This window comes from Scomber scombrus, chromosome 16 (assembly GCF_963691925.1).
Source record: "Scomber scombrus chromosome 16, fScoSco1.1, whole genome shotgun sequence".
NCBI lineage: Eukaryota > Metazoa > Chordata > Actinopteri > Scombriformes > Scombridae > Scomber > Scomber scombrus.
The window spans coordinates 17,822,108-17,879,356 of record NC_084985.1 but is presented as its reverse complement, the minus strand read 5'-3'; the positions used below and the strand labels follow the sequence as shown (position 1 = coordinate 17,879,356).

The window sequence follows — 57,249 nt, the reverse complement described above, 5'->3', positions numbered from 1 at the left end:
AGTTTGTGTCACAAGATGTTATCAAAATTAATGTTATGCCTTAAAATTTAAAAAGTGTTATTTGTAAAGTGTATTTTATCACCCATGAATGGACAACATGTGAGAAAAAGTGTTTTCTTGTATTAAAAAACTGTAGGCCAGTCAATCAAATATGCCACTCCTCAATTGTAGGAAAAGTAGTTTAGCTTATGCCAAAGTATATTTTGTTTAAAAATAAATGCTGGTGTACAATATGTTGTATGACATTCATTAATATTCAGTGATTAACCTGTCAGTAAACCTTGCCACATTATGAGGAATAAGGACACCACAAGTTTAATTTTTAAAACTTTTAAGTTAAAATGACACGAATTGAAATAAAGAAATGCCATAGATACAACTGCATATTACTGTAAAAAGAATGTAAAGATCCCCTCAGACATAAAAATAATTTTGCTTTAATAATGATTGGTGTCTTACATGGTTTTTCTACACAAAAAACCCCAAAATCAATTTCCTTGTTAAAACCCTCAAAATCATCTATGCTCCTCCCTTGTTGAAAAATCCAGATTTATGAGTATGTAAATATTTCTTTCAAAAGTTTAACTGCTGGATGCAAAATGTATCTTATTTCACTGAAAAGTCCATTTTTGAGTGTATGTGCACTGAAGGCTTCAGGTTTCCACATCGCATTTGTGTAAGATTGGCTTCAAACTAAGAGTGCGGTTCTTAGGTGCACATGTTAAACTCATATTTAAGGTGAGCACAGAGAAATGTTCCTCCTTCAGCAGATGAATGTGAAAACAGCCTTCAAGTGTCAAACCCTGCACAGTGAAGCTGAAACATTCAACCGAAGCAACAAGAAGAAAATCTCATGCATGTGGTGGAAGCACTTCATGTGAACACATCTTCACGCTGAAACTTAATTTTGACAGTGCTAATGGATCATTATGAGGCCGACTGTGATAGTAGTGGTGCTGGACATCAGGCACATCAGTGTACATCTATCCACTGATTAGTTAATAGTGGGGCAATTTGCAGTGTACTTTTCTGGCCAGACTCTAAATGGTTGCCGTGAGCATGGCACAGATAATGGTAATGGTATCAGACAGAGAGGAAATGGGAGAAACAGAGACTCTCTTCACCTCAGTGAATATATGTGTGAGTTTGTGTGTGTCTGCGTTTATCTGTGTGTGTTCATACAAGACCATGTGGAGTGACGCCAGCACACATTTCCTCCCTTGCCAACCCACATGTGCAACAGAATACTTTCAGCAGCCACTGATAAGGACGTGCGTCGTGATAAACCACTCTGAACTCATCGACCAAATGAACGCACAGGCAGATCAAGCATCCAGCGGAAAAAGGCGAGCTATTAAACAGATCCCCTGAGTTCTGTTTTATTCAAATGGTCTTGAAAAGAAAATTCAAAGATAGACTGTGGAAACTGAGTCTGGAATAGAGAGATTATCTAATTTGGAGTTATTTTTAGAGCAGGGATGTGAAGTTAGCCTATAAGCAGACGTTTTAGTTAAATTACCTTTGCATGATACTGTTCATATGCTAACCTCCATTTGATTAAATACCTATGCTGCCATTTTCCAAATAGTGGTTATCTCTTTGAAGAAATTACACTCTGACCTCATAGCTTTGGTTGATACTTTGCAGAACAAGGAAAGCACACATTGGTTTTCTTTTTTTCACCACTGTAGACATTTGAAAAATCTAAGCTTTTCATACACTGCAGGTAACATTGTCAAAATATCATGTGTGTTTTTTTAATGTTTGAAGTCTTGCTAGTGTTATTTGGTGAATCAATTTAAGTGTCTATGCCTTCAACAAAGACTTCAACAAATACTTCTGATTATAGTGATGCTCTGATCAGACTTGCAGATCAGACCCAAGTGCAGAAAAAGGCTGTGTCTGAAATCACTGCCTTATTCACTCATTCGCTGCTCCCTCTATAATTCAACTCAACTTTATTTATAAAGCACTTTAAAACAACCACAGCTGAAACATGATTATAGACACTAAATAGTTCACTCAGTATTGAGCAGTAAATCAAGATTTCGGACACTAACTTGTTGTTGTCATCACCATCAGCTAAGTCATGTGATGGTAGTTTTCATATCTTTAAAATGTGGCGCATTGCATTGTTGGATTGTTAGCAGAAAGTCACTTTTTTTTTTCTTCCACTGGGGAATATTTAAGGGCACTATATTGTGGAGATATTAACACACTCTCTCGCTTTAACTTGGCACACATCCCAAAATGTCAAACTTTTGCTTTGATACATGACATACATTTCCAAAACATTTTGGGGGTTATAAACCACAGTAGCATACCAATCCAATATCACAGCAGTTCATGAAATAGTTAAGAAATTCAATATATATGGACACGCACCATGTTTTTTAGGTGTAGGCACAAACTTGGTTAGGGAAAGATAATGATGTAGGTTAAAATCATCACTTGAGACATAGTGTTGATTGAAGTTACTACTTCCTTAAAGTTAGGCAACTTTTGTCATCATGGCAACAGTAAACACTACGACAACTGTAGTTATAGTTTGTTTTTGTTTTTTTTACTTGTGGTTAGAAATGTGACACTCACAGTTGGAAGTGGGAAGCGAACAGCAAAGTCAGCTAAGTCCACTTAATGCAGGTTAGGGTCTACCCAACCTGCCACTTTTGAATATGAAAATTTGTCACAAGGCTCTTTGAAAGTTTTGCTCAGTGTCAAAATATGGATAAATCATGTCTATATTCACAAAACTACAGATTAAATGTTGTGACTATTTCACAAATTGCCGTGATACTAGGCTGGGCATACTGGGTAGAAACCCTCCATACATGATCATATCTTCCATTGAAAGTGATCGGTTAGGGAGGGGAAGATTGTGGGAAGTCAAGAGGCCCACTACTTGCATATGAAATAGAGGAATTTAGTTATGGCTGCAGCTCTGAACCATAGTCAATAATCCATGCTCTGCTAAAGCCAGCCTAATGTGGTTTTACCGTATGTGCCAGGGCATGACCAAACCCAGGGTGCAAAGGAATGACTCCCCTATTTCACATTACATTTAGCGGCAGCCAGCCGTGAGTTAATATTGCAAATGCGATGTGAAAATATTGCTGTTGAAAGGGAGGCCTAATCCAGCAAATGTAAAATCACTATCATAGAGCTAATGAACTTTACAACGGTCAAGTTATTCTGTTGCTATTAGTGCATTATGTCGCTCAAAAAATAGGTCAGACTAAGGCCTGAAACAATGTATTGATATTTAGATACACTAAACTGCACTCAACACGTAGATGAAAATATGCTGTAGTGAAGAAAATGGAACAGATTTATTTTTGCAGCAAGGAAATGTGCGTCCTTGTGTGGGAGACCTGCATTCTTTCCATCCTCAATGATTTAATTAGATCCATTATTCAGGGACAATAAAAATTGGCTTGCGCATGTCTGTTAATGATTTGGGGAACCTTATCAACACAGGCTTGGTTTCATTCTAGGCAATTCTGCTTAGGCAGTAGCACTCACTGTAATTATCTGCTACTTCCAATCAAGGTGATTTTTTTATTGTCTCTTCCATCATTGTTTTGGACTTTTTGAAGTATTTTTTTCTCTCTACCTACCCGATGGCATTCTGACAAACACATTAAGTAGAAAATATGATATTGAAATGGTTGTAATTATAGGAGGCATTAATATCAAGTTGAACAGTTGGCTAAAGGCAGTGAAGTCATTAAAGTGTGTGTGTGTGTGTGTGTGTGTGTGTGTGTGTGTGTGTGTGTGTGTGTGTGTGTGTGTGTGCATGTGCACGTGTTTGTGTGCACAAGTTTTGGTTGAAGAACAGTTTGCAGAAGAATAGTCGACAGATCTGCTCTGATCTTCTATTTAATTATAATTCTTTTGCTAAAAATAACTCATGGTCTACTCTATGTGTGTGTGTGTGTGTGTGTGTGTGTGTGTGTGTTTGTGTGAACGTAATTAGGGATGTGTGAATGATTCCCTTCCTTACCTCCAGGGTTCCCAATGTTCCCAAACAGGACATCAAAGCAACCTGACGTTATTCTATTCAGCTCTCAATGGTTTGCATCTGTTTGCTAGTGTTTCAGTGTACCATGCAGGATGTAATGTGCTTTCATAGACTAATTATGTTAAACAGCAGTATATACTACGAGTAAAAACACTGCTAAATCATTAAATGATTCTCCACTGAATGAAAAATCTGTTTTCCATTACAATGGATCTTTTTCTAGTTTGTGTATTTCCGAGTGCTTATTTCCTCCTCTTTTTGATCAATAACAAGATCTGACATTTCATAATGACACTTTCATAAGTGTGTTGTTTTTTCTGCATCAGTATTAGCAGGATGAAATTGGTCATTGACGTTGGTCACTCATTCAATCAGCACAGAAAGACAAGAAAAACAATCGAATTTGACAAAAACATGTTTTTGTTAAGAAGCTTTAGCTGTCTTTGGTGGTGAAATCATCATCACCAAATACATTTCTTATTTTTGTGGCAAGTGTTAATTTGCTATGCTGTAAAATAAGCTTCTCCTATACAGTTTAAATGTGTTAATCCCTGAAATTGTGTTTTACAGATAATCCACACAGTGTAAATCAAGCCAAGTGAATGTATTTACATATGTAGAGCTCATTTAAAGACAACAAGTGTTCCCCAAAGGGCTTTACAGAGAAATGAATTTATATTTTATCTGGATGTAGAGTTGGCCCTAAGGAGTAAATAGGGCCCAGTCAGTGTATGCAGTGCTTTAAAAAAAAAAAAGGAAGATTCTTAAAAATCATTACTAGTTCCACTGGGATTCTTGTTGCTGCATTTTGAATGAACTGCAGGCAAGACAGGGATGAATGACTGAGTCCTACATGAAGAGAGACGTGAAGAGATAAAAGCATGCAAGACCGTCTCCAAATCTCTTAAAGTGAAAAAAAGGTTTTATTTTTGTTATAGACCTCAAGTGGAAAAAGCTAATACTAATGGCAGAGTTTATTCATTTGTCAAATATGAAACTGGAATCAAAGGTGACACATAGATTTTTTGCATATGTATGGCCATTTGAAGACAGAGGCCTAAGAAACCTGCCAACATCTTGAGAAATATGCAAACCTGCCAACACAACAACAGCTTTTTCTGGGTTTCTCACGCATTTTCACCTCCTCTCCTGCTGCGCTCCCCTTTTTGTTGCTTCTCCCTAGAAACTCCTGTAACATCATTTGCATGGCCCTCAGCCTTTATTATGATTTATTGTCAAACACATAGATCCACAAGTTTTGTATGTTTATTCAGCAGTGGATGGGACACTGTGGCAAAGCAGTTGACAATATTGCTTTTTTCTACACGTTTAATATTTTCTACTGTTTAACATGCTTGTTGAACAGGTGGTTTGATAAAGTATTTATTGGCTTTTTGCTCTCGATGGTTTTGTTTAACCTACAGTAATGAGCATGGTTGTCGTCAACCCGAGTAAAACGTTATCTTCCACTTCATCACTCCCCCCAACCCATTGAAAAAACAGGTATTTTGAAACCCAAACGTTGGCAGGTATGAATATGTGACTCTTCTTGCCAAGAGTTAGATGAGAAGCTTGATAAGGTTGTGACTAAGTCCTGCCAAGAAATAGTCTGGCACATAACCCCCCAGAAACCCAACTTTTCCTTTTTACACCTTGTTTTTTGTGCAGATTAAACAGACAAGTCAGGACTTCTTCGTTAGTGACCGGCTGCGAAAATGCAGCTAGTTTTCTTTTGGCGGTCATGTTAACCGATTGGACAGCTGAGACCAGACGCACCACATCACGCATGGAGCTCCATGGCCAGCTTGCAATCTGCAGCTGGCCTACAGTGATAGTTTTGCCGTCTGTGTGACGCCAGCGAACACACAAACACACTGATAATCATTATAAATGATATAGCTCTGGTAAAAATATGTGCCTAGTCTTTTTTTTGACAGAAGCCAAAGCTGCATAGAACAGATCAAGTCGGGCAGGAAGTGAGACACAGGAACGGCATAGAGCATCCGCTAAATTTTCAATATGTAACACAATGAGGGACAGAAGTTCATCCATCTGTTCTGCACTCATCCAAAAATATTGATGAAAGTGTTGGCTGTCCAGCCTCATGAATGTACATATTTGTCAGTTGGGTCTAAACAGAGCAAGAGACACACACACACACACACACACACACACACACACACACACACACACACACACACACACACACACACACACAGCAGACAGAGAGAGAGAGAGGTGAGGGTGAGGTGGCTAAAGGCTAGCCGAGGCTAATCAAATGTCAAATTGATGAGGTTATTACTTACCCGTGATAATAATTAATGATTAGCTGAGGAACAGAATCACTTGTTAAAATGTATTTCTGGTGTGTTCTGGTTGTGAGAATTGATGTTTCCCAATGCTTCGCAAATCTTCTGCATTTGATCTGAACATACTGCATGCGGCTGCATTTAGACCAAATCGGGCAGACCAGGGGGCTTTAGTAGTGGGGGCATGTTGTTTGCGGTACCGGCAAGACAATGAAGTACAATTCAGGAAGTTGATGCATGAAGTTAATGCATTTAAGGACTTATTAGAAGCCAAAACACTACATATCAGTTTTTAAAACTCACATACATAATATTCTAGAAATCCACCAGGATTGCGATTGGCCACTGGTTTAGTCCGGTTCAACTTCTTGCTGCCGCTGCATTTGATTCGCTTAGCCCTATGCAGTCCTACCTCCTGCAGCGTAAACACACTGCTCCCATTTAAAAGAATGGGAGGACTGCCGTTTTTCACGCATTAATGGATTTGGTGTGAATGCAGCCTTACTGGTGCTGGTAGAACTAGGCCAGCTGTTTCCCCCTGTTTCTGGTGTTAATGCTAAGTTGAATGAACGCTGGATATAGTGTTATTCTTACTGTAGACATGAAAGTATTGGTCTTCTCATCTAACTGTTTGCAAGAAAAAGCAAATATACATGTGTCAAACTATTCCTTTAAATGGTCTTTAGATTTTTGCATTTGTTAATTATGTGCTATTTACTTCTTACTGTTGTGAAGCCACTTTTAATAATGCTATTTTAGTCCTCCATACTATGCAGCATAGTAAGTGATGACAGGTGCTTCCTGAGATATGATGAAATGAAAGCATGCAGTCACTCTGCACTACATCTCTCTTGGGAGAAAAGACCACTTTCAGTCTGGTTTTCAAACACATGCACACATACTGGCACCACCAACGTGTTTATGTGAGTGTTAAGTAGGTTGTAACACTTTGTCACATAATCGCACACAAATGCAGACGGTGATAAATTGAGCAGTGCATAATTATAGATACACGAATGTTGTGCATTCACATACGCACACACACACACACACACACACACACACACACACACACACACACACACACACACACACACACACACACACACACACACAAAAGATATTTGATATATTTGAATGGCTGTTTCCTCTGACAGACATTCAAATAAACAGACCTTGATGCATCTGAAGTCATTCATTTATGTATAGTATAATTCTTTTTGTAAATACTGAGGAAATATGCTGTTGTACATTAGTCAGCTGAAGACGTGGGTCTTTTGGATGGTAATTTAGTCCTTGGAGGGTTGTGATTTGAAATACTTGTATTGCACATACATTTCCATGCAGCTGCTCTTCTGTCAGCCCATTATAAACATTTGTCCTTGGCATAGTGGATTGTTCTTCTGCAGGTACAAAGTCTCAAAAAGCTGATATTTACAGTACAGTGGCTGTTTTGTGTGGAGGCGATCAGTGTATTGGTTTAAGCAAATGCTTATTCAAATACTTGGAAATATAATTCCATATTTGCTAAAGATTTCCATATGATGGAAAAGAGGTTATAAAGAGATAGCAGTGCACAAGCGTGTGTGTGTGCGTGTGTGTATGTGTGTGTGTGTGTGTGTGTGTGTGTGTGTCTTTTGCAGTTTTATTTTGCACTTTTATTGGATCATGCAGGAATGATATGGCCTTTGTACTGGATTGAAATGACTATGCTGTGTGTGGTTTAACCGTGGCAGATGTAACAGAGCTATTCCTGTCAACCTTTTTTTTTTATTTCCTCCCACCTAGCCTGATTTATCACCGAGAATGTTTGTTCCATTCACCCAGTGTACATCCAGAGCTATTACTTGTTCCAATAGGTGCCTATCATTTTCCATCTGAATAAGCCTGTTCTTTCTTACTGCTTTTTGAACTGTCTTGTTTGAGTTCAAGATTGAGTAGAGGGATTAAGTTGGATCTCTGCCCTCGGGGCCTCTGATCTCATCCTCTGGGATCCATTTTCTGTTTGATTGCGATCCTTGATCCAGAGGAGCTTATCTTATATCTTTGATTTGTGGTATCTCCTCTCTGCTAATGTTTCTACAAGCTGGTCTATACAGCTACAGTATATATGCCTTCTAGCTCTTTACAATATCAGTTGCATTTTGATCCCTTTTATCATTCAGTAATGCCTTCAGTGTGGCGTTTTAGAGTTAAAATATAACCTTTGATCAAATTTGAGTGAAGGACTTCTAGAGGGTTCAGCTTGCAAAGCCAAGCATGGTCTTACAATTTAATGTGTGCATTATGAAGGTGAAACTATGGAAAAAACTAAATTCCTAAGAATCTCCAGATGGATTCTTTTTTTCTTTTTTTGTATGGAGACTTTTTCAGAATTACAGCCAGTAGCCTTTTAGCTTACCTTAGCATAAAGACTGAAAACAGGAGGAAACTGGTAACCTGGCTTTCAAACTATTCCTTTAGTGTTTAAGAGGATTAAATTTGAGGGTGTTTTTATTTGGTGTTAATTTTGTCCACTCCGTACACTTAAGCCTAACCTGGCAGAGGTCATATGGCATTCATCTTCTGTCAACTGCTTTTGGGAAATGAGACAAACAAACGTCATTGGCCAGTTGACAGATGAGATGTACACTCAGTGGAAAGTTAAAAGGAAATGAGGAGGGCGGGAAGAGGAAAGGTTGCCAGATGAAAGGACTTTGATCCCCTGAAAATACCCTCCATTCAATGACATATGTCTGTAAGCACCTGAAGCTGTCCACGCTACATGTAAGAGGTTGAAAGTATTAAGTGACACTTAATTAGTTCAGGAAATAAACAAAAAACTCAGAGGAAAGATGTCAATGTCAGGGAGGGGGTTGCTCATGTGACAGAACAAAGCCTGTGTTCATAAACAGACTTCTTTGTTTACTGCTATCAGGAGGAGAAAATGGTATTCAGGGGATTTTATAACAGGGTGGATGTATTCAATAAACCTGACATCACAGCTGAGTGGACTCTGTATGTATTGGAAATCCTGTCATGTTTAGTGACAGCCTGAACAGGGATTGTAAATGAGTGTGAAATGTGTGGTAATGCCCCTTAAAATGTGCAGTTTTATAGTGCAGTTCTTGTTAGTATTGGCTGTACGTTCTAACCTCCTCAGATTCCCACATGGCAAGTATCAAAGTAATAAAACCTTGTTAATACAGTATTGCATTGTAATGAAACCAACATCCATCCTCAAGGGTGCTTATTGTGGCGACGTGAAATCATAATTAACAATACAACACTTAAAGTTTTAAACTGTGCAGTGTTTCTGCAAGTTAAAGAGTTCCCCAATGCCCTTCAGCAAAGCACAGTTCTGCTTGAGGTAGAGAGAGATCATATTGGCACGAAGCTACAGTACAGGTCTTTAACCAAATGCCATCTCAGCGACCCTGGGGATGCAGTGACATTAGCGTGAATTAATCACCTGTATGCAAATCAGCAGAAGCTTTGAAAGCAGCAATCACACCAGTGTTCTCTTTTATTAAACCAGGCTTGTTGCATGGTTGACACAGGTTAACAGCTGATTGCTATATTCTGTGATGGTGTTGTTCTGTTGATTGGCAATTTTGCTGCTTCTCATTAAACAAAGGCAGATGATTGTGTTTTTTTTTTTAACCCTGAAATAATTGAGCGGAGGAACATATCATATGCTCAGTGGATGAATGTGACTAATCATATTTACTCAAGTACTGTACTTAAGGAACACTTTCTCCTAACATGTACGTACGCTCAACCAATACTGGACTTTTGGGGCTGATGCTGATAGAGATATCAGGGGATAAAAAAGTTCTGATATCAGTGTATCGGGTTATAAACTTATATATACAAATACATACATAAACACACATTTTGCAATGATCCTTTAAATGTGGTTATCAAACACTTGTGACAAAGATATGTAATGGATGCATGATATTTCACAGCTTAACAGCAAACTTTATTGTGTAAACTGACTTCAGTGCACTTATATATATATATTTATATATTTGCGCATATTGGACAACATATACACCGATACCGATATATCTGTGATAGGCCAATATCAGCCAATATCGGTTGACCGATATAGTGGTCAGGCAATACTTCTTTTTTCTTTTTTTTAAACCTTTATTCAGAAGTTGACATGGGAGAGAGAGGGGGGTGTGACATGCAGCAAAGGACCTCCGGCCGGGATTCGAACCAGGGTCTGCTCTGCTGTGTAGGTGGCATGCGCTCGAACCACTCGACCACCTGCGCAGCTAGGAAATACTTCTTTTATACCTCTACAACTAAATTTAACATTTGACAAGTTGCTGCCCCCGTGGGTTCCCTCAGCAGAGATGACAGACAGAGTCCAAATATTTATCAACCAAAACTTGCACAGCTCCTGTGAACTGCTGCAACGCAGCACTCAGGCACATGGCTACACACAAAGGAACTCAAAGCTCTTCAGCTCTTTTCTGCTCCAACGCTCCTTCACTCTCCCTGTCCAGCTCTCTCCCAGTCCAGCCATTACTGCAGAGAAACAGGAGAGCTTGATTAGACAACTCAGCCCAGCTGTGCCAATCAATTCAGCTGGCACTGCTCCTCCTGAGCCAGCTCTGCCCAGTTTTTCTCTCCTACAGCTGACTGCCCAAACCACGGCCACCTCCACGCCATTGTTAAAGATGAAATCAGCGGTTCTCACCCATTTTGGCTTAAGATCCATTATAAAAAAACAGTGACCACTTGTCATGTTTCAGATATCAATGAGATGTTAGCAGCTCCAAAAAGTTTCCATTCTAAATTCCTCAGATGATTAAACTAGTTAAACTACAGTATTTAAGCCCCAAAGAGTTTAAATAACTCAGTATTTCACATAGGTAAAACATATAGAAAGAACCCCCCCCCCCCCAAATTTTTTTTTTTTTTTTTTTAAATTGCTGTGTATGTATTGATGTGTCAGTAGGACACATTTCTGTAGAACAGGTGCTTAAACGTTGATACTTCTTCAAAATGTTGCCAATAATACTGATACACTTTTACTTAACTTACTTAGGTTACTTTTACATGTCATTTTTACATTGTCATACTGGTAGCGTACATTTGAAATACTTACTTTCCCCACCACTAGATATCATTTATTTTTATATGTACTTATACTGTATAATCTTGTTTTTTCATAAGGCAAGGACTAAAGCTGGTCAGACAGGGTGGAGCAGGCAGTTGGTTGGTTCTGTTGTAAATTGGCGAGAGATTGATGGGGAATTCTCTGGATCTTTTGGCTTTAGAGCCCTGGTGGTCCCTCCGCAGACTAATACGAAGACCACCGTGACTGTAACCTTGAGAGACAGACAGAGAGGAAAGAGAGGTGGGAATATGGAGTGGTGGGACTGAAACAAATTGACATAGGTGTGCCAGGATATATATATATATGGGGCATGTAACTGAATGATTGGGGGAGTACACTTTTGGCAATCAAGTGTGGACCTGACTCCAGTTATTATCTTCTCATATCTAACTCAGTTTACAGGAGTTATATCGTGGGTTACACATAGGGAAGAACCAGCAAATTACAACCCAACTCTGCAGTTTCCCTCAGCTCTACCACACTTTACACTACCATTGTGTTAACTCTGACAGCAACAGCTGTTTTTAGGCAAAAAGCTCTAAAGACCCACTGTATGCTAGTTGCGCGCTACCAAATGGAAGAAAGATTAAGTTATGCTGGTCAACACTATGGAGCATGTGGCAGCTAAAAATCAAGATATTTCCTTCAGGAGTTGGTGAAGACCAACACAGAGCTGAAAGTTTTAAGAGAGTGAAGATTGGACTCACAACTATAAATGTTGCCAAAAAATGAATTTATTTTAGGTTTAAGAAATATTTTTTAAATGGCTTATAATATTGTGCAATCATATTTCATGATTTCATGTAGCCAACCATTTTATCATTTGAGGTGTCCAGAGGAAGCCAGACCTAGCTTCAAAGTGGCTGCTCTTCTCCTGATCTCTGATCCACATTTTGAAACTTTGACATGTGCTGTATGTAAATAATTAGCTTCAGTTCATAAGTGTAGAACAGTGAAGAACCCTAGATATAGACCATATTTTACATTATATTTATTTATGTCAGGAAAAATACAGTATACATCATCAACTCTCCCAGTTGGATTTCTAAAGCTTTGTAATGCCCCATTAAGGATAATTTAGGGATGTAACAAATGGAAAAACATGTTCACATTGGGATGTTTTCTTACACGCACGCACGCACGCACGCACGCACGCACGCACGCACGCACACACGCGCTCTCACACACACACACACACACACACACACACACACACACACACACACAAAGTTCTGCTCAAGATTCATGGGCACACCTAAGGCTGTTAACCACAGTTGAGTTATTAGCTGTTGGAGTTGAAGAGTGGCTCGGGAGGCTCCAACCTGTTCCATGCTGTCATACTTAAAGCGGAGAGAAGGAAATGGTAAGATGGCTCCCATCAGTCTACCTGGCAAACACTGAATAACTCTAATTTACATTTGATGTATGTTTCTAATACTTGAAAGACGTTCATGCCAACCAGAAGAATAATAAAGGGGGACCAGCAAAGCTTAGAGCAGCATCATGGGCAGTGGATTTCTGGATGAAGCTTAGATTACTCGACGATATCCACTGAGAATCCAACTGTACTGCTATCCATGTTTCTCTCCTTAATCCCCCTTGCAATCCCTGTCTTTCCCCTGTCTACCCTTCAGTTTCTCTCTGGTCTCGGAGAGGAAGTGTGTGGGATGTCATGGCGTTAGAGATCAGGTCTAACTGTTTACCCAGAGCCAGGGAGACTCCTCTTATTACAAGAGGTTTGTTTTGAGCAGCTGGAACACTACAGCACACAATGCTCTCTTGCTTCATCGCCTCTAACCATATTCCTGCCACTTCGCCAGTGAATGACAGGCAGGATTTGAGAAAGGCGATTGAGCATAAATGCTGGAGGGCAAAGTAGCTCCTTTAGAGTGAGTTGCAGCATTAGATGTATCCTCAAGGGCAGACAACAGAGCTTTTAATAAATGGTTAGAGAGCTGGTGACCTCCATTGCAGCTTAAAATGAAAATCAATGTAAGGCACTTATTGGAGGAACATTTTTTAAAAGGAAAAGATTGTAAATGCATAACATTTAACAAGGAAGATAGTGCCTGCAGTTGAACACACTGACCTCCAGAAGATGAATCACATTATGCTGGAGGAGATAAAAGACCAATCAATCCAGATTATGAAAGCTTTGTGAGTTCAGATGAATCTTAATTTGTTTACTCATCATGGTGATGAATTTCCCTGTCATAATTTGTTCGGTCACTGGTCAGCCATCCTCACATCCTTTGGCTGTTTGGGATATCAGATAGTAAATCAGGCCTCAACAATCCTTGTCCTCATCAGGGCCATAATTTTAATGTCTGCTTGAGTCCCGATTTTTAGACTGAATACATCCTAACAGGGGGGCACAGTGGTGCAGTGGTTAGTACTGTCACCTCACAGCAAGAAGGATCTGGGTTTGAACCCACTGGCTGGCTTAGGTCTTTTTGTGTGGAGTTTGCATGTTCTCCCAGTGCCTGCGTGGGCTCTGTCCATATACTGCAGCTTCCTCCCACAGACCAAAAACATGCAGGTTAGTTTAATTGGTGACTCTAAATTGCCTGTAGATGTGAATGGTTGACTGTCTCTAAACAATTATCGTGCCCTGTGGTTGTTTCAAACTTTTGTTTACTACTTACTTTTACTACTCTGCTTACTAGGCTTCAAGTCCTCTCATTAACCGCTCTAGGTGATGTTACAGTTTAACAGCAGCTTAATATTTTTTAATCATAATTTGACAAGCACCCCTCTTTTAGAGGGCAGTATTTATCCCCAGATGAGCTAAAGGTCCTTTAATGTCTCCATTTTGACATTAACAAGTTCAGATTTACAGCTGGGTAAAGTTTATTATTTAGCTTTATGTTTTCACCAGTACCAACATCTCTCCATCCTACTCTGGAAGCCTTTTAAACATACAGATGGTTTGTTATTTTACAGTAAAATCCCCCAAGACCATTACAATTTATTTAAACCATAAACAGTATGAAGCTAGTGCATTTCTTCTTTGATGTTCTATTATGCTGCTTTTCTTCAAGTATTTTATCCATTTTAGTCAATTTATGTCTTGTCTGATGGCGTTGTTACTTATACAGCGAGACATGGAATGGGACATAGACAGATTAGTTGAAAATATGGTGTGTCACCATTACAGGAACCTGTTTAATCTTTAAAGGATGTGCTTGCTGGTGAATCTGTTGGATATGCCTTGAAAATGTAGCTGGACGAGGGAGAAAGAGGAGACTTGAGCAGGAAAGAGAGAAGAGCACTTAAAAGGGGGGATCGTGGACAAGTAAGGAGAGAGGAAGCCGGAATGAAGACAGTAGAGAGCTGGATGAGGGAGAGATAGACAAACGAGTTGAGATGGGAAATAGATTAAAGGAGCAGAAGATATATGGAAGTGAAAAAGGCCAAAGAGGAAATGAGAATGCAGAGAAAAGTGGTATTTGGGTGAGGTGGAGGAAAATGCATGGTGCAAGCTTGTTCTTTTTACCTTAATTGGAGAGACTAACATTCAATATATTTTTAGATGGGTGATGAAGCCAAAAAATATGAACATGTCAAGCTGCAAAGCATTCACAATTTACCTGTTTCACCTCAACAGTAGCTTGACTCAAACACAGAAATATGCTTGCTGAAAAGAGACACAGAGCAGGGCGCTAAAATTGGACTGATCAGTCCACGTAAGCTCCGAATAGTAAGAATATTTCTTTAACGGGATGATTTAGTCAGTGCCGGTCCACCAGTTTCAGACAGGAGGCTAGTATCTCTGCTGGACATGTTACTTGGCTCAGATTCAGATGAGCAGTGAGGAAGACAATGGACATGTTCAAGATGATGATACTAACAGTGAAAGGTGAGGAATGAGATACTGATATACTTTGGAGAACTGTCTATCCCAAAGGATGAGAACTCACTGAAATGCTGGTAGGAAAATTAAGTTTCCCACCTTGGCCATCCTGGGAATCACATCCCTGAAACATTAACCCCATCGGAACGCCTCTTCTCAGCTGCAGGGAATATTATGATTAAAGAAAGAGCAAGCCTGCCTCCCTCCTCCTCCACTATAATGCTAATTGAACGCTTGCTGTCTCATAAGTATCAAGAAAAGTTCAATATTTCGATCTTGTTAGATTATCAACCTCTTTTGAGCCGTTATTTGAACAGAACAACATTTTAAGTACTACTAATTTATGTTGGACTGATGGACATTTGTATTATTGATAGATTCCTTTTCATTCTTGGCACTTTTTTGAGAAAATGTTTGAATAAAAGATTAATGGTAGAAATGATGGTTATTATATGCTGGTAAGTTAATCAAAGGCTCAAGCAATAATGTTTCAAAAATAATAATTAATCAATAGAATATTTTTTAAAAATCATTAAATTAATCGACTCATGGAAAAAATAACCAAAAGGTTAATCAATGAAAAATAATTATTAGTTGCAGCCTTAAGCACATTACCTCCAAACTGCTTTTACTTTTCAGAAGAATCCTGCAAATTTTGAGATTGATGACCAACTTTCCAGACAGCCACGGATTCGATTTATTAAAGTACTGTTTACTTGCAGATACTTGATCTGTCACAGATAAAATACGTTATAGGTGTATGGCAGTTGAGTACAGGAAATGTTTGCAAAACTCTCCTGGATAACATATCAGGTCACTCTGACCTCTCAAAACATCTGCAGTGATTTACTAAGCAAGTCAAACAATAACAAACTAATATCAAATAGTGTGTGTATTTAGTGTGCTGAATATTGATACTGCAATTTAACATGACATATACTGTGAGAGAATGTTATTCATATCACCCACTCCAATGAGATATTTGATAATTGATATTTGTTGACATGTGTCTCATGTGCTCCGCTTTGCTGTCTCTGTGTCATAGATGTATAACTAGCTGCAGGTCTGTGTTTGGTGGAGCTGAGCCCTTTGGCTGAATTCTCAGTGCAGTTACCTGTGATCTGGGAGACTGAGGATTGAGATCCAGTGTAGGAACCCTCCTTTACTACAATACTTTATTGAAAAACACATATTTGAACACTTTAATATCCTGGATTGTTACACCTATTTCTGTTTTTACTTGAATACAAATATAAATAATGTTGCTGCCTCAATAAATGAAAATAAACATACAAATACTGGGCTCTCGACACATTCCTTGCTTGGAGAAAAATGTAGCTTGTAGATCAGTAAAAATATTTAGTTCTTCAGACATGACTTATATGACAGCCTTCTGTAACGTCCGCGATCTGTCCATTCTTCAAACTAATCCGACCGAGCTTGCATTGTAATCCAGCTCATTTGTCAAGGCCCGAGAACGGAGCGCCAAATCACGTCCATGTGGCTGCTCCTTTCAGACTGAGTGATGGGGTCTGAGATGGTGAAAGGTCAGGAAAGGCAAATCTAGCTGAAAGATCCTCAATTGTTGATGTGATGTCAGCGCAAATCTATGTTGTCAACGTGCCTGTGACCACTCATTCCAGGTAAAAAATAAAAGAGATGGGTGGCCTCATTTGCTGCTGTCAGAGAAGAAGAGGAGGAGAGGAGGGAGAAAACATGAATATTGATAATGATAAAAATCAGGAAACTAAAGATTTTGGAAAGGCTGCTGCAACTAAAAAGAACAACTCCCCCAAAATAGCATCTTACATTTTATGCATGAACAAGTGTATGGATTTATTTTGTTACTGATTTGAATTTCGAAAGGATTTGTCATTGGGGTTGGCAGTCACAGAATGATAATAAAAGATAATAGAGATTGTGCAGGCAGATGATGGGTGGATTATATACAAACAGATAAGATATAAGTTTGAAAGTCAGCCACACATTTATTGTGTACCTTTTAAAAAGTTTAGAAAAAAACTAAAAATAAACCAATGTCTGTTCAAGGGTAAAGAGAGCTTTTTTTTATATTCACCACAGAGGAATCAATTTTCAAAGTGGTGAAGAATTCAAAGTAGTAATTCATGTTACAGAAGCTGTTTCTTAGAAATCCCCCTTTTTTTAACTGATTGACCTTTTACTTGGCTGACGGTAGCTTACCTTTAATTCTAGCAACATTCCTGGAGAGGATCAAGTACTGTATTTATACAGGCACTCATCCTTTTTGAGTGCTTTATTTTGTCTTCTTTGTTGGGGTTCCTGTCTCTGTAATGAGCAACACATGCTTCATGCCTTACTGTTCATATCACATTTGACTTAATGGCCCACAAAATGCTCTGGGGTCTATGTTTAGAGACGTATGTCAAGCTAATGGGTAAGGCAGAAAGATGTAAAGTTGTAAAAATAACTCCCAACTGCCCTCGCTGAAAGTCATATATGTGAAACGTGCTGTTGTAAAAATTAATTATTGATGTACTGAGAGTGAGATAAAATGTTGTAATGCTCCAGAGATGCTGTCTCAAATGATCCCAACCACTACTTAGAAATGGTGAGATATGTTCATTCATTCACTGTGAAACAGAGTAGTGATCACAGAATGCAACCTGGCTTTTGACTGACAACTATGACTTGCAAGGAGAGGATCACATGAACGGCGGAGACAGTTTTCGCTAGTCTTGTTAGCTTGTCTAGTCTTGTTCTGACTTGTAATGTAACATAAGGTAAAACCATGAAGAACAAAACACAACTGTCAGAAAACAGAAAAACACAGTATAGCCAAGGAAAAACCAACCTGCCGTATTTCTTTATTCTTTCACCTTTGCTTAGTTATGACAAATTGTCATTAGAATAATGTGAAAATAATAACATATCTGATACAGATGGGATGTTTATTGACTCAAGTTTTTATTAGTCACTCACTGAAGAGAGTCAGGTTTTTTATGTGTCATCCAGTGTCAGTCACCCAGATTTGGGGAATCTACCACTGGTGAACGAACACTCGTCTACTGATTACAGCCTATAACTCAGGCAATGACTCCTACATATTAATAAAGCTCATTAAATAATTATCTTGGAGAAGATTAAAGATTAGATTTGAGTAGATGGTTCAATACTTGAATTAATACACTGATTTAATGCTGTAGTGTTCACGTTCAGACTTTAGTGTAAGCTTGCCTTGCTAATTAGCTAAATGGCTAGTTGGCTATTGCAACGTTCTATATATACACACACAAGTGAAGCAAGCTAGCAAATGGTGTGTTGGGCAGTTTGATGGAGGTTGATGCAGTGGGATACAGCATCCTTAAGAAAATGAAACATTGCATGTGCTTCTTGCTACCGTTGCCATTAATGTGTCTCTACTGTTATTTGACTTGTAAACTCTTTCAGATAGTCTTACACTTTTTTTCTACTCTCTCCTAATCAGACAAAGTCACATGCTTGTGCACACCCAGAGGTGATAATTGACTGGTATGAATCCTCTGCTCTGGCATGCTGATGTTTTTATAGATTGTCTCTTCCTAGAGGCCATTTTGAAATCCATACTCCCCCTCTCCTGTCTTCTGTTATCCTGCTGTCTTTGATTGGTGTTTCTTTATTGCCCCTTTTCGTTCCTTCCTTCCTTTTTTCCAAAGTAGATAAGGAACAATTTGTTGTTGTGTCCTTGACTAAACTTTTCAGTTCTCTGGGTAACTATGATGGGCAATGTAAATTATTTTCAGATGTTTTATGTAAAAATGGATTGGTTCACTTACAATCATCAAATAAAGTATGACTTCACCACACTGCCACCAATTTCCATAGTGTAAATACACATATCCATTCAACAATGGACCACTATCTCTCTGAAGGCATTGACAGTCACAAAACATTTACATAAAGAGACTGCCAACATTTACAGTGACCACACACATTTTCAAAGTACATCTAGTTAAATAAATATATAGACAAATGATAATTAATGGAATATTAACATTGAAATAAATGATAAACTATAAGCATACAACTAAGTTCTCTCACACACCATTCACCACTTTTGAGTAACTCTTCCATATTTTGTTTGCATTATTGATTAATGTATGTAATAACTATGTACATTATAAATTGAATAATCAAATCATTCCATATGCATGTTGACAGTTTAGTGTATAATGTGTAAGGATATTTCACAGTATATTTGGTATATTTCTCATGTGAATATCCACTTATTAGACAGTATTACTATGTTGTAATTTTCAGTATGGCTAAATCTACTGGTTGTTCTCTCATTTAATCTTAAGTCTATAAAATATAATATATACAATCATTAAAAGTCTTCAAATTAGTTGTTTTGTCACCAAAACCTAAAGATATACAGCTTACTCTAAAAGATTCTCCCAGCTCAATCCAGGTAATAATAATCATTTTTTGCTTGGAAAATTACTTGTACAATGATTAATAATAATTGATTATTTTTTTGGTAAATCAACTAATCCATTAATATACTAATCATTTACCTATTCTATGTTGTATGTGTGTAGGTCTGTCTCATTTACAGAGACAGACATCTATGATTAGTTTGGGAAATCACGAATGATAAATTAGAAAATCTGGAGGAAATTTGGGGATCCTTGGTCAGAGATCAGCACTCCCAGTCTGGAACTCTTGGCAGAGGCCGCTCCAGGTTAATTTGTCATCCTAATGCTAAGTAGCCTACCATCAGTGTGCTTCTTGAAGCCAAAACAAATACTATCAATCCTGGTAACCTTTCACAATGACTTATAGGACTTGCATGAGCAAGTCCTATAAGTCCAAGTCTGTCTGCTGAACAGCCTGCTCCCTGGGCTGTTGTGGGGTGTGGAGAACAACCAGTAGGTCGTCCTTGCTGTTCAAACACCGGAGTGATGGGCTTCCAACTGGGACTCTTTTAGCCAAAGCAAAGAAACCTGAAGTGAATTCTAATCTCACTTGCACTCAGTTACTAAACTGGCAAATGCTGCCGTCCTGTAGGAGTGGAGGCTCAGCACAGTGATGGACGACCACCAACTATTTTTGTCCTACTATGTCTGTGTCTACACATTGTTTTTTCTACCTCCTTTTGCTTAGAATATTATGTTACCCTCTTATGCTATTTTTTCGCATGTTGATGGATACACTTTCTCTTTAGCTGTAAGACACACACGCACACACATACATTCCTGTACTGCAAACAGAGTGCTATCATTCTACACCAGCAAAGCGTGGACTGCTGTTTCTGGTCATCTTTTTTTTTTCCTTTCAAAGATGATAACTTAAAATGTTTCCTAAGGCTTGAATCAAGAATAAGATGGAAGACAGACAGACACACACACACACACGTTTGAGATGTCAAAGTGCAGTGCTTTTGGTCCAGTGTTTGGAATTTTAAGTTAATGATTGCTGTAGTTTTTTGCTGATTTCAAACAGCCATAAGATTTGTTCAGTCAGTCACTTTCACGGTAGACAACTTTTATCCTCTAACCTGTCCTTCTTCCCTCTCTCTAGAGATTTGCCTGTGAGAGGAAGATATGAAGTTTGCAGGCTCAATTTGGACCCTTTTGTTTCTCCTGGTGGTAAGCTCTCATTTCTTATTCAAGGAATGCTGTAGTAAACTCATTTAGGCATGCTGTACAATATGTGTGTTTCAAAGGGGACATATACTTTTTGTCATTTACTATTACTTTTTACTTATATTTTATGTTTATTTTCTGTGGTTTCTGTGTTGTCCACTCACATATTTTAGATTGGATTCGGGCTCGAACATGTGCAGATGTGTTAGTTTGCATTTCAAGTGAAGAATGAGAAAAAGTGAAATCCTACTACTACTGTTTGTTTATGTAGCCTCCTGAGCTGAGAGGATTCATCAGGAGGGTGACTGTGTTTCAGACAAACTGAACTGAGGGGCTGTATAAAGAGCCAGTATAAGATAAATAAGGAATGTTATGAATTGTAAATCATGCAAAGATATTCCAGTGAGATCCAGAATATATAGGCCTGAAAATATGCATGATATGTCCCCTTTAACATAGAATACAATTTTCATTAAAATAGACATGTAATATGTTGTGGTCTAGTGGTTTTCTTTTCTCAGCGAAAAACTCATGATTAATTTTCATTCACCCTTTAAGTGATAATTATAGTTTATAATTGGCTTAGCTTGTTCATTACAAACGTGGATGATCCCAAAGAGTAATCCATGGCTGTGTGTATATGAATGTGCTTCTTTTTGGCTGCATATCCTTATTCCTTCAAGACAGATGATGCACAATCCAGGATGTCTTACATTTTGCCTTCATTTAATCTTAGTGCGGATATAGACACAAACTGTGATACATCATGGTGCTTCCATGCTACAACATCCCACACATTTACTTTCAAGGGCTTTGATAGCATGCTATGTTGCTTTGATGCCTGTTATGACCCGGTTCAAGTGGCTACAACAAAAAGAGAGGCACACCATGATAAAGAGTTAACAAAAGATACATTTAACAAACTAAACCAAATTCAGTAACTAAATATTCACATTATGGAGTGTAGAAATTGGTGGTAAAGCAAAGTAAAAGTTAAGGGAGCATACTAAACCAGCCCAGGATGGGTGCCTTAGGGATGAAGCGGAAAGCTGCAAACAGCAGCAAGCGGTCAGAGGAAGGAGACAGGCTGCCACAGCTGCGGCCCAGGCTTCAAAAACCTGGCAACAACGTGGGCCATCAGGTGTTGCCAATTGGCCTAACGAGCACCTGTTGAGGCAGAGAGGACAGGTAAATCACAAGGTCATCAGGATCTGAGAATTTAGCAGCCAATGACGGATCCCATCCAGCAGAGCTCAGTGAATGGACGGGTGTTGAGCATTGCACTGAACCAGCCAACAAGACTACCGCATGTGACAGGAATAACAGGAACTTTAATGTCCCTTTTCATGTCCAATCTCACAGCGGGAACCTCAGGATCTGAAAGTACAAAAGTAACAACAAATGTGAGAGTAACAACACCAGGGATCACGTTTCAACCAAGGCCAAAGGAAATAGTCGTAAGCTTTCCTCACACCCAAATGTTCACCACCATCATGCGCTATTTGCAACACCACATCACAGAAGTTACGCAGCACAAAAACCTGAAAACTTACTTTCCACTTTTCACCAGCAAATCTTCCTGGATAAGGTAACCATGAGCACTGTTTCTTAGGTCTTACTTTTTCAACCAGCAAAACATCCCATATATCAGATAAAGATGAATCAGCCATCTGGCCCTTCACCCAATCCTTCCTCGAAATAACTGGTGGAAGGTCAGGCAGTGAAATCACATGTTCTGCAGGCACCACGACTCCACTACTCCCTGAAACTGGCGGGTCTGGATCAGACACATCACAGCTATTTCAGCGCATGAGAAAACACCTGGATCAGGTGGATCTGGAGCAAACACTTCAGAGCCCTGTGCACACACAATGGCACAGGTTGGAAAAAACCCATGATCAGTCTGACCTCTCTCAACCGGCTCCCATGAGGCTAGCCATAATGATCACAGGAGACTGCATCACATTGGCCCACACAGCACTACAAGCCGGGTCATTGCCCAAAATCATAACCACATCATCAATGGCAACACAGGGCACACCCCAAAAGGAACAATGTCCTGTACCTACTCACAAACCAGCACATTATAATCGCATGACACAGGAATTAAGCCCAGTTCCATTACCTTCATCAGCATAAAATCCCCCATTTCTGTTCTGGGCAAAAAAAGGCAAAAGTGATTCCACAATAAATGAGTATCTAGCACCTGTATCACATAACATTGTGATCAGATCACACTTTTCACTACAAACCAATGACGCAAAAGCATTAGCGATGAATGGCTCAAAACAAAAAAAGGTTTTGGGAAGCAGGCCAGACTGTAATCCTCATTCAGTGGTCTCTGTTCCAAAACTGTAAAGCATACGACAGCAAATGACACAAAGGCGACTGACAGAGGTGATGGTGAATGATGCTTAGCTTTCGGCTTCAACAGCAGACAGTTGTCTTTCCAGTGACTCTCCATGGCAGTAATAACACACTCTGGCCCCTTCAGGCTGGCCCATAAATGTAGGTTTATGCAAGGAACTGGGCAGAAACTAGCACTGCTGTGGGAGCTATCAGTTATCTTCAGAAGATAACTGATAGCTTGAATCAGCCCAAGAGTGTATCTCTGAAAAACTACCCTTATGCGTCACACAAAATCAGCTTATTCACCTGCTTTAAGCATGGGCTTCTGCTCTTTTACATTAGTATCAATGCATTTAGGGATAGCGTTTTTAAACAGTTCTAACACCATCAGTTCACATAGACTGTCAAGAGTAGTTAATTTAGCGGCTGAGCACTTATGGTGCAAATGGGAAGCCAAATCACAGACAAAGTCCACATTTGTTTGCTTATTGCCTCTTTACCCAATTTCTGGTGATACACTTCAGGGGCTAACTCATCTGCTTTTAATTCAGCCGATTTCAACGGCTCATAATCCAAGCCATCCTCTCCTCGTACAGCTCGATTTGCCTCCTGGGCTCTCCCAGTGAGCATGCACTGAGGCATATGCACTGTGTCTAAATCTGGCCGATGTTTTTGCATCTGTGACACACTCGAGTAAGTGAAAAAAGTATCAGAGTCACGCTCATTAAACTTCGGCACTGAACGCAAATTAGTCACATCATCAGTACTACCTGGTGCAGAGCCAATGAAAGCAGAATCTTCCATACTAGACCCCCCCACCTCAGAGAAAGCTTGCCCTCTCTGATTAACTGTAACTTGGTCTGCTCTAACTCCAATTCCACTTTCTCAGTGTTTTGCTGTTGTATCTCCAAGTCAGTCTTCTCTGGCTGCCGAAGTTTCTTCAACTTAAGCTTCTCCTCCCTGTCCATATGTCTCTGTAACTTCTCTTGCTCAAGCTCCATCTGTTCCTGAAATGTTAAAGCAGCACAGCTACTGGCTCAGACACCGGCACAGGCGCCGACTCCGCTGTGGCTGGACAAAACTCACTTTTCTGTAACACACCTCATCCAAACAGAAATGCCAAAACCTCATTTTTAATCTCATCTTTAATTTTTTTTCACTGCAACAATGATGCCACCATTGTCTGCTATTTACGCCACATGCTCCTTACAGACATTTACAAACGCCACTGTACGCACATCAACAAACTCTGAGAAGGAAGCCATAATTACAAATTACTGATAGACACTAATGTGTTTACTGACACAATTGGGCAAATGACAATTCACAACAGAGATTTTCCCCCTAATTGACAAACGAAAACGTAACAACTCACCCTTAGTCTTCATGTGGCTTGTGGCAGGTTTACACACTGAAAACCAGTGGCTTAAAAGCAACTGAAACTAGCCTTTTTTCCACAATACTCACAAAAAAAGAAACACAACCCAAAGGGGAAATGCCACTACAGCCTAATGGGAAAAAACTCTGTATACCGTATATCAGGACAGTAACACCTACCTTTTGTTCAGCACCTGACAATCTGACTACAGCTCAGAAACCTACACTTCCAATGAACACATGGTGTATCTCCCAAACATGAGAAACCAGAGTTAACCAAAGACCCTGGCCACAAAACACGCAGCCCAAAAGTCAAATCACTTTGTCAGCTGCAGAGTCACACTATGTATCCTACTGCTACCTGAGGCACAGGCAAACTTTTTACCTAAAACAACAAAAAATTGACAAACTCCCATTCATCATCACCTGGCTCAAGTGGCATCAATAGTGTATATGGAGGATGTGTGTGTTTGAGTGTTGGATGGCGCATGAAATTGAAGTAAATAACTATGGCAGCATAACTAAACCAAACTAGAACAGGTGCCTGAAGGGAAAAGCAGAAAGCTGCAAACTGCACCAGGTAGTCAGAGGAGGGAGAGAGACTGCTGCAACTGCAGTCTGGACCTTTATAACCTGGCAACCCTGTGGGCCCTCAAGTGTCACCAGTTGACTCTACAAGCACCTGTTGAGAAATAGCAGACAGGTAAATCATCAGGGCAAACAAATATGACACCAGGGGTCATCTCAATACCTTAAATATAGTATAAAGCATGTATATCTTTGTGTCTCCTGGATTTACTGTGAATGTCCGCCAAATGTGAAATCCTAATCTGAAAGACCTCTGGAAACTACGATCTAATTTCAGTGAACTTGGAGAGTTGGGTCATATTCACAACGTGTTCCAGCATTTTAGAAATTACATCAGTAAGCTTAATGAGAGTGCTGTAAGATAAGAAGATTTGAACACAGATTTGATTAGACAAATTATGTAGAGTAATACATTTGGCAGTGTGTTCTTTCATTTGAAAAATATACTGATTGGCCTGATGGACGTGTTAATTATTAAAGAAATCAAACTTTAAAATTATTTAAGTGCTTTTGATAGATTTCGCTCTCGATCAACCTCAAACTACACCAACTGGCACAATGAGAACTCCATAATAAATGCTATTTTCAAAACCATATATATCAAATTTTGGAAAGCTCAGAGGCATTATTCGAGCTTTGCACACTGGGGATACAGAATGTTCACTTTTGGATTTTTGAAAACTGTTATGCAGAAAAATACATGTCTTCTGTGAGTCATTGTTCCTTATGAAAAAAACATTTGGTCCACTATACCTCAGTGTCAGTGTAAAATGAAAGTTTATCGTTCCAATTTCCTTTGCTGTTCAGCATCAAGTTTGACATTTAGGTCCTGGATAACATCCCTGCCAAATGTTTTATGCCTTAATGTATCTATGCTGTTCTGCTTTATGTTGCTGTACTTAACTTTTTGAGTGGTCTTGTCATGTTGATTTAGGAGAATTCATAAGTAGTAGGTAAGGACATTGACATGAGGGGCTCTAGAGGAGAATGGACGATTTTTTGCTTTTTTTCTCAGTCAGCTCATCTGTTGATATTGGTGGTGGCCTGGTGGTCGTATGTATGACGTCATTTACTTCAATGTTTGGAGTGACATCATATGTACGGCTGCTAAACTGCTACACGGGACATCTACATTCTCACAGATTTTCGCAAATGTCTTGCCTTTAACAAGCTTGTTTTATCAGAAAGGTAAGAATGATATGTTGGTCTAATGCAAATTCCTGTTTCCTCAAGACAGAGACGGTGGTAGGAGGTTTACATTTCAGATGTGATAAGGCATGTGGGGACAATCTCCATGGCAAAGTATTAAAAGTCCTAAAATAATTCAGAAATTACAAGTGCATTTAACCTGGCACTGTGAGAAGCTTAATTTTCAGCAAAATTAGGCTCTTTATCCTTCAGTCAGAAGTGTTATCAAAATCAGCATTTCACATGGGAAATCAGATGCTCATTCGTTTGAAAGCTTGGAAACACATTTTAATGAGTTTCATGAATGGCGAGTGACTTCAAAGGAGGGTGAAATCGTCATCAGACATGCTACCAAAAGCTACCATGCTTCCATTTGATTTAAAAAAAAATCTTACATAAAGTAAACATAACACATAGAACTGTGAAAGTTACATATTTAGCTAACATTATCATCAAAGATAATATTTAAGCTTTATCTTGCAGTCTGCAAAGTGGATGTTGATCAGAGCAGTAGCTAACCAGAAAGAAAACACTCCTATCTATATTCCAACCTATAATCCACTATAAAGCATGTTTTCTTCTTCCATTCTCTCACTACTTGTGTCATGTTGTCTCTGCAGCGCAGGGTGGTGGCGGGTGCTGAGCCAATTCCAGACCCATCACTCAGGCCTGGGCAGAGCCTAGTAGAGGGATGGGGCCAGGTGGTGAGCCAAGGTCAATACAAATGTCTTGAGATGTCCAACAAAGACCACCAACAAAACAGAACTGGTGAGAAGCTCAAATTTGATACCTGATGATGATGATGTTGTAAGACAGGGGATTAGGATCACAACACTGTTATTGCTCTTGGTAAAATAAATGGTAGTGTTGGTAGGGGTGGTTCAAGTGCAAGCAACCTCAAAAGACTTACGGAGTTGTAGCTGTGGGGTTTTAATACAAATTCAAAGGCTGTAGAGAAATGATGTTAGATACACTTAGATTACATTATTTACAATTGAAAGCTTAGAAATTTGCATCCCGGCAATTACCTGGAATAGTCATTACACTGTTTTTCCTTCCTCAAGGTACATTCTGCGCACGTATGTGGGATGGCTTTCTGTGCTGGGAAGAGACACCACCGGTGACATCTGTAACACAGAACTGTCCAGATCACTTTGGCTTCGACCCCACTGGTAAGAGAGCTGTGAACTTCTCACACAACAGAAAGCTTGCTGAATTGAAAGTGGTGGGAACTGGACAGAGTTTTCTGCGTGACTTTTCAATTCACCAGTTCTGTGGCTATCAGCTAATAATGTCTAATGAAATGCATGCAGGTGTACAGCATTGCCATAATAACTTAACTTGAGACTCACAATTACTCTTACACCCTGATGCCAACGCTGTTTGCTGATGCAAGCAGCTCCCTCCATAAACCCAAAAGCCTCCTCGTGTGCTGTGTTTTTGGAATTGTTGATTTAACTAAGATTTAATGTTCATGTATATTTATTGATGGGGGATTATTTCTTCCAGCATAGTCCTCCACACTGGTCAGATTCTTCGGATTCTTTCTTCTCCCTCAAAGAGCAGAGCCTTTTCCGCCAAATCTAACTTTATAACCATTTGCTATAAATGGTCAGTTTCTTGATCTATGGTGCCTCTGATCAGAAATCAGTGTAGACAGCACTGACATATGAGCTTTGATTTTTTTTTTTTTGCTTGTTGGCCTGTGGCTCTAGAGGTTCATACTCACAGTTCTTCTGCTTTTGTTATTGGTCAGTGTTTTTTCTGACTGAAATATCTTAACAACTATTATTTATACATACATTACTACATACATTTACAGTATACTGTACAACCTATTTTGTACAGACATTCATAGCCCCCTAAGGATGAATCCAAATGACTTTGATCTCCTGGTTTTTCTTCTAGTGCCACCAACAGGTCAAAGTTTTCACTTATTCTTTGAAGTATATTAATATCTACTTGATGGATTGGCACCAAATTTTTTAGAGATATTCATTTTGGTGATCCCCTGAATTTTCCTTTCATGCCACCATTAGGTTTGCATTTTTGGTTTTGAGTGAATGTCTCAACATGTATAGGATTGATTGCCCTGAAATGTTCATGTACTTCCTGGGATATATTGTATAACTTTATTGACCCCTTAACTTTTCATCTTGCACCACCATTATGTGACTGTATTCAATACTGTGTTTTATGGACAAAGACCTGCGAAAGTAGTGACTTCCCCATTAGCCTAAGCTTGGGTTCAGTGCTACTTAGTAAATGTTATCATGCTAACATGTTAAAGTAAGATGCTTATTATTACTGAAAACTGCTTAACATCAGTTTTTTGTTAGATGTATGTCAGCAAGCTAACATAAGCATTTAGTTTATGGTGTCATGCCTATAAGTACACCTTTGCAAAGTCACTAATGTTGACTTTTTGTTAATCACCCGTGCTTCAGAATATGCTACTGTGGAGAAAGACTTACATAACAGTAACTGTAAAGGACGGCTGATATACAAACTGGAAGCAGGTTAAATCATTATACTGTTGTGTTTTATCAATCAGACAGAATGAAAACAGACTTTTATTTATATAAAAATTGACAGTGGAAATTGATTATGTAAGTGCACTTAATGTTTGGATGCGGTATAAACAGATACTACCGTATGTGCAGTTAACACACTGTGAGGAATGAAAGGCTTAATAGTGCCTTGTTGAAGAGATCCAGAATCGAGTCATCTCTGATTTAGGAGATGCAATATTATGGAGAAAGGGGAGGTGAAGGAGAGGACAGAAAGAAGAATTGAGGGTATATATATAGAGAAAAAGAGCAGCAAAGAAAACAGGGATTACAAAAAAGACAGGAAAGTTGAAATCTGAGAGATGGATAGGGAGAGAGGATATGAATGAGAGAACAGAGAAGGTGTTTTTATTAGAAGAGGCTCATAAAGGATCTTCCCAATATGCCCGTGAAGTTAAGAGTCCCCTTATGGCTCCTTATTTGAAAGCTGATGCTGCTGATATGAGGCTTTGGGGGAGACGTACAGTTGGACGTGGTTGCTGAACAGTTGATGAGCTGTCGGAGAAGACTAGGCAGTCGTGCTATGTTGTCAGGAACAATGTGATCTCATTCTTAGCCCAGTCATGGATCGACAGTACATGTGGTTTTAAGTCTGACATTTGAGAATTTGCCAGAACATTGCTCAAAAGTAGGGATTTTCTTTTTGACATAACGTTTGATGATGTGTGCCAAGTTAAATTAATCGTCATTGTTCGGTTAATGCCAAGATTCAGGTTCCAATTTATGTGTTTGGATGATGCCAGTATACGACTGCTGAAAAACAAGGAGCCAAAGACGAGATTCCTTACTCGACATGAATCTCAGATCAGTTTATGGTTTTTAGTCTGTCTGTTTGTTTAAGTAATTTGATGTGAATATGAAACTATCAGGATACTCTGTCATGAGTTATGCTGATGTCGAGATGCCATTAAGTCACTATGTTTTGTTTTGTGTCTTTTATTTGACAGAAAAAGTGACCAAATATTGTGACGAATGGGGTAATTGGGTCCAGACTGGGTCTACTTGTCAATCTTCAAAGGACATATTGGAGGTATTTATTGATTAGTTGTTTCCCTCAAACTGATAGAAGGAGACTCAGTTTACAAAATTTCGTAACTATTTCGTAACTTAGCAATTCTTTCTTTTTTTTAACAGAGAGAAGTCTCCCATTTTTTAAGGGATGCTGCAGAGGAGTTGACCGCAGTGGCTCACACAGAAATGCGGGGTCTTACCGAAAATCTTATCCATGAGAGCGAAAATAAATGCTTAATGAAAATGAACCAAGATCCACCTTATGTTCAATCGGGTACTAATAGTGTATACTGAAACCTATTATGCAACACATATATTTTATTGTATGATAGTGCATGTTTCATTTTTGACAAACTTATGAACAAGAGGCCTGTAAACATCTTTTGGTGTGATAGGGCCATACTGCAGTCGTATCTGGGATGGCTGGCTGTGCTGGGACGATACTCCGGCAGAAACCGATGCCTTCCAAAACTGCCCCAATTATTTTGCTGACTTTGACACTACAGGTGAGCATCATTTCTAAGCTGATATTTTGTTATCTTCTCATTAAGAATGCACATGTATTTAAAGTTAAAATCTTTCTTCTTAGAAAAGGCAATTAAGCACTGTGGAAAGGATGGAAAGTGGTTTCACCATCCGGAGAGCAACAAGATTTGGACTAACTACACACTCTGTGTCACCACCGATGAGAAGAGGGCCACGGTAATTTATTGTTGATGTTGTAAATTATCCTATGTGTATTTATTGTACAGATTATGCATACAGGTTCCTTGTAACTAAGCTTACTGATACTGTTGGCTCTGCAAGTTCCAGACAGGTGGCTTCTTCACAAATATAAAATGTATGTAGTTTCCATTACTCATACTCCGTTATGGAATAGTTTAGTGTTTTCAGGTGGTCATCCATATGTGCCGTAGTAGTTATGTACTCTCAACAAAAGATGTACAGGTCAAGTAAAATATTGTACTCAAAAGTGCACTTCACAGTCACATAATGGGTGTTCATGAGAAAAAAAAAAGCTTGATTATTAGGCTTATCAATACTGCTTTGGTTTCCTGAAACTTTATGACAAAATAATACACATGTAGCTTCCTTTTCTCAGACCGCATATCAGTTACAATTTCATAGCCTAGTTAACTAGTTGGCTACACATAGGATCAAGGATGTCATTTTCACTTGGGGATGGAGATATACTGTTCTTGTCAGTTGTAGTTATGATGGTTTTGGTTTTTTGATTTAGGAATCCATTACTTCATTGTGTCACACTCCCTTCAGAAACCAAACCTACACCCTTGAGAACCCAAATATGTACCATAGTTATCCGTTGTGCCTATTCCATAGCCTTCCATCTCATTGCACAATCCTGATTATTCATGACACTGTGTATGTATGTGTGTGCACATATGTGATTTCACTCAAAAGAAGGCAGCCGCCCAGCTCTCAGGGGACACTGAGGTAGAACTTACCGATGAGGCCACGGTGAGTCCCTTGGTGAACCGAGAGGAGCAGGAAAAGAGGGAACAGAAAATCACCAACAGCCAATACAAATGCTTCGAGAAAATTCATCGAGATCCACCTTATAACAAGTCAGGTAGTGATAATATCTTCTGAGACTCACTGTGTGCTTCTGTAATTGGGCCTCTCCTCTGAAAATGCTTAACTCTCTTTGTGGCTTTGTTGGTGTGACAGGTACATACTGCAGCCGTAACTTCGATGGGTGGCTGTGCTGGGATGATACTCCAGCAGGAACCTATACCTCCCAAAACTGCCCTGATTACTTTGCTGACTTCGATCCCACAGGTGAGCAGTGTTATTCAACAGTGATGCCTTTGAGGATGAATTTCACTGAGGCAAACTGAAGCAAAAAACCACAGTATGATTTTTCAGACATTGTTGGAGAATGTGTATTTATTACTTAATTGTTACTTTCAGAATCAGCTACCAAGTACTGTGGGGAGGATGGGCAGTGGTTTCGCCACCCAGATACCAACAGGACTTGGTCCAACTATACACTCTGCAACAAAAACACTCCGGCAAAGTTAAAGGTAATATATTAATAAAGTAGCCTGCAATCATCGTTTTACTGCATGGTGACCACAGTGTGATGGGTCAGCATTGCAGAAACTGTTTTGACCCAACTATGCATAAATATTGTACTAGACCCAATAGGATTTAAAAAATATATATAAATATATAACTAGTATGCATACAGTTAGATATTTTCTTGATCTGAATCGGATTAAACTATAAAGACAAAGCTGGCATTTAATGCAGTGTATGAGCTGTTATATTACACACTACTTTATAGTAGTTTGAAACCATAGTTTGGTCAGAGATTACAAGATTTCGAAGTTAGCAAGACATCTAATTATTCCAAGTCCTCTATAACTACTACTAACAAACTATCCCATATTAAAGGCCCAGTGAAACGGACTTTAGAGTATCTTTAACTTATGAACTGTGAAGTATTTCCCAGGAAAATTGAATATTTGAGCTGTACAGTTACAAGAATAGGGGTGGAAATCTCTCAGCATTCGATTAAAATCCGATTCAGAGCGCTACAAATTGATTTTAAAACGATTTTTGATGCATCAAATCCTCAATTTTTTTCTTACTGCTCGGTTAATTTTTCATCAATTGATACAAGAAGTCAGATAAATATGAACTTTTTTTTTTTAAATTTAGAAAGTACTTTAAAAGTCTGAATGTCAACATTCAACATACACATTAAACAAAAATGTCTTCATATTAAAATAAGTACACCAAAATAAGTCAACAGTATAGACCTAGTAGGGGTGAAGCTCACCTGTCTATATGAGAGTAACACATTGAGAGTGGAGTGCAGCTGTTTGTTATTATATCTCCAGCAGTGGAGAGCAGCCTCTTGGCTGCACTGTTCGCTCCGGGAAAAGACACAGACTGAGTTATTTTTTCTTCATCTCAGAGTTTACGTTGTTTCATGCTGCAGTGTGTGTTGGTCAGCTGCTCTCATTAGCTGCGCTGTTCTGCTTACGTTAGTGTTAGCTGGCTGACGGCGTTGAAAGTTCACAGTAAACTTCACGATCGTCTCACAGATGTAATTATTTTGTCATTCAGTCAAAAAATGCTGCAGTCGTTTCTTTTTTAAAGATGAACTACAGATAGACTCTTGCGTGTGCGCGCTATAAGATGTCTGTTTAACTAATGTTTAAATAATCGATTCTTGACTTTTGTTAATCGATCCAGAGTCGTCCGCATCACGAAGCATCGTATAATCGAGAAATTTCCCCACCCCTATACAAGACTGATTTAAAGTCAATTCTTTGCATTTGATTGGTTGCTGAAAAGTGGGTGGTCCAAAATGGAGCTACAGAAGACTGTTGGCTCCATACACACCCAAACCTGCCGTTAGATCAGGAGGAGGATGAGGATGGGAGATGAATAAATTAGACCTCAGCCACATTGTTTTGGAGATGAAAACGTTTTTCTCCACTGATATCCAAACACACACATCTTTCTATATTTCTTTATTGCTGTGTTAGCTACTATGACCCACAAATGGTGGAGTGTGTTTTTATATGACCAGTGTGACTAGCTACTTGCCCAAAATCACTTTTGATTGGATGAACTTTTGCAAATGCCCCTGAGTGCCATTTTACAGAAAGATACAACAAGTAACACAGGGACACAGGATTAAAATTTTCAAATTTTATTTTTCATTTCATTTCATTTAACAACCTTTTTTTCACCAACAGCACTGATCTGGAATACTAAACCAGTAACAATGTATCGCACCTAAAAAGCTGACCTGGATACCAGAGAGCTCATTCTAGTATTTTTCCAGTTGGGACATCAGCAACACAGTCATTGGCTAAAAGAGATTTTATTAATGTACTCACATGCATTTAAACTGTTCCAGTGAAGTAATCAATATTATTCATGCTACAGTTATCATCAATTATAATTCATTTTCAGATGCTAGAAGTTGGTTAGTCACTTAGTCATCATGATCTCACATTGTATTCCTTTACATATGTGCCATTTCACATCTTTCATATTTTATTTTTGCTTACTGCTTTGCAGTAATCAAATAATTAACTTTGTGTTTTTGTAGCTGTAATGCAGGTATAAAAATTATAAAGGTCATTAGTGGCCAAGGATTGCACATCTGAATTTTTGTGAATTGAACAATTGTCAATTTTGATCACAGTAATTGGTTAATTACATGAAAGTATGCAAACTTTTCATCAGTCCAGATTTTGCAGAAGATCCAATTTTGCTTTCTAAAACAAATTAACCTTTAAAGACATTCTTGCCCTTTGTGATTTTTTGCTAGCTCAATTTTTTTGCCCCCCTTTTCAATATTAAGCCAGCAAATAGTCAAATAAATCAGAAAACAACTCTAGTCTGTCTTTCCACCTGGAACAACTGCAAATACTTGTAAGTGTGAACACAAATTCTGCAAACAACTGCAAGAAATCCCAGCTTGCTACATCCAGTCATTGCTAGGCAGTTGGAACAGCTGTCCTGGCAAACGTGAGATAAAGTCTGCTGATCGATCAGAACCAAGCCAGAGATTAGCCACCCCATCTGTTGCCACAGAAACCTGATCTCAGTGGCCCCAGCCTCCCAGCTTCAGGAAACCTCTGAGAACAAACAGCCTCAGCAGCAGCCAGAATGATCCCAAAGAAAAATAATGCTAAATAAACCTTCCCCGGTTTTCTGCAACTGGGTTGATGACAACTTTAGTACAGTGTAGTTTCATCCAAAGATTCTACAACATTTCTGGGTTTATTATTCTAAATCTTCATTACCCCACCGTACTGTTATCACCAGTTAAATATCATTGTCATCATTCATTTATTCATCATTTGGTTGTTACAGTGTATATCTATTCATTAATGTATTTAAATATGTATTTCATCCATATCATTTATCAGATTGTTTTACTTAGCATGAGAAATATATGCACTACTAAAAGCAAGATGTGGTTTGGTGTCTTTTCTGCAGACTAATGTATCTTTTCATCCTAGGTCTCATTTTCATACTAACATAACATTTTATCTACTAGATTGTATTGGCATATGGCCAAAGAGGAACCACACAAGGATTTCACATGTTTTACAACATCGAAACGAAGGCAAACATTAATGTAAATACAGAAATTGTTCATTATAAGGAACCAATGCTGAGCTACTTTGTGTTTCAACTTTGACCGGCTTTACTCACCAGTGTTATGTAAAAACATAGTGTCACAGTTCAGTGGACAGTTATATTGGGCACATAGTCAAATGTTCCATTTTTCTTCCAAATAAGTGGTTTAAAAAAAAAGGTAAACTGGAGCTGGCCAATCACCAGTGATTCCAAAATTAAGCTGAAATGTAACACAACAAAACAAATAGTAGAAGACTCAGGCTGCAAACATTTCAAACAGTTTCTAATTCCCATGAGATTTGTTTAAGAACAAAATGTAACCTTGATGTCACTTTATTAAGCGCTAAGTGACACAAGCTGAATTTTGGCTGCACAATGAAATTGGTGCCATGAAAATGAATCATGAACTTTTGTCACAGTTTGCAATTTTGTGCCTTTTGGATCCTTGATTCTGATTTCCTGTACTGGATAATTCTGATTTTCCCAAGTAGTAATGCTACACGTTATCTCTATCCTGTTTGTGTTTTTTTTTTACAGTCAGCGTACATCCTGTTTTACATGGCAATTGTGGGTCATGCTTTATCTATAGCCTCCCTGCTCATCTCTCTGGCAATCTTCTTCTACTTCAGGTAACAGATTCAATGTGGTGTTCTTGTCCTGCACATAACATTTGAACCATATGAGAATTTAGCTGTAGGTGCAGTTAGTGGTGTGATGATGAACATTATGCTGTTAGCAAATATTCAGAACGGTTGTACTATGATGAAAATGGCTGCAACAGTTTGTCATATCGCTGAGATGATTAATTGGTGGGAGCGTTGCCCTCACAGGCTCAATCATCTTCACTATCATCACTGGATCTGAAAGGCAGGCACACAGATGGTGTTGGGCTTTGACTAAACCCTCCTCTGGCTATTTCATTACTCAGTCATCATGGGCAATAATTTGGTGCCAATCTTATTTGCAGTCAGCAAAATTTTCACTCTGACCACATCAGCAGCACTTGAGACAGTTTTAAACACTTGCCCCACAGCCGTGCATTACATTTTGAATGTGTTAATGAGTGTTGATGTTTCAGTAACATTATACAATATAATAAGAAATGTAGATGTTGTGCTTGGTTATGCCGCTGCCCTGGCACAAGTCTTCAACATTTTTTCAAAGTTTTAAATAGAACTCTGCTGATATATGAACTGCATTCATACATACATATACACACACACACACACATATATATATATATATATATATATACATTGTAAGTGCAATAAAATCCTCAGAGTAAAAAACAATAAGAGTAATTTAATTAATCCACCCAAAACACAAGAGGTTACTTGATTTTTGTTTTAAAATACCAACAATAAAATTGAAATACAAGCTGTTTTTGTTTTTCCTGGTAAAACAGGGATGAGCAGAGACAAACAAAAATGAAAAATGACCCGTTTTCTCATATTCTCAGACTGGATGTCGTCATCAAGGCAAGAGTGCAATAAAGATCAATAAAAAATAAAAATCCTCTCTGTGTCACTGCAACGGTCTGACAGACCGTTTGAGTTTTTATAATGTTAATAACTATTTTTTACTACAATTTCTGAACATTTATACCAAACCCCACTGTGGCTATACAGACCGTATACCTTATTATTGCCTGTAAGCTTTTTCATTTCATTTAGAAAAGAGCAGCAATGGTTAGTGGGTGAAATATAATCTTGTTCAGCAAGAGAACAATTTGCGATTTTCTCAGCTGTTTCCACCTTGTTTTACCTTAAATCCTAGGAAGCAACCGCACGAGGGTTTCTATGAAAAAGTAGATGATGAACAGTTTATGACTTCGCCGGAAAAAAAATTTCAGTCGAAAGATTTTTTTTTGCTTCAATCCCTGGACTTGTCTTGTCGCCCACTCAAAGCACTTTACAATACATGCCAACTTTCACACACGCACCCATTCACACACATTCATATGCTTTGACATGCAGGCTAAGTGAGCCGTTGATCAAACTGACCGACGACCAGTCACAGGTGACCCAAACTTAATTCTCACTGAATGCTTTACTAGTTTTGATATCTCCACCTAATTTCATGCCAACATGGTTTTCTTGTGCAGCACAGTTATTTCATGGATATTAAGGAATTAAAACCGGAAAGCTGTGGTGTCCAATGAATATGTTGGTGCTTTGCTCTTATTGGAAAGTTAATCTCAATTAACAGTATTTCACTGTTTATTGTGATACTGCTTTGAAATTCAATTAGATAAGTCTTCATAACAATAAAGTGGATGCATTGAAATCTATAAATGGTGAAGACTGAGAAAAAGCAGACTGAGCAAAAGTCTATTGTTGAAACTTTATCTTATGTTTATTTCTGGGAGGAAAGGACCTCAATCAGTGCTATTTTTAATGACACAGTAAGGTTTATAGTTTTACTCAGACCATGAAGATAGAGATCGCTGAGTAAGGAGCCTTGGGGAAAAAAGTAACCTTATGTTCTGTAACAATATTTGGAAGAGCTGCCTTGTTGGCCCTGTAGTTCTTGAACGATGCAGTTGTAAAACTTGATGTGTTGCATGAGCGGTGAAAGGTGTTGACCTCCTAAACGCAGCTGTTATCCAGAACCAATCTTGTAAAAGACCCTCAGTGTGCTGCAAACTTTTATACACCCTCATAAATCAAGCGGCCATGTTTAGGGCAGGTGCATTGTTGCAAATCCCATGACCCGCTGAAAGTCGAACTCCTAACTCAAGCACACAGAAATTCAGCCGGAGATTCACAATTCATAAAGATCAAAGTCCTAACAAATTAAGAACTCAATAAAAAAAACGAAGTTATGGCTTGGAAAAAATTCTTTTTAACCATAACTTAACATATTTATAGCCAAATCACTTCAACTATCGGACGCCTAATATTGTATCATAAGATCCAGATGTGAGGCTTTACAATGGTATGTGATGTTGTACAGCTGCACTACTCCGTTATTTACAACGCTACATCATCACTGTCAGGATTCCCAGATAAAAAATACTCCCGGTTGCCGTGGAAAAACAGGCAAGCAGTTGGTTGAAGTACATAGTTGATCTCAAGCCGTCAAGACCTATGACAGTCAAAACAACGTTGCCATAAGGATTCAGCCTGTGTTTTGACATCCCCTTTTAGATAAAACCCCTTGTATATAAGCGTTCAGCTGCTCTTCCATTTCCTTTTATGTCTGAAGCTGAAGTGAGGCTGTTTGTTTTTCCGTGAGAGGTAGCCATGGAGTCTCTGAAAATGTGCAGTTGTATATGTTGTTTGAAGGAAATGTAGTGCTCTTCCTGTTTTTACATGGGTCTCTGGGGGTTTTATGACTCATCAAAGATAAAAGTGGCCATGAGTAGTAAAAAAATATATAACTTCTTCAACTGTAGAGAATATTATATCTGGGGCAAGGTTTCATTCAGCCTTAAACACTGTGCAAGCTGCAGTATATTTGATTGCTAATGCAAAATAATTGAACCATTAATGATAATAAGGGTACTAGAAATGCCTTTGATTCTAATTGTTGTTTTCACTTTGACTGTCAAGCATTTCATAATGCTATTAATTCTGAGTGGCCAGCCAAGGTAACGAGGAAGCACCCTTGGGACTTATTATGCATTATTTAATAGGATTTCTAGCATGTGTAGTACAAAGCATTTAGAGGCAATACTCCCTTTCTTTTTCTTTTTTTTACCTTCCACAAAAAATGAATCTGAGATGAAAGATCCCAGTCATTTGATATCTTAGATCATGCAGATTGTTGCAGCATCTGAAAACCTCATTATAGTACTAACTTGACAGTCATCTGAGCTACTTTTGTCTGTTTACTTCATCACATAGATAGTTTTTAAAGGGGCCATAACATGCTTTATGTGATTTTCTGTTATTTGCCAAATTTGTAAATTGCTCTCTGCAAGTCAAAAGCCAGGGCTTCAACCTGCACTGAAAGCTGCTTTCTGATGTTACCTCTATTTCCTCTACATGATGACATCAGATGTTGTTGTTAAGGTTGTTACATGAATTAACAAAAATTATTATTATATATCACTTTGATTGCTCCTATATTGCGCACATTTACGCCAAGAATGCTGTCTAGAGTTGTTTCGTCTGGCAAGTTTGGGAATTCGGGGTGTCTGTTATACATGAAATGTCGTATTTGTAGATAGCGGAAGAAATGGGTCTGTGGGATATTGCATTTTACAGTTAGCTGAGTGAATGAGGCGAGTGAGTCCTTAAAACTATATATATAATTATTCTTCTAGATCATGAAAGCAGAATCAATCATAGAGGGTGGAAAACATATGGTTAGAGTGAATTGGCGCCTGATTTGACATTGATTGTAATCCAAACCTTTTCCTACTCTGTACCCAGATTCTGAGTGAATAATATACCAAAGGGTTACATTTGTAAATACACAATTCTAATGGAAGAGCAGATTTTACCCCAGTATGATGATTCAATCTGAAGCCATGCCGGTGGTAACCCTAACCCTAACCCTATAGATGAAAGACTGAGCCAATAAAGCATATTTCGTATGTTCACCGCCAAATAGTATAGCTGAAAATTTGGTGAGGCCAAACCTCCCAATTGTTTGGTCCTTTGCATATAATCCTTACGAGCTCTGGGGGATTTACCGTTCTAAATAAATGCAGAAATATGTTTGTCCAGAGTATTAAAACATTTTTTGGTATGCAGACTGGGATGCATTGAAATAAATATAGAAGATTATCCCACCTCTGAAAGTCTGTCTTAGTGCGTTCGAGAAGGGAGGTAAAATTTTGCTCAAATAACTTTTTATGTAAATATGTCACCTTCACACCCAAATAGGTTAGGTGGTCCTAGTGAGCAGTTCGCTCTTATGCATATTTAATTTATAACCTGAAATACTGCCAAAGTCGTGAAAAATAGTAAGCACATGAGGAATGGAGTTTATAGGGTCAGAAATGTAAAGTAAAAGATCATCAGCATATAATGACACTTTATGTTCTTGGCTTGCCCATTGGATTCCCCTGACCTTGTCATCTGTTCGCAGCTTAATCGCTAATGGCTTTATAGACAATGCAAACAGGAGTGGAGAAAGGGGGCATCCCTATCTGGTTCCTTGGTGGAGTGGGCAATAGGGAGAGTGTGATGTATTTGTCCTAACACGGGTAATAGGTGAATTATAAAGGAGTTTTATCCATGAAATACATTTTTGACCGAGAACGAACTTATCGAGGGTATAAAACAGATAGTCCCACTTCACATGGTCAAAGGCTTTTTCAGTATCAAGAGATAAAGCGAGTTTTGGTGCTGGAGACGATGGAATATATTTTGTATTAAAAAGCCTACATAAAATTGAAGAAGCCATGTCTTCCCTTCTCAAATCCCGTTTGATCTGGGGAGATCATGGAGGGCAAGCACTGTTCCAATCTAAGAGCAAAGGTTTTAGACAATATTTTAAAATCTACATTTAAAAGGGATATTGTCCGTTATGAGGAGCACTCAAGAGGATCTTTGTTGGGCTTTAAAAGGAGTGAGATTGTTGCTTGTTCAAGTGTAGGAGGAAGACAGTTTGACTGACAGGACTCAATATACATTTCTCGTTGAAGTTGAGATAAGCTTTCGCTGAAGACTGAAGAAAATTCATACGGAGAGGCATCTGGGCCCGTAGATTTTCCACTCTGCATTGAGCTGATAGCCACTTTAATTTCTTCTACAGTGATTTGCTCTTCTAATTGATCCTTATAATGTGGGTCTAACGTTGGAACAGGCAATTCCTCAAAAAATCTGTTGAATAGGTCAGGTTTGTTTAAAGATTCAGATTCATAAAGATTAAAATAAAAATATTGAAAACTCTCATTTATCTTGTTGGGATCTGTGGTAACATGCCCACTTTGGGTCTTAATTTCAGGAATTATGTGGGTAGATTCAGATGTACATAGCTGATGGGCTAAAATCTTCGATTTTCTCCTTGCTCATACCATGTTCGTCTAGACCTAAAGAGCATCTGTTCAGATTGCTTAGTTGAGAGTAAGTTAAATACAGTTTGTAAATTTAGCCTCTGTTTGTAGAGGTCCAGGGATGGGGCGACAGAGTATTGCCTATAAGATCTGTCAATTCTGTTAATCGTTTCTGTTTTTGTTTATTAGTGAACGAGCACTATGAAATTACATGGCCACGCAGGAATGGCTTTAAACTTTCCCAAACAGTACTACAGGTTAATTGGCAGTTGTGTTTGTTTTCAGAAAGATATCAATCTGTTTTGAAATGTACTGGATAAATCCTTCATCAGATAATAGGAGAGGATTAAGCCGCCAAGAGTAGACTGAATGCTGGTTCTGAAAATTGAGTTCTAAAACCAGAGGTCTTTGGTCAGATATTACAGTACTCTCATATTTGCATGCTTTGATATTGGACAGTAGTAGGTAAGGAAGGAAGAAGGTCCGTGAAAAAAATACTATCATCCCAGTTGGGAGCATACACATTTGATACGACAAGAGGAGTATTAAACAATGAGCCAATCAACACTACATAGCGACCATTTGGGTCAGCAGATACATCAGAAACAATAAATGGAATGGTTTTCTGAATAAGGATTGCAGGACCCCCTAGCTTTACTATTGAATTTAGAGTGGAACACTTGTCCAACACAATTTGTCCTAAGTTTAGGATGGTCCATGTTTTTTAGATAAGTTTCCTGGAGAAATGCAATGCTTACTTTGAGGAGTAAACGAAGAAAGAATATTTTGTTGCGCTTGATTGGGTGGTTTAGTCCCCTGACATTCCAACTGATAACATTAACATGAAGATGTAGTTATCATTTCAGATGGGGGTAAATATGAAGAGCCATACCTTTTGTAATACTTTGAGTAAAATGTGTGAGTATATTCAGCTTTACCACGCTTAAACCAAAAAAAACAAATAAAAACATAAATACAAAAAGCCATTACACCGACCACACCCCGCCCATTATTCTCAGTGTAATGTCTCGAGATCACAATACATTCTTAAACTCAACCATCCTCCCTATAATAAGTAGGTTATCTGAACTATAATCTGTATAATCAATCAACAATTCAATTTACTGATGAAGAGTCAAAAAATGAAATAAATACTCCCACGGTGGAGCTACCTATCGTTCAAGAGTCCTGCACTAGTACTTAGACGCCGCCAACCAGGCTGCCTGGGGGTAGAAGACGAGCACGCTCCCTTAGAATTTTAGAGCATTTAACCCCATGACCTCAGTTTGTGGTCAGAAATACACTGTCTGCCGTGTAAAGATATTACTGGCACATTTACAGAGAACTTAACAAATAACGCTTTAACCTTAACCAGAACTGTCTTTATGAACGTGAAAAATAAAAGGCATATATCAGTTATAACCATTAATGCTTGCAGACTTCCCCCCGTAGTTAAGTCCAGTTAGACGAGCTGTTGCTTCATTAACAAAATAGCCAAGCGTAGCCAACCTTATCCTGTGTTGATAGTTTTATGACTGTAAAAGTGAATAGGATGAAGCGTGTAAACTCACCACATCGTTGGCTAACTTCAGTCCCTGTCGGGTTCAAACAAACGTCTTTTGGTGGTTTTAGTCAGCTTGTTACGCAGTGCATTTGAATCTTTTTTCGTCCGATTTTTAACTGGAGCTGACTGGACCTTGGTCTTGATACTCCCTATGGTGTTTCGAATATCTGCGTCTGCCCGTTGAAAGAGACCTGGAGCCTGGCTGTGTAAAGAAGACCATATCGGACCTCCTCTACTTTTCAGAGGAGTCATTTCACCTTGTTGAATGCCGCTCTGCGTCTGGGTAGCTCAGCGCTGTAATCTGGGAAGATGAGGATCTGCTTTCCTTGGAACTCCAACCGCCCCTTCTGCCTGACCAGACGCTGAATCCACTCCTTGTCCTGGAAGTAATGAAGTTGAAGGATGAAACGCTGCGGTTGGCCCCCCTCCGGAGTCACCGGCGACGCAGCTCGATGAGCCCTATCCATGACTGGGGGCTCTTCCAGACCATTTGGACCTCCAAGCACATCGTACAGGAGTCCGGCGATGAATTTTGTGGGATTTCCCTTCTCCAGGCCTTATTATGATACGTAGGTTGCATCGTCTTCCCCTATTTTCCAGATCATCAGTCTTCGTCTGTAGTTTTTTATATTCACTGATCAACTGTGCATACTGTGTCTCCATAACATCTAAACTGGCGTCCAAATTGTTCAGCCCTTCTTCATGTTCACATAACTTGTCATTATACTCAATCTAGAGATGGCTCGTTTAATCTCTTTTCGTAGACCGTCGTTTTCTTCTTGAATAACTTCTTTGACTATCACTCTGAATGCCTGTAGCATGCCTGTGTCAACCATGTTCTTGCTAGCAGCCTCCAAGTTGTTAGCTTGCACGAATTTAGAAGGTTTGGGAGCCATTTTCAAAAATCTGCACCAAAAATTTAAATATTCTGCCAACTTCAAAATTTCAAAACAAAAATAACTTTTTCGACTTGTTTTAGCGAATTACAGCTTATTTTGGTATGAAAATTGGGACCTCGTGGTTTACACGTCTACTCCATGACGTGCCCCCTTGTGGCCTCTTCCTAAATTTATGTTTTTATGTGTCAGAAGAGATTTTTGTTGTAGGCTTGCTGATTGTATTTCATGAATTATGTTGTGTGCTTGTATGTCAGGGTGCCGTGACAGTCGATTATCTTCCTTCACACAGGAGTCTGAGCTGTCAAAGAATCACCCTGCACAAGAACCTCTTCTGCTCCTACGTTCTCAATTCTGCCCTCACCATCACCTACCTCGTAGGCGTGGTCAATAAACTTGAAGTGGTGAAAAGAAATCCGGTGAGTTCAACCGCTGTGGAATATTTAACGCCACTACAAATCTTACTGTTTGCATTGTCATATATCCAGAGAGGGGATGGGGACTCTTTCTTATAAGACAACATATTTGTTCATTTGGCAGAAGAAACTTTTTTTTTTACACAATACGATTGAGTAGGAGGATTAGTCTTGAAATGAGATATAAATGCATTCAGTATTTATGCTAAATTAAAAGAAAATGATACAGGAAAAAATTCAATGAACTTTTTAAAATGAATCTCATGCAAGGACAGGAAATGCAAGGAAACTACATTTAAATGAGGTTGTATATAGTATACACTAATTAGTATTTAATCTTTGACTGTGCCATGCCTTGGCATACATGGTCAACAGACATTTTCAGTGCTGTCTTCCACCTTCTCCTTTTAGAGTTTTGGAGACATTAATTCTTTGAATCTTCGAGGTCTGCTTTGGTAGAGATGATAAATCTGTCTTGTAGGAATGCCTTGCTATCAGGACTGAACATAAATCCATGTGTGACTTTTAAAAAAACACTTCTTTTTTGAATTTTTTTTTTTTTAAATAACCTGTTAACTTACTACTTGCTCCTTCTCAAAAGTTGTTTTTATTGAATTGAACACCAAAAAGGATCATATTTCCTTTCCTTTTATGTAGACCTGAATTAAATTAAATACATTAAGCCTCTTGATGTTCAAGTTTATTTAAAAACTCACTAAAACTTAACAAACCAAAAACCTTCATTCTTCCAATGTGCAAATGCATGAAAATGAGCTAAATTAAAAAAAAAAAAAACTTCTTCAGATGATCAAAGTGCCATAAACAAACAAAAATGACAGATAGGATTGTAGAAGTTGGCGCACAGTGCATGCAATCCCATTAGCCCCAGCCTGCTTTCAGCTGGAGAAACTCTGGGCAAACAAAGTACTAGAAAGATCCAGCAGACAGCAGAGGCTTCGGATGGGTTTTATTCTGAGTCCTGCTGCTGCTGCTGCTGCTGCTGCTCCTTTTCATGCAGTCACATTCCTCACATCTGTCTGGCTCATTCTGACTGCTGTCTTTATTCACATCCCATATCCGAACGAATCCAAGAAGCAGCCAGGATCACATCATCAATGTGAGGAAATATATATATGTTTGCATAATGGCTCCCTTTCAAATGTCTCCTCTTCGCCATTTGTCAAAACGTTTGTATTGAATCTGTTACTTTCCGACATGGGACTGTCAACTTGTGCTAACTCGCTGCAACAAATTGGTCACCGTGGCCCTTGGTTTTCGAGAGGAAGCAGAAAAAGAAATCACACGCACCATTGGTTGAGATTCACGCGTGTCTACTGGGAAACATTCTGAAATTTAGTGCTGCCAAAGCGAGACTTACGAGCCTGTTTTCTGTGCTGGTGATTTAGGAACGGTGGATTGCGGTGGAGATTTGCTCTCACAGAGAAAACAAGCTCTTTTTATTCTCTCTGGTGTTGTGATACAGAGTCTGGCTTTTGCCTGCCAGCAGTGTGGGGGAGTGAATCCCCAAAGCCTATGTCAAACCAGGGAGGAGGCTGAAAACATGAGAAACATCTACATGATCTATAGCTGCCTGATTTGTAAACCAGAACATTGTCTGTAACTTTAGACAGACCTCAGTTAGCTAAGATGAAAAGAGTTCTGAATTGGTGAAAACTGTCTGTGTATTGATATGAGTCCATGTCTGTTATATTAGAGATTCCTCGAGTGGAAAGGGACAAAGTGAACGAGAGACATATGGCTAAAAAGTTAAAAATGAATGATTGTTGTGCATTTTGAGCTAAGAAGACCCCTGAGAGAAGCACTTCATAGCATTGCCAGCATTTTTTGAATTATACTGTGGTCATACGGATGCTCCTTAACTCTGTGAACCAGAAACCACAATGAAAATATTTCAAAATCTCAGACAGTACAAAGGCTTCATCCTTTTTATGTTTGCAAATAATGTGTTTCAAGATGAATTCATTTTTTAGAAAAAGGAGTTAGTTGGTGGAGCTTTAAAGAGATCATGAGACTACCTGTTTAAATAAAGTGTTGAATAAATAAACTTAAAGAAGTATTCTCACTGCAATCAAGACAAATCACATAAGATCACAAACAGAAACGCAAATTAAACCTCCCAGAAGTATTTTTTAAAATACTAACTAAAAAAAAGGAATGTCTTAAACTTAAGCTTATTTTTCTGTTCATTCTAGTAGTAAGAAACATAGCTCTGAAAACTAGCAGTCAAAATTAGTTAATGCTGACCGATTTTGAGACCTTGTTATTCACTTTGAACTCAACTACGGATGTTAAATATTTCAGGATCTTAGAAAGCAAGGCCTTATAAATGAAAACACAGGTATGCTGATACCTCCTACGTATGAATGATGACCATCTGACCTTTTCCCATAACTCTCAGAGGTGAGTGCGATAGCTATCAAGAGTAATAAATCGAACAGCAGCGTGGTTAATAGTTTCCACTGGTGCCAGCAGCAGGAGATTTCAGGATATCTCAATAATCCAGCGTAGATATATTGGATTGTATGATGATGGTCCAGGTTTGTCTGGAGAAACAAGTTCTGTTCCAGGATAAAAATGAAATTATATAGATCGTTGTGGGACTCCGTTATCATCTATTAGGGGACTTCATTCAAATTTGTTGGCAACATTCTGAACTCTACAAGAAGAATAGTATTTGGACAGACAGAGTGCAGAAAATAGCTCATTTAAGAAATAGTTTCAATCGAGGGCATAGAAAGACCATGTTGAGTTTTTTTTTGGAATAATATACAGCATGGTACTGTGCCAAAGTATGAAGAGACACTGGTTTTGATTCATTGCATGCAGCCATTATGACAGTTACGGGAGTCAGGAAATCCAAATTTCCACTTAAAAATGTGTTTTTCTTCTCGTTACTTCAGTTGGATGTTTGAGCTTCACTGTGCAGAATGATGTATGTGCAGAGTTTGACACTAGAAGGCTGTTTTCACATTCATCTGCTGGAGAAGTAAAGTGTCTCTGTGCTCATTGAAAATCTGACTATAAGGTGTGTAACTAATGAGCAAGATTTTTAATATAACGTTTGGAGCCAACCCTGGTCCAACTGACACAAGTGTGATGTGGACATTTCGAGCCAGTGCAAAAACACTGAGAATAGACTTTTCATAGAAGAAGACATCTTAGATCCAAGAGTTAAACTGTTCAAATGCACAATATTTGCATATTCAGAGTTTCTGGAATTTTTAATGAGGGGCAAGGAGTAGATATAAGTGAACTTTTTCTCTGAAGAAAAGTATGAATATATATAATAATATATACATATTAAACATGTCTGAACCCCTCCAGACATGTTTCAAGTCAGATTTAAGGTGAGAACAGAGAAACTTTTCCCCTTCAGCAAGCAAACAATGTGAAAACACCCCTGTTAAACTCTGCTATACATCATTCTGCACAATGAAGCTCAAACATCCAACTGAAGGTTGGAAGTTTTTTTTAGTTAGTTTCTGTTTTTGTTTTTTTGACTTCTTGAAGAGAGTTCATAACCGTTCGATTGACAAAAAACAGGATTTAGCAGTCATTAGAGGAATTACAGCTTGTGGCACATCCATAAGTTTCTTGGTAATTACAGCATTAGTATGCTGTCGTGAGATAAGTTTGGCATAATAGTATGTCATCAAAGCCATCATGTCTTTGTAGAAATTATAATAATGATTCAATCAGGAAAGGAACAGAAAACATAATAATACATGTTGCTGTAGCGCTGTGCTGGATGCATGAATAGAAATCTGCGTAGTCCTCTATAAAGTACAAAATAAAACCAAAAACACATTTACAAGACATTTATTGGTGCAAAGTAGGAAAAACACAATTGAAGATACAAAGAGAAATGGTCATTTCCATCTTGAGCTCACCTCCTGAGGGGGTAAATGAATAAACATCTTTGTCTGGAAAGGATAATACTGGCTAATGATTTCATGGGTTCCCTTAGATTTTTTGTCTCCTACTGAGCTGATGTCAAGATGTGTTTAAATTGAATCATCTTTATAGATATATTTTAAACTGAGAGTGAAAAACAAAGCAAATAAGAAATCTCCCTGTTTTGGATTGCTCTGCAGGTCGGGTGTAAGGTGTTACACTTTTTCCACATGTACATGCTGGGCTGCAATTATTTCTGGATGCTCTGTGAAGGAATCTATCTGCACACGCTCATCGTGGTGGCTGTTTTTGCAGAGGAGCAGCATCTGCACTGGTACTACCTCCTGGGCTGGGGTGAGTCTGTCTGCATTTGATCAAAACAGCATTTCCTGTGTTGTTCCTACTTCTGGTTATAATTATACTCAAACCTCCTGTTGTGTTTGTTTCATCTTAATTAATTTTGTGTTCCCGGTCCAATATGACCACTCCATTAAAGCTTATAAATGGATTATAAATCCATGATAATGCATATATTATCACCTAATGTTGTGTTAGATCTTTTTATCAACTCAAGTTTTTCCTGTTAGCTCATACAGCTCATTTTAAAGCAAAAAGCATACACAAACAAGGACGTCTGTTTTGAAACCATTTCAATTTTTTAAATAGTGGCACAAAATATCGGTTGTGTTCCCACTCAAAAATGACAAGTATGATTTTATTAGTTAGGACAGAAGACATATTTAAAAAATGACACAGGCACAAAACTACACTTTAAAACTTTACCATATAACCATATTAATGTCTGAACACATTAAAGAACAACAGTAACATTGTATTGCATAAGAGTGCATATTCTGAATTGTTCAGCTTCTGATGCTTCCTCCTCTAATGCATCTTTACTGTCAGTATCCTGGCCTCTCTCCTCTTGACCAGCATCATGATGAAAGATATAATCAAGAGCCTGACATAGAGTATTGGTCACTGAATGAATTGTGAGCAAAGCCTCATAAAAACTTTATATACCAGAGCTGTGAGAAAAGTTCTTCATATTAGTGAAACAATGTTGGGATTGTTTGTGAGAATTACCAACAGGTGTTGTTCCCGGAAAAAAGAGGAAAGAGTCTATGGGGTAAAACATGGAAGCCAAGTGTGTGTCTGTGTCTGTCATAGGCTGCTTTCAGGGACACATTTCAGACCAGTATAAGACCAGGTCAATTGGGAACGGCTTGTTCAATTGGGGACAAAATCCGTGACAAGGCAGTTTTTTTGGATCAGTGTTCAAGGCTGGGGCCAGGGCAAGCAATGGTGATGGTTAGGGTTAGGGTGAATTTCCAGGACATGAATATAAGTCTGTTATGTACCCAAAAGTGACCAATAACAACATTTGTATTTTTGGTGGAAGTGTGTCCTCTGCTAGAATGGGCTCAATGAATTTTATAGTCTCAATCATTCATTCATTCTCATTTTTATTTCTCCAAAATTGAATGAAAATTATCAAAATGTATTTTGTGTGTTCAGATGCCCTGTGACAACCTTCTGACAATCAGAATAAATGAACTCCAATTTTCAGAGAGAAACCTTGTAAATTGGTCCAATTCAACCAGAATGATGACTTATTTTTATCCCCACTGTACTCAATCATGGGCTTGAAAACTCACTAAAATGCAATTCAACAAGATGGGACACAATCTAGCAGCTAGAATTTACTCGTAACCATCCCATCCTTGAACGGTATGTCAATCTGGACATGTTGACAGCTTTATTAGCCCTCCTGTCATTTAGTGCCGCTCCTGTCCTGTTTTTCACCTTGTTCAAAGCAGGAATAACGGGTACAGTCTGTCAGACCTAAATGGATGGTTATCATTAAAAATGGGAGGATAACCTTGAGGCCTGTGTTTGCTCTGTGTGTGTGTGTGTGTGTGTATGTGTGTGTGTGTGTGGATGGAGGACGGCCAGTTAGTTAGTTAGTCAGGTCCAGCTGTGACCGATATGCTACAGGGACTCATTGGCGTCTAAAAATGGGCCGTACATGAATTCACATGTTTATGTCCATCTGAAAAGTTAAAAGCTAATCTGAGTCACAGCCTCTTGGGGGATTTTTCTAGAGATTATTTTAATTCAGACAACATTTTTATACGAAATTAACCATGTGGGGTTGTTGTTATGTTTGGAAAAATAAAACAAGAATGGGAAATAATTGCTCTGTAAAAGTTGATCCACTATATTTAAATATTTGCTGAATTTCACATCATGCACCACAACATGCTGACATAATCATATTTGAAAAGTACTAATTTATTTGATGAAGAAGTCTGAGACCGACAAAACAACTGGCAAAGCTAACCATGCTTTAACTGTTGCATAAAATGACAAATGGATTTCAGTAAACTCACTCAAGACCTCATCTGGCCGCCATCTTTCTCTCTGTCCAAGGCTTTCCTCTAGTGCCTGCATCCATCCACGCCGTGGCAAGGAAAAAGTTTTTTGATGACAAGTGAGTAATGTTCCTGAAACGTCTGAAAATAAACAGGAGATGTTTACATACGCTCTCGTCACGGTGCGGCAGAGGGTGAGAGTATGCGGATCCATAAACGTGCTTGTGTGTATGCTTGTTTTTGTATGTGTGTGTCTGTGTGTATTTTGGGTGGCAGACAGTACTGACTGATATGTTTTTCCTTCTGTAGCTGTTGGATGAGTGTGGAAACCCATCTGCTCTATGCGGTCCATGGTCCTATAATGGCAGCTCTGCTTGTAAGTCTGCTATATCCTATTTACAATCTGCTGTGTCTGCATGATGTAAAGGAAAAACATGATCTCATAGTGAAAAATATAATAATTACTATTTATGACAGTGATTTTAGTTCCTAAAGACAGAAAAAAAACATTTGGTGTTGGTTTTGTTTGTTTGTTTGTTTGTTTGTTTATATATTTCATCCCTGCAGTTCATTTTGGATGTTCTCTTACTATCTAAATTTCTGCAGGTGAACCTCTTCTTCTTACTGAATATTATAAGAGTGTTGGTAACCAAATTGAGAGACACGCATCGTGCTGAGTCCCACATGTACATGAAGGCAGTGCGAGCCACCCTGATCCTAGTGCCCCTGCTGGGAATACAGTTTGTCATTTTTCCTTGGAGGCCAGAGAACCGGCTGGCTGGAGAAGTCTACGAGTACATCATGCACATACTCATGCACTACCAGGTAGGTACGGAGCTAACATCTGGGCATGACATTAAGAGTTCATATTTTCAAGTACTGCAACAGGGAGATCAAAGGTAATTCAGCAATGTCTCTCCTAAAGCAGAAAAGTGCTGCTTCACTGCTCTCTGTGGATTGAAGTATTTTCCAAATCTAGGCACACCCCAATCCTTGGTGTGGAGAGGGCAACATGTCTGCTATCATTTAATAATCAACAGTAATGTTTTCATTTTTTGTCCCAAATCAATGCAAAAATGATATTTAGCCCAGCTCAAATTTGTCAGTACCTTCAGGTCCTTTTTGGCTCAAGGTTTAGATGTTTGGCACACTTACAATCATGTTTCTGCCATGTTATTGCTGTGTCTGATTGATGTGATTCACTGCTGAATTACCCTCTAAAGAACCAGTAAGGCACTCCGTTAACTTTATTTTACTACCACTTAGTCACGGATGCTGCCCATGAAATCAGGTAGACAGTCTGCTAAGTTTACTCAGATAGGGATTTACATTGCTCCAGCAGATAATCAGCATGTTATACTTTTTTTTTCTTTTCAAAAAGCACTCCTTATACCTGTGAAGTTGTATTACCTCAGTGTTAGAAAGTGATCTGTTTAATTAAATTCCATTAATTTTGTAAAAATCCAACATATGATCAACAATTAATTGTGTCTACTTGTTTTACTTTTTTCAAAGGGTGTTCTGGTGGCAATAATATTCTGCTTCTTCAATGGAGAGGTGAGCACCATTCATGTATATACGTATCAGCAATTTGGCTTCTCTACGCTGCTGCTGCTGCCTCTCAAAGTTAAAGGAATTTAGAGCTGCAACAATTATTCAATGGTTGATTGAAATATAAAAATGAGTAGCAACTATTTTAAAAATCATTTTCATTAATAGTAACCTGAATCTTTGGATTGTTGACTGTTGGCTGGGACAAAACAAGACAATTTATAGTCCGAATGTATGATAATGGCAATAATCGTTAGTTGCAGCCCTGAAGGAATTGTTTAACATTTTGTGGATTATTCTGCAGTTCGTTTTCTTATTACTCAAATATTTCCAAAAAGTTAGATGAGAAGATTCATACCACTTAAATGACTGTTGGCTAAATATGAATCTAGAGCCAGGCTACAGTTAGCTTAGCACAGCAGCTAAGATTAGAAGCAGAGGGAAACAGCTGGCCTGGCTATTGAAGGAAATATCTGCCTACCACCACCACTAGATCTCTCTCATTAATTGTTATGGGTCATTTGTTTAATAAGTGAGCTTAAGAAATGCTGTTGAGAAGATTATGTTACCTCTGGACGGAGGCATGCCAGCTGTTTCCCCCTGTTTCCAGTCTTTATACCGTCTCCTGGCTTCATCCTCAAATGTGAGAGTAGTATTAATCTTCTCATATAATTCTTAGCAATAAAGCAAACAAGTGTATACATTCTTGAAATGTCAAACTATTCCTTTAAGAATATTGTATCCTGGAAATGTTTCATTTTCGTTGTCATGTGTGACCAGATAATATTACAGTCTTGATATGGTAATTGCCCTTTTATAAAGGTCAACCTGCACATGTTACTCTGGGAGCTCTTCAGTCATTGAGCAATAAAACTGCTCATTGCTTGTGACATTAAGTATGAGACATCAGGCTCCATCAGGCAAAACATTTTCATATTTTTTCATCTTACCTCTGTACCTGATAGCATATCAAGCAGGCACCCATGAATGTCAAAGACAGACTCAAAGTTGGGCTGAAATACTTGAATAAAACAGTTGTAACTTTATTGGAGATACTATATCTGTCATTAGGTCCTTATTGTATGAGGTTATAAAGTGCTACGCTGCATGTCTCTTGTGAGACCAATCTAGAGCTGTAGCAGTAAAAGCTGAAGGGTCATGTCAGGTGAAGAGCAAGTCACAGTTTATAAATGACTGTGTAGTTTCCAAGCTCAGCTGGAAATGGGACTCTCCTTTCAAGTCCTCCTGTCAGCTTTTCTAAGTCTGTCTGCAGCTGTCTGACTGCGAGCATCTTTTACTCAGTTCAAACACTTCTGCAAACCAATGACTTAGATTTCCACTAAAGCCCAAATCTGGGGTTAATGGGGTTGTGGAGACCTTTCAGCTTTGCAGACTAATTGTGTGACAGATGCTTTCAAGCTCAAGGTCTCCCTGCAAAAACAAAGCAAATACAATATGTGTTGCGAGGTTGAATTAGAAACTTTTCGTAGTTCATTAGACTCCATGGTGGTGTGATTAGTATAGACAGATAAGGCAATTACGGGTAAGTCTGTCTGCGTGCGTTGGAAACTAATACATTTTTTTAATATTTCTGGAGTAGAAGTAAGTAAAAAAAAAGTGCTGCAAAATGTTGAGTTATCCACAGAGACAATGAGGTTGTGAGTTATTTTCTTTGTATGAGGGGAAAACAGAGATGAATAAACTGAGAGAGAAGCAGATTTAAATACTCAGCATGAGGCGTCTGGCAGAGAGGAACTGGAAACCTACCATGCAGTTATGTTTTATACATTCATCCCTGAAAATAGGTCAGGTATTAGCTTATCCATGAGCAGCCAGGACAACAAAAGCATCTTCACAAATGATGCAAAAACTTTGCAGGGGGATATACAATGATTAAATCATACGGTGTGTCTTTAGGTCAAGCACACTTTCTGGATGATACTGGGTGAACAAACACACTAACTGACACAAGGGAATGGGAGGGTTTGTTTGCTTCACCCGCATAATGACCAATTCAGTTCCCTTAATCAGGACACAGGTTTCTGGGGCTGGGTTCAACTCTGTTTTCTGATTCCAAGGCCAAACTGCACAGACCTGCCTTGTTTGTTCAATGGCTCCATTGTGAAGATAGGTCAATGAGACAAACAGCTTTCCTGCTGTATTTGTGATATCAAGCAAGACCTTCAACAGGGAAGCTGTAGGCCCTGGTCGCCCTTTTGTCTCATTATAACAATTAGTGTCATCATTTATATCATTAGATCATTGTGTGTTAATGTAGCCTCAGTAATTACCGCAGTATTAGGGTGTTACAGAATAAAGTAATTAACATTGCACTGCCGGAGTTGTTCTGTTTTTAGGACTTCAATTCATGCTCCAGTTCATGTTCAATCCTTCACTTGTCAGTCATATGTAAACTGAATTGATTAATTGGTCAAAATAATACATTGTTGATAATTAATGACAAAGGAAAAATGTCAAACATCACTGGTTTCACCTTCTCAAATCAGAGTATTTCTATGCTGTTACTGTTCTGTTTTAATATCAGTATAAATTTTATCTCTGGGTTTCAAATTGTTGGTTTGCTAAAATAAGCAAATTCCAAGATGTCGCCTTTTTGCTCTGGGAAACTGTGATGCTGACCTTTGTGACACAAACCAAATAAGAGATTCAATGCAAACCCAATCAACAAATTAATAAAAATAAAAAACAAGACAAACCTGCAGACGTACATCCATCCAACGGCTGCAAAAACACAGTGGTTTCTATTGGCAGATTGACCTGCTGGGGTCCTCAGTGCAAAACACGCATAAAGCATAATATCAACTAAAATATAACATTTATTGAAAGGTCCCATTATATGAGAGAGACTCAAAATTGGGCAATAAACAGCCACCTCAGTCTTTCAGTGTTCTTAATAATTCATGATACCTTATTACTAAACCACCTAGGGGGCCTTTGGGGCCCCTGAGAGTCCAAGGCTACAGCTCCAGGGCAGTTGCCTTCTTTGTCCAGTTGGTGCTGTAATGCAGCCTTCCTGTAAGAGGGAAAAATTACTTTAAGAACGACATTCAAATGATAAAGTATTTCTTTTTTGGTATTAATGCGCCTGTATCTCCTTTGTAATGCAGGAGATGAACTGCGTGAGAAGGATGCAGGTTAAAACATGTCTTCACTAAAAAGATAATGCTTATTTCTAATTTCCACATGCAAACCATTTTACTTTTTCTTTATGTCAATAATGGCATATCTTTAGTTATTGAATCCTCAACAGGTTGCTTCCTTATTGAGCATTGTTAGTATTATGACTGTAACATTTGGAGCACTGAGTTCTCCCATGGGCACTTGTTTGAGTTTGAGTTATTTATTGTTGTTATTCCAGAGTTGTCTGAATTTCAGAAAGGGAACAATAAGAAGTAGAAGTTGAGCTCTTAAAATATTAGGCGTTTATAATGTTCTGATTTTGGAAAATCCTTCATCGTATCATTTTTGTAATACATCTAGCGTATTTCACTATTTGACTGTTCTATTTGAGTGCTAAATCCCCAGGCTCTTGTCACTCTGTCTTCTATTGAATTTGGGATATGGGAGATTAATTCCATTTCAAAATACAACACCATAACTGCTGATCGCATTAGGACCTAAATTGAGGGATTATGAAGGGTTACATAGAGTAAGTCATCATTATAATAATGGATTTTTTGATAGTATGATATAGATTTGGTTGGATCACTTATACATATATTTACACTGTCAAATGGAACACCATAATAATGAACATCCCTGCCGAGATCCTCTTTGACATGAAAATAGTTTTGACATCTGTTTCATGTGTAATTATACATAGTGTACTGGGTAGCTTTACTGGTATTGGAAGTTTACATAAGTTTGCCAAACAGTTAGTCCTCATCCAAAAATGTAACACATCTCATGTAACCTAATGTTAAAGTGAAAAATACAGTCTGTCTTCAACATGGATCATCAGTTGGATATGCTGACATTTTCCTGGCACTTAAGCTTCAGTCTTTTAGCACAATATCATGTACAGTATGCCGCCATCAAGTGCATATTTAAGATCCTTTTACACTGTTCTCTTTTTTAAATGAGTCAGCTGGAAACACTCAAAAGCTCAGCCAGAAACCAGCTTTCAACCAACTCATGGAGTTAATGATAGCTTTATTAGCTAGCTAATTAATAGCTAGTTAGTTAATTTTAAACTGCATATGTGCCATGTGAGAACTGAAATCTTGACAGGCGTAGCAAGAGTACCTCCAGGAGGTGGGGAAGTAGTGAACAGATGATCAGAACTGAGTTACACATAGGCACAACATTGCAATAAAGAAAAGTGACATTCATATATTGTGCATAATGATAGTGCCAGTTGTGCAAATGTACCCAGAAGGAATGCCTGTGCATCCATAACTGTGCACCACATCCCTCAAATTATACACTGAAGATAGAAAGTATATTTCTATTGATGCCTTTAGAGCGCTGAGTGTTTACTCAGCTGAGGGGAAGATGGTTATACACCCTATGAGCATCCGTGAATGACAGATATAAGCGAGAATTCATTTGGAATTATGGTACAATCTTTAACATATAGTACAATACAGACTGTAGCTTCTTTCCCCCACATAACACGCTGATTTGGCCACATGCACAACTTGGCTGCTATTCAAGAAATGTGACTTTGGTGTTCACATTTCCTCACTGGTATCTTTGAAATTAGAGTGATGCTGCAGCTATTATGTTTGCATCAGTTACAGTGAGATCATTATTGAATTAATATTATCACAAGGTGGTATTTACATGGGCTCTGCCTTACTCACATTTGGACTCACTCAAATTTGGATGTCTGGTGGAATGATTTAGTGGTCAAAGTTGAAATGTGAAGCAAAACAGAGGAACAAGGTTTTTGGGAAATGTTTGTGATGAGCACTAACTGAAACTCCACCATTGAAACTGTGTAAAATGTCAACCATCTCTTCTTATGTCCAGGTGCAGGCAGCTCTGAAGAGACAGTGGATGCAGTACAAGACTCAGTGGGGCCAGAGACGAAAGGACCACTGCTCAATGCGCTCCACCTCTTACACAGCCACCTCCATCACAGAGGTACCCGCCTTCAGTTACCACCATGACTGTAACAGCGAACACTTGAACGGACGTCAAACAGAGGACTCTGAACTAGTGGCATTAAAATCAGGAGAGGCATACGCCTGAGCCCCTGACTCACAACAAGGATCATGAGCGTAGCGGTGGGAACAACCTAAAAAGAGCAACAGAGCAACGAGATGTACAGTAAGAAAAGAAAACCCATCTGCTTTTCCCGCCACATCTCAGTGATTAAATCTCAGAGGCTAAAGCTGGTTTGTTTAGCCCAGGACGATAATACGGGTCTGGAAATTGAAAACTCATTGAGACAGAGATGAATTAGCTACAAGGCTGACACTTCATATTACTTTAC

At 38.6% G+C, this 57,249-nt stretch overlaps 1 protein-coding gene across 1 annotated transcript; it reads left to right on the top strand.

Moving 5' to 3' along the window:
- The first annotated feature begins 27,140 nt into the window (after window positions 1-27,140).
- On the top strand, window positions 27,141-57,005 carry calcr (calcitonin receptor). Its single transcript, XM_062435754.1, has 17 exons — window positions 27,141-27,175; window positions 27,472-27,579; window positions 29,925-30,007; window positions 30,112-30,262; window positions 30,384-30,494; window positions 30,578-30,684; window positions 31,411-31,579; window positions 31,678-31,788; window positions 31,921-32,033; window positions 35,659-35,750; window positions 43,824-43,950; window positions 48,063-48,216; window positions 50,296-50,356; window positions 50,547-50,613; window positions 50,844-51,062; window positions 51,753-51,794; window positions 56,784-57,005. The coding sequence occupies exons 1-17, from the start codon at window positions 27,142-27,144 to the stop codon at window positions 57,003-57,005; spliced, it is 1,971 nt and encodes a 656-aa protein (XP_062291738.1). The 5' UTR covers window position 27,141.
- Window positions 57,006-57,249: the final 244 nt, after the last annotated feature.

Coding starts and splice junctions, on each gene's coding strand:
- calcr (XM_062435754.1), top strand. CDS start 27,142: ATGTCCAACAAAGACCACCAACAAAACAGAACTG. Junction 31,580..31,677: donor TCCACCTTATAACAAGTCAG/GTAGTGATAATA, acceptor TTGGTGTGACAG/GTACATACTGCAGCCGTAAC. Junction 50,614..50,843: donor CTATAATGGCAGCTCTGCTT/GTAAGTCTGCTA, acceptor AAATTTCTGCAG/GTGAACCTCTTCTTCTTACT.